Here is a 72,089-nt window from a genome sequence, read left to right as displayed (position 1 = left end):
TCATCATTCATGCTTCATTCTCAGGGGTAACGTTTGGCACCGCTTCCTTTAATTTCTTACCATTGAAGTGGTACAGGAATTATTTGAATTCCTTAGACAATGAATTGATCATCAGATACAAAAGAAACATGCTCTACCATTCTTTCATCTATTTTTGCATTCAGAGCAACAATAAGTCTATTCTCTATTTCTGAGTCCCTCTCATTCTCAGGTGCATAGAGCTTGGAGACTACTTCATTTTCCCCTGAATCACTTTGGGCTTGTTCACCCTCCATCTTTTCTAGTCTCTACCTTCTTTCCTCTAGCTTCTTCTCCAAGGTCCCCATAACTTCTGCAAGCTCTTCCACCTCCTTATTTTTGCACATGTCTTCAAATTCATCTTCCTGATGGAAGTAGTCTCCCAACTCCTATCTTTTCCTGCTTGAATGGATGTAACCCTTATGATCATAGTGTGTTCTAGATGTGTGCTAAAACAAGTTGTATTCATGCACCAGCTTCCTGTCAATGGCCTCATATGCCCTAGTTGATATAATTTTAAAATCCTGAAAGTGAAGTGTATAAAGGAGGAAAGGTTGCTTATGTGCTCCTCCAAAATGTTTGACATTAGACACACTTAACTGCCTTACAATTTTGAGGAAGGCAATCCTATCTGGTGCAGGCTTTGATAGCACATATGGATAACCCTCAAATCCATAGCATCGAATAAAAGTGAAATTTTTGCATGAGTACCAGCACCCTAGTTATGATTGACCTTTGGATTTTGGTGCTCGTGAGGCCTAAGAAACTTCTTGACCTTCTCAAAAAACGATCCTTGCTGAGGCTCACCAAAAAGCAAGAAAGTTTGTTTGACAAAGAATTCCTTAAATTTTAGGAAATGAGAATTCACAAATATGTAATCCTAAAGGGAACCCCATAATTGCACTGGTTGCTCCTTTCCATCCTTCCCAATTGTATTTACATTCAATTCTTCCAGCCATAACCCTCTAAGTTTCCCATAAAATAAACAACATGCATTAACAATGAATAGTGCTTGAAATATTTGTCTAGATTATCCTTCAAGTTCAAGAAACCTTCATGCAATCTATCTACTAGGTATGAAGCGAAGTAAAAAACCCTAGGCTCATGCCTCTAAATTTCTGCTGCTAGAACTAGCGGTCCTATGTTTGCCACATCAAGAGCTTCTATTGTATATCATTAGTATATGATGAACCAACATGTTGATATGATGATAGTGTATGTTGTCATTGATATCAATAAGTGTAAGAGAACTGGTATGCAGATTGAAAGAAGTTGGTGAACCGGTATGAAGAGGCATGAAGAGATGTACTGAACCAGTTTCAGGGTGTCACTAAGTTTGACTACCGGTTGGTAGTCTCAGCTCTATGGTTATTGGTTTGGTGATCCAGCTTGTGAAATGCAACCGATGATACTCTATGATGAGTTATCTAGGAAATGTGAATGAGATTGAGGTGCCACGTCAGCCTTGTGTGAATGAAGGATTGAGGTATGAGAAGATCGACCACATTTGGAGTCTACCTTAGGAATGATCATTCTTCTTAGTGGTATGAGAAGAAAGCATGATGGGTTATTGATTCCCATGTGCGGTGAAGAATGAATGATGCATATTGTCTTGTGATCTGTTTGAATTTGTAATACTTTATGCAATGTGTTTGGATGGTCAGGAATGGATTGCCTATGTTGTAAACCTAAGATGCTTAGGGTTTAGGGTTTATGCTACCAACCTAATTGATGTCTATAAGGTTGATGATGTTTGTTATTGTAAAGTTGTTGGTAAAATTTGTGTGTGTATCCGAGTGATGAGATACTTGCCAGCCCAGTAAGAGGAAAACTGCAGAGTGTGATTGCAGAGTAGAGGAAATGAAAAGGATCTGCCTTGGCATGTAGTGTTGTTATTAGATCAGAGTTTTACCTATTGTCTTCTAACCATTTCAATATTTGGAAAATCCCTTTACTGGGTAGCTTTAATAGGCTTATTGTAAAACCTCTAACCATGTGACTCAAGATCATTGAGTTCTCTAAATCCTCTAGCGAGGTAACCTTTAACAGGTTATATAGCCATCCCTTAACCGGGTGATCTCTAACAAGATCGGTTCCTAGCATAACCTTATTGTAAAGTATTTAACTGCACTAGGATCCTAACAGAGAGAGCTTCAAAAGAGTTCAAAACAATCTTGTGGGTACTCATTCCCACTGTTGTTTTTCCCATTTGGGTTTCCACGTGAAAAATATGTGTGTTATGTGTTATGCATTTTTCATGTGATGTTTATGAAGTATTTGGTTGAAAGATTATGCATGTAGAGTTAATAGGTTATGGTATTTCTAGTATACCACATGCATATGTTTATGGGTGAAGTTGATGTCAAGTATTGATCGTATCTGAAATATTTGTTTATCATATCTGATGTCTTACTGTGTTTAATTGGTATTTCCATGGTTAAGTTTAGTAATGGTGATAACTAGTTGGTATTGCTTTAGGTAGATAAGTTGTTGGGAGAGTTTTTGCCTGTACTGATTCACCCCCCCCCTCTCAGTACCAGTTGGGGTATCTGTTGTTCATCATAATTCATCAATTGGTATCAGAGGCCTGTAGGTCCTTGATGATATAAGCGTAACCGCTTGAGGTAAAATATCCTACTGTAATGATGAAGAGGGAAGGTCCTAAGTTCAATAGAGATAACTTTAAGATATGGAAGGAAAAAATGAAGATTTACATAAAGAGTATGGGTGCTTAACACTAGAGCTATGTTGAGAATGCCTATGTGACTCCCACTGGCACTCTGATTGATGATCAAAAGAGAGAGATCCAGGAAAATGGGCAAGTCATGGAAGCCCTTATCAGCAGCCTGTCAGACATTGAGTTTATTGATGTACAAGACAAGGACACACCTAAGGATGTATGGGATGCACTAGAAAACATCTATGGTGGTGATGAGCATGTAAAGAAAGCTAAGGAAGAAAGCCTTAGAGGTAAATTTGAGGATATCAGGATGGTTGAAGGTGAGACCATTCAATAGTATGGCATTAGGATTAAGACTATGGTTGGTGATATCAAAAGCACTGGTGGAACTATTGATGATACCATTGTTGTTAGTAAGGTCCTTAGATCATTATTACCAATCTATGCAATCAGAGTTGCGACTATCCAGGAACTAAGGTCTATTGATAAAACCAAGGTATCCTTAGATTCTATCATTGCAAAGTTAACTGCATATGACTTGAATAGCTATAATGGTAGTGTTCAGAAGACTAAGTCAGCCTTTAAAGAATCTACTATACCATCCAGAAAAGGAAAACAAACTAGTGCCAGTTATGAGTCCCGACAATGTAGAGATGTGGATGATGAAGAGATTCTAATGGAGTTTGAAGCTCTTCTTGCTAAAAGACTTCCGAAAGGAACTGGAAACTATAGAGGTAAACATCCTTTGAAATGTTTTTCTTGCAATAAGATATGACAAAGACCTATTAATTGTCCTAACAATGACAATAAGGATAAACCATAGAGGTTTAGAAAGTATAGAGGAAATAGAAGAAATTGTCTAGTTGTTGTGGATGAAGGTGTCACTGATGAAGAATCAGAGGATGAAGAAAATGAAGGCATTGTTGGCATTTGTGTAGAGTATGATGACATGATGATATTGTATGTTGTCATTGATGTCAATATGCTAAGAAGTGAACCGATATATTGAAGTTAAGCAATTGGCAAAGAGAACCGGTATAATGTTGTGAACCGGTATATGTGCAAAAGGTGAAGCGATATGTTTGTCCAAGTGAACTGGTATGTTGAAATGTGAACCGATATATGTAATGTTTTCTATCAAGGTTTAATATGGTATGACTATCGGTTGGTAGTCTCAGCTTCAAGGTTTTTGATTAGAGCGTTCCAAGCCTGTGTGATTCAACCGATGATATTGTGTGATGAGTTAGCATTATAATGGAAATCAGATTGTGTTTCCACGTCAACCTTGTGTGCGTGAAGGATCTTGCATGAAGGAGATCTATCCTATCTGCCTCAGGAATGTGCAAAGTCTTTGTAAATGGTGGAAAATGCATGATGGGTTATCGCCTCCATGAAGCAGTGAAGAATGAACAATGGGGAACATCTTGAGATCTGTTCAAGACCATTATATCCAATGCAGAGTGTTCAATGGTCAGGATTGAACCGATTAAATTGCTTAACCTAAGTATTTAGAGTTTAGGGTTTATGCTACCAACCTATCTATTTTCTATAAGGTCGACATTGTGTTTCAGGTTGAGGTTGTTGGCAAATATTGTGTGTGTATCTAAGTGCAGAGATACATGATTCCTTGCCAGACTAGATAAGTGAATTGATACTTGCAGAGTGTGTGTGCAAAAGGGAGGAACTAAAGGGGATCTGCATTAGCATTGAGTGTTATTACCAAATCATTGTAATACCTGTTGATCTCTAACCACTTCAACAGTTGGAAAATCCCTTAACAGGGTAGCTTTAACCAGCTTGCTATAAATCCTTTAACAGGGTGACTCAAAGCCATTGAGCTCTTAAAATCCTCTAACAAGGTAACCTTTAACAAGGTTTAACCCTTAACCAGGTATTCTACCCATCCCTTAACTGGGTGATCCCTAACATGATTGGTTCCTAACATAACCTGTTGTAATAGTCTTTAACCAGACTAGGCTCCTAACAGAGTGGACTTCTAAAGATTTCAAGAATAGCTTGTGGGTATTCATCCACATCGTGGTTTTTCCCAGTTGGGTTTCCACGTGAAAAATATGTCTGTCATGTGTGATGCCTTTTCATGTGATGCTTTTTTATTCTCTGTCAAGTGGTGAATCATGTTGAATTAGCAAGTTATTATATTTCTGATGGTAGATTAGCTGTTTGTGCATAAGGATAAAGTGGAAATGAGGGTGTAGGTTGTGTGGAATGCTAAGTGTTGGCAGTTTAGGTCTTTCATAGTTTAATTGTGTTTAACTGGTAGTAATCTGTTTTAGACCGGTGTTAGTGTTTGCCAGTCAAGTGCACTGTTTGCAGGCAAACTGGTTCAGGAAAAGTTTTTGTGTCTGTACTGATTCACCCCCCCTCTCAGTACCAGCTTGGTACTCACTATTTATCATTGAGTTATGAATTGGTATCAGAGAGTCCTCAAGGTCCTTTGTGTTGTAAGCTTAACTGATTGAGGGAAAGATCCTATTATAATGATGAAGAGGGAAGGTCCAAAGTTCAACAGAGATAACTTCAAAATATGGAAGGACAGAATGAAGATATACATCAAAAGCATGGGTGCTCAACACTGGAGCTATGTTGAGAATGCTTTTGTTATTCCTACCGGTACTCTCACCAATGATCAAAAGAGAGAGATCCAGGAGAATGGGCAAGTCATGGAAGCCCTAATCAGCAGCTTATCTGACATTAAGTTTATTGATGTCTAGGATAAAGACAACCCCAAAGAAGTATGGGATGCTCTTGAGAATATCTATGGCGATGATGAGCATGTGAAACAAGCTAAGGAAGAAAGCCTTAGGGGAAATTTTGAGGACATATGGATGGTTGAAGGAGAGACCATTCAACAATATGGAATTAGAATCAAAACTGTTGTTAGAGATATCAAGAGTGCAGGAGGAAAAATTGAGGATTCTACTATAGTTAGCAATGTCTTAAGTTCCTTATTACCAGTCTATGCAATAAGGGTTGCTACTATTCAGGAGTTGAGGTCTATAGACAAGACAAATGTATCCCTAGACTGAGTTAGCCTTTAGAGCATCTATTGCACCATCTAGAAAAGAAAAGAAGCAAGCACCAGTGGTGAACCAAGATAGAGTAGAGAAATAGATGATGAGGAGATCTTGATGGAATTTGAATCTCTTCTTGCTAAGAGACTTCCTAAAGGAACCGGTAAATAAAGAGGTAGGCTCCCTTTTAAATGTTTTTCTTGTAATCGAATAGGACACAATGTTGTAAACTTTCCTAATGGTGATAATAGGGACAAACCGGAAAGTTTCAAGAAGTTCAAAGGAGGAAATCAGAGAAACTATTTTGTAGCAATTGATGCAGGTGACACAAATGAGGAATCAGAAGATGAAGAAACTGAAGAGATTGTGTTTGTTGCAGTCAAGGAAGATGTGTTAGACAAGAAGGCTCTTGTCTCCCACTTTGATAATTCCAATGAGTGGATTATTGACAATGGCTGCTCTCATCATATGACTGGTGACTAGAGTAAGTTTCTACCTCTAGAAGAGTATGATGGTGGTGTTGTCTGTTTTGGTGATGATGCACCATGTATGGTCAAAGGTAGAGGGTCTATCTCTCTGAATGGAAAGAGCATTGCTGACAATGTGTATTGGGTGGAATGTCTCAGACACAACCTTTTGAGTGTTGCCCAACTGAATGATAGTGGACTCACTTTGGAATTTAAAAATGGAGTGTGCAAAATCAAAGGAAAGAATGGTTAACTGATGGCCACCGGTATGTAGACCAAAGGTAACCTATTTTAGCTGAATGCAAATATCAGTACATGTCTTATGGCTAAGTTTGATGATAGCTAGATATGGTATAGGAGACTCTGCCATGTAAACTTTGATAACATTATGAAGGCCAGTAATCAAGGCAGTTAGAGGATTTCCTATACTGAGCAAACTAGAAAATCCTTTGTGCAGAGAGCATCAACTGGGGAAAATGTCTTCCTCAACCTTCAAAGCTAAATCTTTCATTGCAGACAATTTACTTGATCTTGTGCATATTGATTTGTGTGGTCCTATGAAAACTAGGAGTGTGTAGGGAGATAGGTATTTTATGATTCTTATAGACGATTGCTCAAGGATGATGTGGGTCAAATTCTTGAAGGACAAATCTAAAGCCTTTGGAAAGTTCAAAGCTTTCAGAGCACTCGTAGAAAAGAAAAGCAGTAGAAGAATCAAATGCCTTAGAACTGATCAAGGAGGGGAATTCACTTCCAGTGAATTCAACAAATATTGTGAAGAGAATGGCATCAAGAGGCAACTGTCTGCCCCCCAGACACCACGACATAATGGCTTAGCAGAGAGGAACAACCAGACTGTGGTTGAAGTGGCTAGAACTATGTTGATCCAAGGAAAGGTTGCTCACACCTTTTGGAGAGAAGTGGTGAGCACTGTAGTCTACACAATGAACCAAGTAATCATCAAGAAAGGTAAGGATAAGACTCCTTATGAGTACTGGATTGATAAGACACCAGTGGTAACCTACTTTAGAGTGTTTGGTAGCAAATACTATATCAAGAGGAGTGAACATCAGAGCAAGTTCAATGCAAAATGTGATGAGGGAATATTCCTAGGATATTCCACCAAGAGTAAATCTCTCAAATGTTTCAATAATAGGACTCAGAGAATTGTTGAAAGCATCAATGTTAGAGTTGATGAAAACTCTAAGAAACCCAAGGAAACCGACAGTGAGCAAGTAGAAGATGAACTGGAAGTAACCTTCTAGGAACCGGTTGCAAATCAGCCCAGTACCAGTAATTTTGCTCCTACACCAGTGGATGCTAATGCTGATGAAGATGAGAATGAAGAAGAAAATCAAGAGGAATCTATTAAGAACATACCTAGGTATGTCAAACTCAATCATGATCCAAAGCAAATCATAGGAGACAAGGATGTAGGAATCCTTACAAGAAGAAAGGTCAGAGAAAACTCATGTATGATCTCTGAATTTGAGCCTAAATCATTCAAAGAGGCACATAAAGATGAAGATTGGATCAAGGCAATGGAAGAAGAACTTGATCAGATAGAAAAGAGTGGTACATGGTCTTTGGTACCTAGACTGGAGCATAAAAATGTCATTGGAACCAAATGGGTATTCAGAAATAAGCTGAATGAGGATGGCATAGTAGTAAGGAACAAAGCGAGACTAGTGTGTAAAGGATATGCTCAAGAAGAAGGATAAGACTATGGAGAAACCTTTGCTCCAGTAGCCAGATTGGAAGGAGTTTGTATGCTTCTTGCATATGTAGCTTTTAAAGGATTCAAGGTATACCAAATGGATGTAAAATCTACATTCCTAAATGGAATACTTGAAGAGGAGGTGTATATAGGGCAACCAGATGTGTTTTCCCTATCAAAAGACAGTGACATGATGTGTAGGCTACATAAAGCCTTGTATGGACTAAAGCAGACACTTAGAGCATGGTATGAATGCTTGCACTCCCATCTTGTAAAGATTGGATTTGAAAGAACAAGTGAAGATAGCAATATCTACTTGAAATTAGAAGGAGACCAGATTCTAATCTGTGACGTATTTGTAGATGACAAGATGAGTCATGAATTTGTAGATAAGATGAAGAAGGAATTTGAGATGTCACTCATAGGGGAGATTAAGTTCTTCATTGGACTATAGATTTAGCAAATGGAAGATGGAATCTTTATCACTTAGTCCAAGTATGTCAAAGAGGTGTTGAAGACCTTTGGCATGGAAGACAACAAACCAGTTGGTACACCAATGGTTAACGGTTGTAAACTATCAAAAGAGGATGACTCAATGTTGGTAAATGAGAAGGAGTACCGATCAATGATTGGTAAGTTGCATTATGTAGTGCATAACAGACTAGACATTGCACATGCAGTGGGCATTACCGCTCAGTTCCAGAAAAGCCCAAGAGTATCCCACTTGGTAGCAGCCAAGAGGATTCTTAGATATCTGAAGGGAACTATTGACTTTGGATTATGGTATCTATACAATAATGATTTCAACATGAGAGTGTTCACAGATGTTGATTGGGATGGTAATGTGGAAGACCGGATGAGAACCACTGGTGGTGCATTCTTTCTCGATGGTAGATTGGTCTCCTAGATGAGTAAAAAGCAGAGTTGTATCTCTCAGTCTATAGTAGAAGCGGAGTATGTTGTAGCTTTTATGAACTACACCTAGACTATTTGGATGAAGCATGTATTGAATGGCTTCAAAGTTCCTATATCTGAACTCGTAAGCATATTTTGTGACAATAAAAGTGCAATTGACATCTCCAAGAATCCGGTTTTACATGCTAGAACCAAGCATTTTGAACTCAAGTATCATTTCTAGAGGGAAAAGGTTCAGAACAAAGAGGTGGTATTGGAACATGTTTCCAATAAGGAGCAGTTAGCAAACATATTCACCAAGCCTCTACCAAAGGCTACATTTACCTATTTGAGAGGTGAATTAGGGGTGCTACCCCTTCAAGAGGTAAACTAAAGGTTTGTGCTCCACATCAGTCAGGTCTTACATTGATATATCTTTTTTAGGATTGATGTGTTAAAGGATGCCACTCCTCAAGGGGAGCAACATAATGGAATAGGGTAGCTTGTGCCTCCACTTTGGCACTGTTGTCAAAGGGGGAGAAGATGTGAAGCAGAGAAGATATCTACAACAATAGGGAGAAGATGTAATGTTGAGTGATATGTTTGTATATTGCCATCAATGCCAAAGGGGGAGATTGTTGGCATATGTGCAGAGTATGATGACATGATGATATTGTATGTTGTCATTAATGTCAATATGCTGAGAAGTAAACTGGTATATTGAAGTTAAGCAACTAGAAAAGAGAACCGGTATGCTGTTGTGAACCAGTATATGTGCAAAAGTTGAAGCAGTATGTTTGTCCAAGTGAACCGGTATGTTGAAATGTGAACTGGTATATGGAATGTTTTCTAAAAAGGTTTAATATGGTATGACTACTAGTTGGTAGTCTCAGCTTCAAGTTTTCTTGTTGGAGCATTCCAACCCTATGTGATTCAACCGATGACATTGTGTGATGAGTTAGCATTATAATGGAGATTAGATTGTGTTAACATGTCAGCTTTGAGTGCGTGAAGGATTCTGCATGAAGGAGATTGATCCTATTTGCATCGGGAATGCACGAAGTCTCTGTAAATGGTGGAGAATGCGTGATGGGTTATCGCCTCCATGAAGTGGTGAAGGACGAACAATGGAGAACGTCTTGAGATCTGTTAAAGACCTTTGTATCCAATGCAAAGTGTTCAATGGTCAGGATTGAACCGATTAAATTGCTTAACCAAAATGTTTAGGTTTTAGGGTTTATGCTACTGACCTATCTATTTTCTATAAGGTCGATATTGTGTTTCATGTTGAGGTTGTTGGCAAATGTTGTGTGTGTATCTAAGTGCAGAGATACATGATTCCTTGCCAGACCAAATAAGAGAACTGATACCTGTAGAGTGTGTGTGCCAAAGGAAGGAACTAAAGCAGATCTGCATTGGCATTGAGTGCTATTACCAGATCATTGTAATACCTGTTGATCTCTAACCACTTCAACAGTTGGAAAATCCCTTAACAGGGTAGCGTTAACCAGCTTGCTCTAAATCCTTTAATAGGGTGACTCAAAGATATTGAGTTCTTAAAATCCTCTAACAAGGTAACCTTTAAAAGGGTTTAACCCTTAACCAGGTGATCCCTAACAAGATCAGTTCCTAACAGAACCTATTATAATAGTCTTTAATCAGACTAGGCTCCTAATGGAGAAAAATTCTAAAGAGTTCAAGAATAGCTTGTGGGTATTCATCCCCACTGTGGATTTTCCCAATTGGGTTTCCACGTGAAAAATATGTGTGTCATGTGTGATGCCTTTTCATGTGATGCTTTGTTATTCTCTGTCAAGTGGTGAATCATGTTGAACTAGCAAGTTATTATATTTCTAATGGTATATTAGTTGTTTATGCATAAGGATAAAGTGGAAATGAGGGTGTAGGTTGTGTGGAATGCTAAGTGATGGCAGTTTAGGTCTTTCACAATTTCATTGTGTTTGACTGGTAGTAATCTGGTTTAGAGCGGTGTTAGTGTTTGCCAGTCAAGTGCACTGTTTGTAGGCAAACTGGTTCAGAAAAAGTTTTTGTGTCTGTACTGATTCACCCGCCCCCCTCTCAGTACTGGTTTGGTACTCACTATTCATCATTGAGCTATCAGACATAGTGTTTGTAGTAGTAAAGGAAGAAGTGTCTGACCAGAAAGCTCTTGTCTCTTGCATTGACAACTCTAATGAGTGGATAATTGATCATGGTTGTTCTCACCACATGACTGGTGATCGAAGAAATTTTCTATCTCTGGAGGATTATGATGGAGGTTTTGTCAGATTTGGAAATGATGCACCATGCTTGGTGAAAGGTAAAGGATCCATCTCACTAAATGGAAAAAGTAGTGCAGATGATGTCTACTGGGTAGAAGGTCTTAAGCATAACCTATTGAGTGTTGCTTAGTTGAATGACAAAATATTAGCTCTAGAATTCAAAAGTGGAATTAGTAGTTTAATTGGGAAGAGTGGTGAATTTATTGTGACCGGTAAGTAGACCAGAGGTAACCTATTTCAGTTGAATGCCAAGATAAGTCAGTGTCTAATGCCTAAGTTTGATGATAGTTGGATATGGCATAGGAGACCTTGTCATATGAACTTTGACAACATTGGTAAAGCTGGTAAGAGGATTACCTTTGCTAAACAAACTTAAGAATTCTTTGTGCAGAGAATGTCAACTTGGGAAGATGTCTTCCTCAACTTTTAAAGGTAAGTCTTTCTCAGTAGAAAATTTACTTGATCTTGTGCATACTGATTTGTGTAGTCCTATGAAAACTAGAAGTATTTAGGGAGATAGGTATTTTATGATTCTTACTGATGACTGCTCAAGAATGATGTGGGTCACATTCCTGAAAGACAAGTTTGAAGCATTTGGAAAGTTCAAAGCTTTCAGAGCATTAGTAGAGAAAGAAAGTGGTAAAAAGATAAAATTCCTTAGAACTGATCAAGGAGGAGAATTCACTTCTAATGAATTCAATAAGTACTATGAAGATAACGATATCAAGAGGTAGTTATCTACCCCAAGGACACCAAAACAGAATGGCATAGCAGAAAGAAATAACAGGATTGTAGTTGAAGCAGCTAGAACAATGTTGATCCAAGGAAAGGTTTCTCACACTTTTTGGAGAGAAGCAGTGAGCACTGCAGTCTATACTATGAACCGGGTACTCATCAAGAAAGTTAAAGATAAAACCCCTTATGAGTATTGGACTAGGAAAACTCCCACTGTGAGTTTCTTTAAAGTGTTTGGTAGTAAGTGCTATATCAAGAGAGGTGAACATTTGAGCAAATTTGATGAAAAATGTGATGAAGGAATATTTCTAGGATATTCCACTAAGAGCAAAGCTCTCAAGTGCTACAACAATAGAACTCAGAAAATTGTTGAAAGTATCAACATCAAGGTTGATGAATCCCCTGAGGAACCTAGGAAAACATGGAGTGAAGAAGTGGAAGATGAACCGGGTATAGCTTTCTGGCAACTAGTTCAGAAAGAAACTTGTAAAGATCTCAGTGTTCCTATACCAGTAGAAGCTGCAACGAGAGATGAAGAAGAAGTAAGTGAAGGAGGAGAAGAAAAGCTAGCAGACTAGGCTAGAATCATTCCTAGATATGTGAAGTTGCATCATGATCCTAAGCAAATCATAGGAGATAAAGATGCATGGATACTCACAAGAAGAAAAGTGAAGGAGAACTCTTGTATGATTTCTGAATTTGAACCCAAGACTTCAAGAGAAGCTCTTATAGATGAAGACTGGATTAAAGAAATGGAAGAGGAGCTAGACCAGATAGAAAAGAATGCAACATGGTCTTTGGTGCCTAGACTAGAACATAAAAATGTCATTGGTACCAAATGGGTCTTCAGGAATAAGTTGAATGAAGAAGGCATAGTTGTAAGAAACAAGGCTAGGCTTGTATGCAAGGGATACACTCAGGAGGAGGGAGAAGACTATGGAGAAACATTTTCTCCTGTGGCTAGACTAGAAGGTGTTTGAATGCTACTTGCATTTGCAACATTTAAGGGATTTAAGGTTTATCAAATGGATGTGAAGTTTGCTTTTCTAAATGGAATCCTAGAAGAGGAAGTGTATATAGACAAGCCAGAAGGGTTTGCCTTATCAAAAGATAGTAACATGGTGTGTAGATTACACAAAGCCCTGTATGGACTAAAATAGGCACCTAGGGCATGGTATGAGATACTACACTCTCATCTTGTGAAGATTGGATTTCAGAGAACAAGTGAAGATAGCAAGATCTGCTTGAAATCAAAAGGTGATCAGATTCTAATCTGTGAAGTATTTGTGGATGACATAATATTTTGAGGAGATGATAAAATGACTCATGTGTTTGTAGATGAAATAAAGAAAGAGTTTGAGATGTCTTTAATAGGAGAAATAAATTTCTTCATTGGTTTACAGATTCAGCAAATGAAAGAGGGTATCTTTATTACCCAGTCCAAGTATGTCAAAGAGGTATTAAAGACTTTTGGCATGGAGGAAAGTAAACCGGTTGGTACACCGATGGTGACTGGCTATAAACTGGCCAAGGAAGATGATTCAGTACTTGTGAATGAAAAAGAGTACTGGTCAATGATCGATAAGCTGCACTATGTGGTGCATAGTAGCTCATTTTCAAAAATGTCCAAGAGAATCCCACTTGGTAGTGGCGAAAAGGATTCTTAGATATTTGAAAGGAACAATTGATTATGGATTGTGGTATCTAATTAATGGTGACTATAATCCCAAGGTGTATACTGATGCCAATTGGGGAGGTAATGTGGACGACTGGAAGAGCACAACTGATGGAGCCTTCTTTCTCAGAGGAAGATTAGTATCATGGACAAGTAATAAGCTAAGCTGTATTTCCCAATCTATAGGTGAAGCATAATATGTGATAGCATTTATGAACTGCACTCAAGCAATTTGGATGAAGCATGCATTGGAAGGTTTCAAAGTACCTGTATCCGAACTGGTGAATATATTTTGTGATAACACAAGTACAATAAATATTTCCAAGAATCCGGTATTGCATGCTATAACTAAGCACATTGAGCTTAAATATAACTTAATGAGAGAAAAAGTTCAGAATAAGGAGGTTGTACTATAATATGTTTCTAGTAAGGAGTAGCTAGCAGATATATTCACTAGGCCCTTACTAAAGACTACATTTACCTATTTGAGAGGTGAATTAGGGGTTCTGCCCCTTCATGAAGTCAACTAAATTTGTGTGTTCTACATCACTCAAGTACTACAGTGACAAATCTTTCAGGATTGATGTGTTGAAGGATGCTACTCCTTAGGGGGAGTAGCATAGTAGATTTTGGAATCTTGTGCCTCCACTTTGGCATTGTTGTCAAAGGGGGAGAAGATATCTGATGTATGGAGGAGAAGATATCTGATAATGCAGATACGTTGGTCTATCAGGTTTTCAGTTGCAATGCTACACTAAGTATTGCCATCAATGCCAAAGGGGGAGATTGTTGGATATCATTGGCATATGATGAACTGACATGTTGATATGATGATAATGTATGTTGTCATTGATGTCAATCAGTGTAAGAGAATCAACATGTAGATTGAAAGAAGTTGGTGAACTGGTATGAAGAGGCATGAAGAGATGTAGTGAACCGGTGTCAAGGTTTCACTAAGTGTGACTACCGGTTTGTAGTGTCAACTCTATGGTTATCGGTTTGGTGATTCAGCTTGTGCGATGCAACTGATGATACTCTGTGATGATTTATATAATAAATGTAAATGAGATCAAGGTGCCACATTAGCCTTATGCACATGAAGGATTGAGGTATGAGAAGATTGACCATGTTTGGAGTCTACCTCAGGAATGATCATTTTTCTTAGTGGTATGAGAAGAAAGCATGATGGGTTAGTGATTCCCATGTGTGGTGAAGAATGAATGATGTAGATTGTCTTGTGATCTATTTGAATTTGTAATACTCTATGCAATGTGTTTGGATGGCCAGGAATGGACCAACTGTGTTGTAAACCTAAGATGCTTAGGGTTTAGGGTTTATGCTACCGACCTGACTAATGTCTATAAGGTCGATGATGTTTGTTATTGTAAAGTTGTTGGCAAAAGTTGTGTGTGTATCTGAGTGATGAGATACTTGCCAAACCAATAAGAGGAAAACTGTAGAGTGTGATTGCAAAGTAGAGGAAATGATAAGGATCTGCCTTGGCATGTAGTGCTGTTATCAGATCAGAGTTTTACCTGTTGTCTTCTAACCATTTCAATAGTTGGAAATCTCTTTACCAGGTAGCTTTAATAGGTTTATTGTAAAACCTGTAACCATGTGACTCAAGATCATTGAGTTCTTTAAATCCTCTAGTGAGGTAACCTTTAACAGGGTATATAACCATCCCTTAACTAGGTGATCTCTAACAAGCTCGGTTCCTAGCAGAACCTTATTGTAAATTCTTTAACCGGACTAGGCTCCTAATAGGGTGAGCGTCAAAAGAGTTCAAAACAAGCTTGTGGGTATTCATCCCCACCGTGGTTTTTCCCATTTGGGTTTCCATATGAAAAATTTGTGTGTTATGTGTTATGCAGTTTTCATGTGATGTTTATGAAGTATTTGGTAGAAATATTATGTATGCAAAGTTAATAGGTTATGGTATTTCTAGTATACCACATACATATGTTTATGGGTGAATTTGATGTCAAGTATTGATCATATCTAAAATATCAGTTTATGGTATCTGATGTCTTACTGTGTTTAACTAGTATTGCCATGGTTAAGTTCGGTAATGGTAATAATCAGTTGGTATTGGTTTAGCTAGATAAGTTATTGGGATATTTTTTGCTGGTACTAATTCACCCCCCCTCTCAGTACTGGTTGGTGTATCTGTTGTTCATCATTATTCATCAGCTTCAACTCCTCCCACCTGACCACAAGCCATATATTTATATTGCAGATACTTCTTGAAAATAGTCATATCATCAAGAGGACCATCTTCCTCTATTAGCCTCCCCTTCTCTGGTTTGTGGATAGTGAGGTTCCAACCCTGGTATGTAGTGTCCATCTTCCTATACTCCTCTTCCAAATCTACAAAAGATAAAGGCACATCCACCTCCAAATCTACTGCAAGAACTTCTTGAATTGTAGCCTTTGCAAAGTGCACTAGAGCAATCCCATCAGGCAACATAATGCATCGCTTGTTTGCATCATAATGTCTTACTAAATGCTTTAACAAATCAATATTCACAAACACATTGGGTACTACAAGTTTACCTAGACAATTTTTCCATGGGTTTGAAATTGGCATGGGCTCATCCCTATGGAAGTAATGGAAAAGGAACAACTCATGTTGTCGCACTGTGGTGAATATATCTCCAATCTCTTTGTATCTTCCTCCAACTAGTTGCGGATAGGAAAATTTACCTTAGCTTTGCATGACCTACCTCCTAGAGATCCCATTTGGTCTATCATATCCTGATTTAGCTTTCTTCAGACCTCACTGACCTCACCCTTTGATTTATTTGTCATGGTACTGGATATTTCAGCAACCTTTCACTTCCCTTTTGAGATTGACCCCTCCATATCTATAAATTCATTCACTCTATGCTGAGTAAATTAGAAATTTTCTCAATAAGCACTTAATATCTTTCTGCAATAACTTCGTGAGAAATGTTGCTCTGCAATATTGGCTATATGTCCCAATGAGTTCAATCTTGCAATTGATTATTGAAAATCTTGATGGATTTGATTCATGCGGTAATAGATCTACTCAATTGATGTGTTTAATGGAAACCATTTTGTCAGTTCTTCTCATCAAGATGTCCAACAACTAATTGGCGAGACTCCTCCAATTGATTCAAATGTTTGGCGTTGATTGTTATGACTTTACCACTTTTTTCTTTTTGATTAGCAAAAACTATCCTGACCCACTTATTAGGTCTCGGGATATCAATTTTTTTTTTATCCCAATGTTTCATTTCATCCCGATGGGCATCACTTCAGTCTTGGCTTTGGATTTTGTTTTAACACTCCATCAACATAACTCTCCCCAATCAATTCACCTTTGGTTTCCTTTTGGTTAACTCATTGGGTGTCGGCATAGTTTATTTCATATCCTTCTAATGCCCCAATGATCTCAATATTCTAATCCACATTCTGACTAAGACCACCATGTTATTGGCATAGCTTATCCCGAGGAACTCCTCGCACTTACCATTTGCCTAAACGGTCCTATCAGGTTTTGGCATAACATAAAAGTTCTTCTTTTGATGTCCCGATGAATCCTCATTAGATACTTTCTTTATTAGTATAACTCATGTTGATGCCCCCGCAAGTGCTTCTATCTTCATCGGGGGTCGGAGTAGCATTTTTCTATTCCTCCTGAAGTCCCGATGAGTTCTTGGGGCACTTTTGTGTTTCATACTTCCAATTTTGTTTTATCGGTATAGGTAATACCGATAGATCCGCCTTCCGATTCTCCATGTCATCGGGGATCGGTCTAGCTATTTTTGCACTACTCTAATATGGTTCTCTTTTTTGATGGGCTCGCCTTCAGTTTCCTTTAATCATCGGGTATCGAGATAAAAATTTCTCATTACTTCTAATCTCCCGATACTATATGATAAGCTTTGCCATACCATTATAAGTTATACTGATGGTTTCATAGGTTATCAGTATAGTAATTTCTACGCTTTGCCAATACAAGTTGATAGAAAACAACTACCTGTTGGCAATATTACATTATAAGGATATTAAGAAGGTTGTTGATGATTATGGACATAACTGATTAAAGATTTTTTACTATCTTGATATTATTATTTTGTCATTGATGTTAAGAAATTGATTTTCTAATTCAGTATGATGTTGCCATATCTTAAGAATTATGATATGAAGATTATAAAGAAGTCGGTAAAAACACAAGAAAGAATATGATGAATAAGGGGATAAGTTATTCAATGGGCAACTACTACTGAGTTAGACAATGATGAGATCTTGATGTTTTATATTGTTTTAACATCATACATATGTTGTAAAATGTAAAGGTTAATACTATACTATGTTATCAAGCAAAGAACCTAGTCGGTAAACCCTAAGGAACCTCGTCGGTAAACCCTAAGGTTATCGCAGTCAGTTAATGAAGACAGAATGTCTACCGAGTGAAGTTTAGTATTCACCGAGTTGTAACCAAGCTATAACAGAATGCATTAAATGTTTAGATGTGATATTTAATGAAAGAAGCTGATGAGCTAGAGCGGATCAATGATTGGCAAGCCGTGAAAGAAGTTTGTTAAATGAATCTAAGGCAATGGAAAGTTGGCAAGAAGATCTACAGCTCAGATTGAAGTGCATTACCCTAACACAAGTTCGAAGGTGAACGTGAAAGTTCCAAGGCAGGGTAAAACATTTTCAAATCGAAAGATACAATGAACCTGGACAAGATTGAAGATCTGATGGCTATGATTAATCATGGGAAATGTGATCAAGGAGATTAAGCGGTTAGAAGATTGTTTATAAATAGGAAACTATTGATAAACAATGTATGTGGGCAAGTGTATGCACAAGGATGCTACATAGTGATTACCGAGCACAAAAGCTTGAAGACCTATTAGAATAACAGAGTATTGATGCCTAGTAGATAGACAAGATTAGTTCTATGTCTAGATTGTATTGAACAAATAGAAATCTGCTTTAGCAGTTTATATGTGAAGTTGCAGATAGATTGTATTACTGTTATTTTGTGAAAGTGATAGGAAATCTCTTAACCGAGTGGACTTAATAGTCTTATATGTAAATCCTCTAACAAGGTGACATTCTGATTGAGTGTTTGAAATCCTTTGACAAGGTCACTTCTAACAAAGTGAAGATCCTAACAGATCTGAGGGAAATCCCTTAACCGGGTCACATCTAGCAATGTGTTTGTAATCTTTAACAGGATTTGCTTTTAACCAAGCATACTCTAGAAGAGTATATTTCTTAGTGGGTCCAAAATTCCACAGTGGTTTTTCCCTATTTGGGTTTCCACATTAAATCTGGTGTTATGAGGTTTATATTGTTCATATGCTTTTGAGTTTGCATGTTTGACAATTTTTGGTTATATGACTGATATATATGTTACCGAGGTTGAATCTGATGTTTTTATGGATGATTAAGTTTGTATGATTCACCCCCCCCTCTCATCTTGTTGGCTATTGGATTTGTACTTATATTAAGTATTAGATCTATCAATTGTGTAGGATTTTGCCAAGATCAAGGGCACAATGAAAAGCATAAAAGAGAGACAATAGAATGATAAGAACAAACTATATTCTCATCAATATGTAAATGATCAACTGGATTAACCAATACAATGAATATAGGTCTGCTTATATAGGCAAGGTCATAGGGATGTATGAGCACACAATTATGACATGTGGCTCAATGAGAAACAAGGGTAGGTAAGAAATACTAGGGGTAGGTAGGAGAAATAATATAATATTCCACAAGAGGTGGATGACCCACTGAATGTGGAGTGTAACAACAAAATAAGACCACAAAAGGTGGAATTTCTCCTACAAGCTCTATCCCTATGTGCACACTTCCCTAAGTGTCTCAAATCCAAACTACAAAGAGATGCATTATCCTAATTTAACTTAAGTAAAGTGTAATAATATCCAAAATGAATATTTATTTACACCAACACCCCCCCTTAAGTGCAACTTAGGGGAATGAAGACTCAAGTCAACAATGCAAGATGGGTCCCAGCTATGAGGCCATGATAGGTACCCATGTACAATATGCAAATGCGAGCAAAACTATGCAATGCAATCTCTCACAAACGGAGAAAGGGAGAAAACCCAGTGGGAAAAAACTCCCCCCCAAAAGAGAGATGAATGTACAAAAGACTCTCAAAGAAGAAGGACAAAACCTCAAAGAGGAAAAAGTCCCCCCATAAGAGAGGAAGGAGAAGTTAGCTGACCCCCCCTAATGACACATCTCGCACCCCCAAGAAAGATCGCAACTACTGGAACTTAGTCTCAGTGAAAGGTTTGGTGAATATGTTAGCAACCTGCTCTGCTGTAGGACAATACTGCAAATCAATGACCTGCTCCTAGATGAGCTCTTGGATATAGTGCATATGAATCTCGATGTGTTTGGTCTACTGGTGCTAGACCAGGTTCTTCGAGATTGCAATAGCACTCTGATTGTCACAATGTAGAACTGTTGGCTATGGAGTGGTGAATCCAAACTCTATGAGAATCTGCTAGAGCCAAATGGTCTTAGTCACTATGTTAAAAGCACCTTGATACTTAGCCTTAGTCAAAGAGAGAGAAATAGCATGTTGCTTCTTGCTCTACCAAGAAATGGGGCCCAAACCAAGGTGAAAACTTTAACCAGAAGTAGACTTACGATCATCAAGATCACCAACCCAATCGGAGTCTATGTAACCAACCAAGCGAAGTCCTATGCTTGCTGCATAGTGAATCCCATAGTGATGTGTACCTTGGATGTAATGAAGGATGCATTTGGTGGCTTTCCAATGAAGCTCATGTGGTTCCTGCATGAAGTGGGAAACCATGCCAACTGTAAATGAAATATTAGGGCATGTATGGGTCAAGTAGATGAGACTACCCACAAGCTGACGATACAAAGTGGCATCTACTGGTGGAGAAGAACACTGAGCCTCAAGCTTGACTCCTGAAAGAAAGGGAGTCGGGGCAGGCTTACAATCAGCCATATGAAAGCATGCAAGTAGATCAAGAGCATACTTGGGATGCGATAGTGTAATCCCAGAAGGTGACTATGAAATCTCTATCCCAAGAAAGTAGTGCAAAAGACCCAACTCAATCATAGCAAATCTGTCATGCAAAGCAGATTTGACTCTACTAATGATGGATGAAGTACTCCCTGTAATGATCAAGTCATCAACATAGAGAACAAGTATCAAGTGAGAGTCATCCTGTCGCAAAATGTAGACATTAAGATCGGAATGACACCTAGTGAACCCTGCGGAGAGAAGAAAGGAATCCATCTTGGCGTACCAAGCCTTGGGGGCCTGCTTAAGGCCATAGAGAGATTTCCTTAGTCTACAAACCAAGGAAGTATCCTGGATGAAACCCTATGGCTGCTCCATATAAATCTCCTCATCAAGATCACCATGAAGAAAAGCACTCTTCACATCCATCTGATGTACAACCCAACCATGAACTACAGCAATAGCAAGTGTCAAACGAATGGAGTTCATCTTGGCTACAAGTGCAAAGGTCTCAGTATAGTCAACACCTGCAACCTGAGAGAAACCTTTCGCAACAAGCAGAGCCTTATACTTATCCACACTACTATCCACTGCAAACTTGGTCCGATAGATCCACTTACTTTGAACCATCTTTCTCCCCTTAGGGAGATGGACTAAATACCATGTGTTGTTCCTCATCAAGGAACTATACTCTTCCTCCATAGCATGGTCACACTCAGGAACCCCTAATGCTTCTCTAAATGTCTGTGGATTGGAAGTGGTAGCAATGAATGCATGTGGAAGATCCTGATGTTGTGATCGAGTTCTCCATGTATCTAAAGGATCCCCAACAAGAGAACCCACAGAATCAAGTGTCTGTTGATCCCAATGAGGTCTAGGTGGAGGTGGAGAATGAGGCTCCTCAACTGCAAGTAGACCCTATGGAGGTGTAACCCTATGAGTCATAGTTGAAGGAGTCTCATCATCTGAATCACTAACATCACTATCCACAATGGAGGAAGGTGGAGGATGTAGAGAGGCTAAGCTAGGAGAGCTTTCCTCAAAGTGAACACTCCTCTCAATGAATACCTCATGTGTCTCAGGATCCATCAATCTGTATGTCTTAACACCCTTAGGATATCCAACAAATATGCAAGGCCGACTCTGAGGTTCCAATGCCTTGCATTTTTGTGGAGGTATGCGAGCCCATGCTGGACACCCAAAGACTCTGAAATGTCTCACAATCATTTTCCTACCAGCCCAAGCTTCAAAAGGAGTAATACCTTGCAAAGCTTTGTGAGGAACCCGATTCTTGATGTGTGTGGCACAACTGATAGCCTCTGCCCAAAAGGCAGGATCAAGAGAACGTGCATGTATCATACAACTAGCCATTTCTTTGAGAGTTCTATTCTTGCGTTCTGCAACCCCGTTCTACTGTGGAGTGTATGCGACAGAATGCTGAAGATCAATCCCCTCAAATGTACAAAAATCCTCAAGTCTTTTGTTCACATATTCCCTTCCATTATTTGTGCGAAGAATCTTGACCACTTTCCCTAATTGCTTCTCCACACGAGTCTTGAAGTCCTGAAATCTATCAAATACTTCACTCTTATGAATAAGAAAGTAGACCCAAGTGAAGCGGGAGTAGTCATCAATGAAGGTGAGGACATAGCAGGCCTTACTAAATGAAGGTGCTAGAAATGGATCTGCTACATCGCTGTGAACAAGTTGAAGAAATTCCAAAGCTCTCCAAGCTTTCCCCTTATCAAACTTCTCTTCGGGATGCTTGCCCATGGAACAACCTAAACATATACCCTCTGAAAAACTGATTCAAGGTAGACCTATGACCATGTCTCTAGTGCTTAGTTGCTGAAGATAGCGATAGTTGAGGTGACCAAACCGCTCATGCCATAGCTTACTTTCTAAATTTGAATGAGTAAGCAAGGCCCTAGAAGGTGAACTTGGCACAAAGTGGGAGAATGAATAAAGCCTTGAGTTGTCATTGACTTGTACCACTGCTACCAACGCATCATCATCAAGTTCCTTTACCACAACTGAATCTGGTGTAAACTCAACCTTTTTCCCATTCCCATAGTGAGTGATTTGGTAGATAGAGAGAAGGTTGGTAGACAAGTTAGGAACATAGAGAACATTCTCAAATATTCCATCATCCATGTCAACTGAACCTTTCCCTTCAACCTCTACTTGTGTATCATCACCTATGTAAATGTGAGGTACCTTAGATGGCTCCAATGAAGAAAACTACTCCTTTGTAGAACCCATGTGATATGAGGCACTTGAGTCAAGTATCCATTGTTGTGAAGAACCTATTGTAGCCACAAATGCTTGCCATTTTCCCTTAGATTGTGAGGAAGAGGAAGGAGATGAATCCTTCTTTGTGTAGGTGGATGGAAAGTTGATGTTGTTTTTCTTAAGAAGATTGGTTAACTCATCAACTTGCTTTGCATGGCATCGATGCTCATCATGACCATACTTCTTGCAATATGCACAAGTTGGTTTATCCTTCTTAGGTGGTGTCCCCTTCTTGGAAGAGGATGAAAAATTGCCTTGTGATGGAGAGGATGATTGTCCTTTTTCTTGGTGTGGCTTAGACTTAGAGTGCTTCTTCTTCTTGTTGGAATCTTTGCCTAGACTTCCTTGATTCCCTTGATTAGCCACTAAAGCCTTGGACTTTGAAGACTTGAGAAGTCCCATGTTCAACAACTTAGATTGTTCCAATATTAACATTTCTGTGAAAGCATTAAATGAAGGCATAACATAGGAACTCCCCACTGTCAACTGATAAGTTTGGAAGATAGATACAAATGCTACATATTCTGGTGCAAGCTTATCTGACAAGTTGAATATCAACTGAGCATCCTTTTTGTCAATTCCACAATCCTTAAGCTTTGCTCTTAGCTCATTTGCTTTGGTGACATAATCTTGGATTGTATCAAAACTCTTGGGATCCAAGTTGGTGAGTTCATTGTCAATCTGATAGCCTTTGATTTCATCAACTTGACCATACAATTTCTAAAACATATCCCAAGCCTCCTTGATTGTTTTACACTTCTCAATGTGAAAAATGAGGTCATCTGATACATACTTGCGCAAAGTTCCAAGAGCCATGCAATTCTTTGTGAGCCATTCTAATTGAGCATTTGGATCAGCCTTAGGATCAGGTGGTGCTGTTATTGTTCCATCTATGTAATGTGTGAGACCCTTTTCCATTAATTTACTCCATACTTTAATTTTCCATGATGCATAATTATGTAGAGTTAAAGGTGGAAATTTATTAGGACTCATCACAACAAAAATGGAAAGAGCACAAAGAGAGGCACAATCACACAAGACACCCCCCCAAATTCACTCAATCAAAGAACCCCCCCAAAAGTGATGATTTGGCACTTTATAATTAGTGCATATACAATGGGCCACTTGCAAAAGATGGCAAAGTGGACTTCTGATTACAATTTTACAACTACCTCAATAAGGCCAAAAGAGACTCAAACTAATAATGCAAGTGATCTAAACTAAGATCCAAGTACATTTCAAGCACCTAATAGGCCAAATAAGACCAATGTCTGAAAGTACAATTTCCACTCAAAATATCTAAAATCTGATCATAGATTATGAAAGTAGATGAAAAAACATGCACTTTCAAAAAAAATGGCACCTGAAAAGGAGGTCGTATGAGCTCAAACGAGGCCACTGAAGTTGCAGAATTGAGGATTAGACAGGTACAACTGAGAGAATTCAAAAATTCTGAAAAACCTGTGCACAAAAATTAGAAAATAACCACACCACTATGAAGATCACAAAATTTTAGCTCATTTCAAAAAAAATTGCACCAAAAATGGAGCAAAAATGAGCAAGATATGGCCTTTCAAAGTCGGACTGCAAAACTGAAAAGCTCAATGGAGAGGGGGTCAAAAAATTTCAAAAAGCTGCTGATGTGGCATTGATGTCAGTAATTCACTATCTTAAATTTGATGGCCATATGACCGTCATGAAAACTTCACCTCCCTATTGACTGGGCTCGGTGACTGTGCAGCTGACTATGTGCTGTATCGTACGGACTGATGACATGGCATAGTGACAGAACGTACGATTGTTGACCATAGGCCAGTGACTGCCTACCACATGGTGGGCATGGGTCCATCGGTTTTGTAGTCACCAGTGGAAGAAAGCGTTGCCAGAGAGGGATATTCCGACGGGCTGGGAGCCGAGGTCGCTGGAGGTGGTGGCGGCAGAGTGCGAAGCGAGGCGACTGAGGAGAGTACATGGCGGCGGGGCGAGCGGCTGCTATGTGGTAGGGAGGAGAGGTGCCGTCGGCGAGATGTTGATCGGCGGCAGGGCTCGGCCGGCGGATGGACTGGTGGGAGTACCACAGGGTACGCGGCTGGAGCGGGCGCAGAGATCGGGAAGTATGGGCGACACAGCCCATAAAAAGCTGCAAAACAATGACAGAGTACGGAAAGCACGGGTTGGGGGTCTGCGGACCCCCAAAAAAAAATTGATTTTTTTGATCGCTTTTTCCAAAAAAAAAAATTTCAAAAAACTAAATTTTTTTTTAAAAAAAAAATCTTGAAATCCGTACGATAATAGTCAAAATGGGAAAAAAAAATTCTCACCAAAATAGGTCAACTTTATAGTCGAAATTCATGGAAACGGCTCCCGAATTCAACGGTGATTTCTAAATCGTTGTATGATGCCCCCAAAAAATGAAGATCCCCAAATCTGAAAATTGAAGCTTCCAAAATGTCTTCAAAAAACTAATCAATGAAGCCCCAATGGCTTTGATACCATGTAGGATTTTGCCAAGATCAAGGGCACAATGAAAAGCATAAAAGAGAGACAATAGAATGATAAGAACAAACTGTATCCTCATCAATATACAAATGATCAACTGGATTAACCAATACAATGAATAGGCCTTCTTATATAGGCAAGGTCATATGGATGCACGAGCACACAGTTATGACATGTGGCTAAATGAGAAACAAGGGTAGGTAAGAAATACTAGGGGTAGGTAGGAGAAATAATATAATATTCCACAAGAGGTGGATGACCCACCGAATGTGGAGTGTAATAGAAAAATAAGACCACAAAAGGTGAAATTTCTCCTACAAGCTCTATCCCTATGTGCACACTTCCCTAAGTGTCTCAAATCCAAACTATGAAGAGATGCATTATCCTAAGTTAACTTAAGTAAAGTGTAATAATATCCAAAATGAATATTTATTTACACCAACAAATTGGTATCAGAGCTTTGGACTCTGAAAGGAAAGTTTAAAGGCACTTGAGTTAATGATCCAAAGATGTATAAGAGGGATGCACCTAAGATGAATAAGTCAAGTTTCTCCACATGGTAGAAAAGGATGAATCTACATCTATCAAGAGTTGGAGAATATGCTATATACTATCTGGAGAATTATTTTGTTGCACCAAGAACCTATCCATTGACTATGGAAGAGATAAAGGCGAAGCAAGAACATATTCAAGCAATGATTGAAATAACATCTGCATTGACCGATTCTGAGTTTAATGATCTAGAAGGCTGCAATGATGCAAAGGCAATATGGACTAAGCTCATATTTGTATATGGAGGAGATGAACATGTTCAAAGAGCAAAAGTTGATAGTTTAAGAGGACAACTTGAATCTATGAGGATGAATGAAGGTGAGAACATAACCCAGTATAGTACAAGACTAAAGGAGATTGTAAATCAAATCAAAGGAGCAGGAGGAACTATTGAAGAAAAGGATGTGACAAGTAAGTTGTTAAGAACCCTTTTACCTGCCTATGCAATCCGAGTCTCTGCAATCAATGAATTGAGGTCTGTACCTAATATGCCAGTTTCCTTGGATGCTACTATTGGTAAGCTACATGCATTTGAGTTAAGTAATTTTGATAACAGTGGGTCATCAGTAAATAAAGTTGAATCTGCATTTAGTTCTTTTTATCTGAATGAATCTAATGATTACAATAAAAGAAGGTATAAGTACTCTATAGAAGATCATAGTGGAGCAAGTGAAAAATTTCGGAAGAACATGGAGGAGGTACACAAACTATATGAAGAAATCAGAAAGCAAGAAGAATTTGAAGCACTATTGGCCAAAAGGTTACCGAGAGCAAAGGTAAGTATAAAGGAAAACTACCTTTGAAATGTTTCAATTATGATAAGATTGGACATATGGCTTCTAACTGTCCTGACAAAGATTTTACTGAAAAGAGAGATTACCAAGATGATAGAAAAAAAGATAATCATTACAGAGGATACCGAGACTTCAGAAGAAGAGATAGAAAGACATGCTTAATTGCTAATGAGGAATCTAAAGATTATAAATCAGATGAGACTAATATAGAGGAAGTTGTTTATGTGGCTATCAAGGATGGATCAGATGAAGAAAGGTATGAAGAAAAAACCCTAATATCTCACATAAACACTAATGATTCTTGGATTATAGATAGTGGATGCTCACATCATATGATAGGAGATAAACACAAGTTTGTTATGTTAGAAGATTATGATGGAGTCTATGTTAGATTTTGTAATGATGCACCATGTCTGGTAAGAGGTAAAGGATCCATAACACTTCTTGATAAAGCAAGATGCAATGATGTTTATTGGGTTGAAGGTTTGAAATATAATTTGTTAAGTGTAGCACAGCTAAACAACATAGGTTACCGAATAGAATTTCAGAAAGGAATTGTCCAAGTTCATGACAAGAATGGAAAGTTAGTTGCTACTGGGACACAAACAAAAGGTAATACATTTCACCTTGACTCAACTCACAATAAGTGTTTGCATGCAAAGATTGATCATACCTGGTTATGGCATAAAAGGTTTTGTCATGTTAATTTTGATAATCTAATCAAGATAAGTAAGAAGCACAGAGTAAGAGGTCTACTGAGTCTTGAAAAACCTCAGAATGCTATGTGTCGAGGATGCCAGATGGGTAAAATGACAAGATCAAGCTTTACAAGTAAGTCCTACACTTCTAAGGGAATTTTAGATGTTGTGCACACTAATCTTTGTGGTCCTATGAAAGTTCAAAGTTATAATGGTGATAAGTATTTCATATTATTTGTGGATGACTATTCAAGGATGATGTCAGTAATGTTTTTAAAAGAAAAATCAGAAGCTTTTCAAATGTTTAAGTGGTACAAGGCTAGAGTTGAAAATGAAATAGGAAGACAATTGAAATGTCTTAGATCAGATAGAGGAGGAGAGTTCACATCTGATGAGTTCAACCTATTTTGCAATGATCATGGTATTAAAAGACAAGTCTCTACACCGAGAACTCCACAATAGAATGGAATAGCTGAAAGAAGAAATAGATCTATTGTGGATTGTGCTAGAACACTGATGATTGAGAAGAAGGTTCCGCAAACATTTTGGAGAGAAGCAATAAGCACAGCTATTTACACCTTGAACCGAGTTCAATTGGAGAAAGATACTTTGAATACACCTTATGAAATTTGGTATGGCAAGAAACCTAATGTAAGTTATTTTAAGATCTTTGGAAGTAAATGCTATGTTCATAAAGATGATAGAAATGGCAAGTTTGATCAGAAAAGTGAAGAAGGAACATTTCTAGGATATTCTTCTAGAAGCAAAGCATTTAAATGTCTGATCAAATCATCTAACAAAATAGTAGAAAGTGAAAATGTGAAAATTGATGAATTTGCAGAAAGAACTGATGAAGGGAATTCCAAAGAACTAGAAGACTATGATGAATTTGTCTATGTGCAACTGAGAAGTCTTACCGAGATAACTATTGGAGAAAATGAAGGAAATATCTAGTTACCGAGTGATGAAGAAGATCATACAGAGCCTACCGAGACTATATTAGCCAAGTATGTCAGAAGACACCATGCATCAAGTCAAATTATAGGAGATAAGGATGATCCAATGATGACAAGGAACAAACTGAGATAGAACACATGTTTGATATCTGAATTTGAACCGAGAATTGTGAAAGAGGCATTTAACAGTGAAGATTGGATAAATGCTATGACTGAAGAGATTGATCAAATCAAGAAGAATGACACATGGACATTGATCCCAAGACCGAAGGACAAAAATGTAATCAGTACAAAGTGGATCTTTAAAAACAAGCTAAATGAAAAAGGTGAGGTCATTCGGAACAAAGCAAGATTAGTTTGCAAAGGTTATGCCCAAGAAGAAGGAATTGATTATGGTGAGACTTTTACACTTGTTGCTAGACTTGAAGGAGTTAGAACATTGTTGGCATATGTTGCTTTCAAAAACTTCAAGGTATATCAAATGGATGTCAAATCTGCATTTCTGAATGGAATATTAGAAGAAGAAGTTTTCATTGAACAACCTGAAGGATTTGTTGATGACAATGATAAAGATCAGGTATGTAAATTGAACAAAGCTTTATATGGTCTGAAACAAGCACCTAGAGCATGGTATGAAAGATTGCACTCTTATTTGATTAAGATTGGTTTTATAAGGACAAGTGAGAACATCAACATGTACATGAAGAATGATGAAAATGGAATACTAATCTCAGCCATATTTGTTGATGATATTATATTTTGCGGAAATGACTCTTTATGCAAGAACTTTGGAAATGAAATGAGCAAAGAATTTGAGATGTCATTAATCAGTGAGATAAAGTATTTTATAGGCTTACAGATACTGCAAATGAAAAATGAGATTTTCATTACTCAATCCAAGTACATAAAGGAAATCTTGAAGAAATTTGGAACGGAGGATTCAAAACTAGCAAGTACTCCTATGACTACCAACTGTAAACTATCAAATAATGATGAATCTGCATCTGTTGATGAGACACTTTACCGATCTATGATTGGAACATTGCAATATGTTATTCACAATAGGCCAGATATAGCACATGCAGTAGGTATTGTTGCAAGATTCTCTGCAGATCCTAAGGAAATACACATGACAACAATCAAAAGAATTTTCAGATACTTGAAAGGCACTGAAGATTATGGCTTAGTATATCAGAAAGGAAATGATTTTGATCTAAAAGTTTATACTGATGTTGATTGGCCAGGCAACATTGACGATAGAAAAAGCACAAGTGGAGGAGCTTTCTTCTTAGGAGAAAGACTAGTGAGTTGGCTTAGCAAGAAATAAGGATGTGTTTCTCAGTCAACAGCCGAAGCTGAATATGTTGCAGCAACACTTAATTGTACCAACATTGCATGGACCAAACAACTGTTGGAAGGTATAAATGAGAAAGTTACTGAGCCAGTAACTATATTCTGTGACAATACTAGTGCCATTAATATTTCAAAGAATCCTGTTATGCACTCTAAGACAAAGTACATATCTATCAAATATCATTATCTTAGAAAAGAAGCTCAAGAGAAGAAAGTGGTGTTGGAATATGTTAACATAAAGGAGCAAATAGCTGATATCTTCACCAAGCCACTACAAAAGGACACTTTTGAATATCTTAGAAGTAAGTTAGGGGTCCTACCCCTATCTTTTACTCACTAACCGAGTTCAGTGAAAGCATCACTTCGATGACTCTATTGAATATCTTTTGGGGAGTTGATGCTGGATTGATACACTTTAGATTTTTTTTCGAAAGTGTACTGGAATTAATACTGGGAATAGGAATTGAAGACAAATACTCTAACTGAGACTCAGTTGATACACAACAGTAGGCAATAACTTCTTATAGAAAGAAATTATGTTTTAGTTCTTTTTCTTTTTGGCATTGTTGTCAAAGGGGGAAAAGACCTACCCAGGGGGAGAAGACCTAAAGGGGAGAAGACCTACAAAGCGGGAAAAGACCTAAGAAGACTAAGAGAAGACTACAGGTTGAAATAAAGACTAGAAACATAAGAGAATTCTAATGTATGGGGGAGAGCATTTTAGCATTTCAGAATCACAGTAATTCGAATCTTTTAAAGGTCAAATCAATTGGTTTTGCCATCAATGCCAAAGGGGGAGATTGTTGGCAATATTACATTATAAGGATATTGAGAAGGTTGTTGATGATTATGGACATAACTGATTAAAGATGTTTTACTATCTTGATATTATTATTTTGTCATTGATGTCAAGAAATTGATTTTCTAATTCAGTATGATGTTGCCATATCTTAAGAAATATGATATGAAGATTATAAAGAAGTTGGTAAAGACACAGGAAAGAATATGATGAATAAGGGGATAAGTTATTCAATGGGAAACTACTACTGAGTTAGACAATGATGAGATCTTGATGTTTTAGATTGTTTTAACATCATACATATGTTGTAAAATTTAAAGGTTAATACTATACTATGTTATCAAGCAAAGAACCTAGTCGGTAAACCCTAAGGAACATATTTAGTAAACCCTAAGGTTATCACAGTCTGTTAATGAAGATAGAATGTCTACCGAGTGAAGTTTAGTATTCACCGAGTTGTAACCGAGCTATAACAGAATGCATTAAATGTTTACATGTGATATTTAATTAAAGAAGCTGATGAAGTTATGAAAGAAGTTTGTTAAACGAATCTAAGGCAATGGAAAGTTGGCAAGAAGATCTACAGCTTAGATTGAACCACATTACCCTAACACAAGTTCCAAGGTGAATGTGCAAGTTCCAAGGCAGGGTAAAACATTTTCAGATTGAAAGATACAATGAACCTGGACAAGATTGAAGATCTGATGGCTATGATTGATCATGGGAAATGTGATCAAGGAGATTAAGTGGTTAGAAGATTGTTTATAAATAGGAAACTGTTGATAAACAATGTATGCGGGCAAGTGTATGTACAAGGATGCTATATAATGATTACCAAGCACAAAAGCTTGAAGACCTGTTAGAATAACAAAGTATTGATGCCTAGTAGATAGACAAGATTAGTTCTATGTCTAGATTGTATTGAACAAATAGAAATCTGCGTTAGCATTTTAGATGTGAAGTTGCAGATAGATTGTATTACTGTTATTTTGTGAAAGTGATAGGAAATCTCTTAACCAAGTGGACTTAACAGTCCTATATGTAAATCCTCTAATAAGGTGACATTTTGATTGAGTGTTTGAAATCCTTTGACAAGGTCACTTCTAAAAAAGTGAAGATCCTAACAGATCTGAGGGAAATCCCTTAACCGGGTCACATCTAGCAATGTGTTTGTAATCTTTAACAAGATTTGTTTTTAACTGAGCATACTCTAGAAGAGTATATTTCTTAGTGGGTCCGAAATCCCATAGTGGTTTTTCCCTATTTGGGTTTCCACGTTAAATCTGGTGTTATGAGGTTTATGTTGTTCATATGCTTTTGAGTTTGCATGTTTGACAATTTTTGGTTATATGATTGATATATATGTTACCGAGGTTGAATCTGATGTTTTTATGGATGATTAAGTTTGTATGATTCACCCCCCCCCCTCTCATCTTGTTGGCTATTGGATTTGTACTTATATTAAGTATCAGAACTATCACTTCCTACTACCTCGTGAGAACAAGCTATCTCGATGGAATGACCTTTCCAAGAGTGTGCACTATGATGAGTATTTTTTAAGTGCTCTAATGAGTCTGTGATCTATTTCATTGGTATAAGTGATGTCCATAATCCTCCTTTGGCTCGCCAATGTGGTTTCATCAGAACTACTTATGTCGATAAGTGAAATTTTGCAATTTAGCACAAATGAGCCATCCATCCTGTAAATTAATGATCCCAACTTTTCCCACAGGGTCTGAAACATACTAGAGGACAATCCTTGATCACACCACAATGACTCATTTGTTGACAAATGCTTCATAATGAATTCCTTGTGCAATCTATACTCAGTGCATGCCCTCAGTGTGTCCAAGTGATACCTTGGCATTCCTGAAACAACTGATCCTTAGACAACTTTACTTGTGCCAATAAGGTTCTTCCACATGCAAACCAGTAATAAATTTTCATATGATAGAAGAAAAAGGCCTTTATATAGCATAAAATATTTTTTTTAAATATGTGCTAACACAATCAATGCCAAAGAGGGAGATTGTTGGCAATATGTTAGATTTAGTTAACTGTTGTCATTGATGTCAACATTGTATCCCGGTTGGATATGGTTCTTCTAGCCTGGTTAGACCTATCCCAGTTTGTCTTAGTGTTGTGTGTATTGTGCTTTCATGTTTTATCCTTCATTTTATTGGTTTCTTTGTGCTTCAATTTAAAGGTTTTGATATGCAATAGTTCTAATTATTGATAGTAAACTGATTCACCCCCCTCTTAGTTTATTCTTGGTATCAAATATGTCTAACAAATGCAGCTATGAAAGAGAAGAGTAGCCTAAGGAGAATTCTAGAAGGAGCTAATTTTTTTATTGAAACCCTAAAAGAACAATTGAGTACATCAAGAGAGAAGAGAAAGGAGTTGATGGATGAGCTAAAGGAGAAAGAAGAGTAAAGCATTTACAATCAAGCCCTACAAGACAAGACTACTGAATGTGAGAAGTTGGATAGAGAGAATGCAGTGTTGAAGAATGAGATGCAATCCATTGTGACGAAGTTGTCCAAGGAGATTAAAGACCGGAAGAAGAATACAAAAACCTTAACTCATCCATTGAAGGATAGAGTGAATGAATGTTGCAGATTGACATATGTAAATGATTAGTTGAATCTTGAATTGGTGCAATGCAAGAATCATGGACAAGAACTTGAAAGGTAAATCATAATTTTGAGAGATGAGATTTCTACTACTAAGGAGTACAAAGAAAAATTCAAAGCTAGCTCAACCCAGTTAGATGAGATGCTGGAAAGTCAGAGACATGGGAAAGACATGCGAGGACTTGGATTTGAGAAAGGAGAATCCTTCAGTTCTAGTTAGAGAAATCATAAACAAAAGAACGAGAAACCTCTAGTAAGACAACCTAATGCCTATAAATTCAATGGTAAATGTTTTATTTCTGAAAAATTCAGTCATATGGCAAGTCAATGTAGAAATAAGATGAAAAATAAAATGATGAATAATGTGATGAATAATGGTCCTACCTTTACTGGTCAATGTTTCATATGCAACAATTTTGGTCATAAGTGAAACATGTGTAGAACAGTGATGAACAATTTTTCAGAATAAGAGATGTTATGCTTGTGGAATGTTTGGACATATATCTAACCAATATAGGATGAGACCAAATCAGATGAACTTAAGGCCTATGCAAAGGGATGTTTGTTGCTATGAATACAACAAACATGGTCATATTTTAGAAGTAAAAACATGATTAGCAATGGTCCAATGAACAAGAACAAATCAGATGAAAAGGGAAAAGAAAAGGTGGAATAGATCAAAGATCAACATAAGAAGATGCAGGTGAAGAAGGAAGATTCAAATGTGTAGAACGAATCCACACCTGAATCTGGTGTTGGAACCTCATCCAATAACTAGGAAATTTTTTCCTTAGGGGGAAGATTTTTATGTTGATCCTTAAAACCCCCTTTCGAAGATTTGTAACTGATCAAGAATGGTTGCAGATGATGGAGATCAGTTATACAGTTGATATCTAGAAGAATTCATGGTGATTTGAGATTCCAATGAGTGAATTCATGGAGAACAAAGTATCTGGAAGTCTTTAGGGTTATGCATTTATTGCAACTTGAAGATAGGTTTGAGAAGCATTAAAGAGCATTCTTCTGTTCATTTTTCACATTGCGAACCAGAGAAAAGAGTAGAGGAGCAAAGCAAAAGAGATATAGCAGCAAAATCTGATCTTGTAGTGATTCGATAGAGACTCCTTGCATCTGGTTGTGATTGAAAAGGTATTTATCCATTCTCGAAGCTATCAGTTCATACACTAAATTTCAAAATGGCAGATCATCATTTGGCATAGCAATTCCTTTTGTTGTTGAAATCACTGAAAAAGCTAGGCCCATATTCAAGAAACATTTGTTTAAGTCAATTGAAGATGATCTGATTGGTGTGTTTTCTTCTGTACCATACAAAGTGTTGCACAATGAAGACATTAGGGTATACATACATTGAAACATCAAGGAATTGGGTAATTCAGACATGTTATCTCTGTATGCTAAGCACATGGTTGATGATTTTGGGAATTTGAAATCAGATTTTAATAACTTGGAGAATAAGGGTTTTATTCAATTTGTTCACTTTTCGGTATTTGACGAGACTGAATGGGTGAGGTATGTTCTAAGATGAATTCATGATGAATTTATATGGTTGGACAAACCTCGCAAGATCACAAAGCAATCCATTCAAGTAGTAACCTGTTTGAATGCAACTAGTGAAATTCCCGGACTCCAAATTATGAAGAACACCACTGTAATGGAGGTAACCGGTTCCAAGTATGACAGTGGGTCAATGACCATTAGTGACATTGTAGAATTTTATGTGAGATTTTCATCGATGGTTACTGGTAACAAGGTTTATCAATCAAGCAGGCAGAATTCAGTATCTCATACTGCTATTTATGCATCTTATCAGATGCTCAAAGAAGACAAGAAGTATGACTTGTGTGCAGTGCTTCTTAGCGAGCTAATGAGTAATATGAAGAATATAAAAGAAGACAAGAACCACGTGTTTAAATTTGGTTTCTTGATCATTTGTTTGGCAGTGTATTTCTTGAATGAGATTCTCAGTATTGGAAAGGTTCAAAGGGCTTATGATAAACTGGTTACAGCTCAAAACAAGGAGGGTTTGTGTTGGGACTCATTAAATTTTAGTGAGTTTGAGAGGCCCTTTTCAAAATTTTGCTCAACATTTCCAAATGATCATAAAAATGAGTCACGTTGAATGGCCTAGTTAGAGAGAGGGTAAAATGGAGCCGGTTGATTTTCAAAGGGTAAGGCTTGGGAATTGTGTCCTACACCTTTCATTTGGCCTATGTAGTGATATTCACCTTTCAAAATTCAGTTTGGTTCAGTTTATTAGGTACCCATTTCAAGGGGTGAGCTGAAAGTGCATTTCAGGCACAAATGCAAATTTTATTGAGTAGCTTACTTTTAGTGCTTATATCTTTTTCCCTGTTGACTGTCATGAATAATTTCAAAATGGATTGAATTGTATGCATAAATTTGAGTCAGCATACAAAATTTCAAGTCTCTAGCAATCCATTTGCTCAGTTTTCAAAGCTCAATCTGTTTGTAGTTTGTATGGTTTGACAAGTCCCTGTTTCAGCAGCTAGTCGGAGCCTTGTTTTTGCATAAGTGTAAAAGTTGCCTTGGTGATTGTCATGTCAGAATGTTTTTTCTGGGCTATTTTTGGTATAAATTATGAGCTATGTTTCAAATTTCAAGCTCCTGCCAATCCATTTGATCAGTTTTCAAAAGGGTTTCTTGAGTTGTCTGTTTCAGTGATCCATACTTCCATTGCCATATCAGTTAAAGTAGTTGTTTTCATGAGCACACCATTTGCACCCAGCTAGCTTCCCGATCAAACTGAGTATTCTAAGATTTGATATGTACTTCAAGGTACCTATGCATCAGATTTGAGGGTCTACGGAGATCGTTTGATATTTTTAAGAAAGGCATCATGGGTTGCCTGCACATTGACTTCATCAAGTCCGCAGTGCCGACAAAGCCAGTTGGTCATTTTCTATAATTAATATCTCTTTTCTCGGGATTCATCTTGAGAAACCTCTTGGCAAAGTTCATGCTTGTATATCTGAGTACACGCCTATCAGATGGCGAGGTCCAGAAAGGTGTTTTGTCTAGTTTGAAAATTACGTCTTCGCGATTAAATGCGAAAATGTGGTGCAAGCGCCTCAAAGTTGCAAAACTTAGTTTGATGATCCGAAAATGATGTTGATCGATTCTAGAGGTATTTTTAAGGTTTCTAAGGAATTTCAAAGGTCAGTTGTATGAAAACGAAATTTTTTTTAGTCAAACCCACTTTGGGACCCGACCTGGCTCATGCCTTTGCAATATTATTTTATTGGTGACTTGGTCACTAAGAAATTTTAAAAATATCTAAATTTGGATTTTGATTATGAGACATGTTATAAGAGTGATGACGATAAAATTCATCTCTTGTGCAGTTGAAATAAGGAGGCACATTTATTAAACCAAATTGCAAATTGGTAGTTAACAAAGGAGGCATTATAAACTTTCAATGCAAATGCTGGCCGATGTAATTCCAGATTTGCGAGGAAGCCAACAATCCCTCCTCTGTGTGGCAAGTGAAAGAGAAAAACTCCCAATTAAATGCAAATTAGTAAGTGTAACAATGTCTCCCTATGAGTGGTGTTGAAAGGGGGTTTTAAAAAACTTCAGCAAATGCTAAAGCTCCCCCACATGAGCAGCAGAAGGAAGTTGAGTGGGTTTTCAAACTTCAACAAATGGAAAATCCCCATGTGAAGGAGACACTGTAGGATGCGTTCAACTAAATATAAATAGCAGTCAAAAGCCCCATGTGGTTGAAGCAGCATACAAAAAATCTCATTGCAAATGCCAAACATCCTCCCTGCCTGTAGCATGTGACTAGTGTTTGGAGAGGGTAGTGGACATTCAAGTTTAAAGAAAACAATAGTTTGGCAGCCCTTACGTGGTTGGTGGAGGATAGGCAGTGTAAAACCTCAACCAAATGCATTAGCAGCAGTCCTCCCTTCTCCTGCATGGCTTTGCCAAAAGTGGAGACATGCTCCCTGTGTGGTGAGTGCAGTTGGAAAGGGCAGAAATTTCCAAGCAATAAAATGCCCCCCTATGTGGATGGTGGAGGAGAGGGAATGTGGAAACCTCCAAGAAAAATGTAAACAGTAGGCTTAAAGCCCATCCCTCCCATGTTATGGTAAATGGCTGCAATATCCCTCTGCATAACTGGTGAGGAAGGCAAATGAACATCATTTTAAAATATTTAAAGCAAATGCAAGTAGCAGGTTAAAATGCTTGAAGCCTCCCCTTCCCATGTGGGAGTAGCATTTATAAATCTTTTCAACCAAATGCATTTGGCAAGCAGCTGCAGACCAACATCCTCCCCTGCGTAGTGATTGGTTGGAGCAAATTAAGTTTTCAAACTTCAACAAATGTGGAATGGCGTTATGGAGGGTGTTATGTTCCTTTGGGAAAATTCATTTGGCAGGTGTAAAGTTTAGCATACATCAACCTCTGCCAGCATCCTTCCTGTGCATGGTTATTTTTCAGAAGTTTCAAACAAATTTAATGTGGTTGTTGGGTAAGGGTAAGTTTAAAGAAAAGTTCCAAACAAAATGCAATTGGTGTAGGCCAGATTAAAAGTAGCAATCTCTGGAAAATGGCATGAGAGTTTCAAAAGTTTCAAAGAATGCAAATTCTTTAGACAAATACAATGGAAAATCATTAAAACTCAAAAAAACTTGTAGTCCTAGGCGAAAAGCATAATCCCACATTGCTTGGGTGGGAGCATTTTTGAGTATTTATAGGTAAAACTCCACCCATCTATAATGTCAAAGCCTCAAGAGGCTTTTGACGGATGGTCTTGGCTGGGCCCAAGCAGACCTCATGCATGCGAGTGTGCTTCTCGAGGTGACCCAGGAGGCCGAGTAGTGACCAGGTGGACCCCACACAGGCATGAATCCCAAGGAGAGTTTTGCAGAGAAAGGGCAACTTAACCAGTGAGAAAGTTGTAGGAGATCTACGGTGCATGTGGATTCGCGAAGGGAAGATGCTCAAAGAATACCCTTTAAAAAAATGGCAAAAAGCTCAGGCGAAAAAATAGTGTTAAAGACCCTTCAAGTTCAAGAAGATCCGACAGCCCGCATGATTTTGCAAGCCAAAGATGGTCACCGGTTAAACCCTGTGAAATGGCGAAAAGCTCAGTGAAGGATTAAAGAGCATGTAGGTTGAAGATAATCCGATGGCGCAGATGATTTTGGAGCCCAAAGATGCATGCCTGTTAGCCATTGCAAAATGGCAAAAGATAGGTGGTAGGTCCATGTGGAGGTCCAGCTCGCGGGTCTTATTGAGGTGGCCGACAAGCAAGCAGACGAGTGGCGTACATGTGGTAGTGAGGTGGCAAATTGATGAGGTGTCATCTGAGGTGCCACATGGTAGGGCGTCAGGGGCAAAAATGGATTAAAAATCAAAATTAAATATATAGTTGAAACTATATAAGAAATTTGAAAAATTTAAATGATGGAGGCATAAAAATGATTAATTCGCCTAGAGGTCCATTTTTGCCCAAAATAGCAAGTATCATATATCAATGGAAGGCTCCTAGGATGAGGAATGCAGTTATGGAGTTAGTTTCAACAAATATGGGATATTTAGAGAGCGGGTTCCACAAGAAGGAAGGAGATATTTTTGCAGTTAAGGAAAAAGAAGACACTTGGCAAATTCTGATGAGATTTGATCTTTTTCCCTCCTCCTCTTATTCCCAATTCTTCTCAATTGTAAGGGTTCCAATTTTGGAGAAATTCTTGAAGGGAGATTTCCAAGAGGGGTTCTAGTCTAGTGTATTTTAATTTTATGGGTTGTAATTGTTGATGTTCTCTTTCTTTCTGTCATGAAATAGATATGTTTAGCTACAAATTCTTAGTTGCAGGACATATATATGCAAGGCATATATACATTTCCATTGGATTGTCTTCAGGCATTTTTTCAATTTTAATAAATTTAGTCTTCAAGGGATTTTGAATTTATCTTCTCCAAGGTAGAGTGTAATTCTTGTTCTTAGGCATCCTTTAAATAAAGGATTTAAATTCAATGAGCAGAGATTGTGAATTCTAAATTAATATTTGGATTTGTATGATCTTTTGATTTGAAGTTAAGAATGTATTAATGCCAGGCATTAATACAGGGATATCTTTTCAGTGAATTTGATCTGTAGCCATTTGTGTTGACTCTACGCCCATATGAAGGCACTGATCTATTACAATTAGAAGTTATTTGCACAAGAAATTTAAAATCAAATCAAAATATATTTCTTTGTTTTATGTTCTATGGGAATGTTTCATCCATCTCATGCTTCAACTTAGTTGAGATGTCAATGTGAATCTAGCCCATCTATAGTAACCTCGTAGTTGTTAAGCCCTGGTGAGATCTATCTACTTTTGTTGATGCTATCATATGTGGGTAAATGAATCTAATTCAATTCATCAAAGGGTGTCCCCCCTAGATCTAGTAGAACCTAAAGTGTAGGAGGATCATTAGGATCCTATGTTATGTTGTCCAAGCCTTGAAGTGTTTCGTTGATTGAGATTGGCTTTCTCATAGATTTATTTGCAGGTGTACTTGGGTTAATCAATTTTAATGAACAATAGTTTGTAGGGTTTGGCTTATGTGGTTGCTCAGAAATCCGCCTGATGGGGTTACTTTAAGACATTTCAAGACTTTATGCAAGGCAAAGAAATAATTCCAAAGGCTATTGTTGAAAAGTATGAAAATAGAATTTGATTCATTATGGATAAGGATCAATGTCACATGGAAGCAATTGAGCCTAGGATTGTTTGGATTCTACCTATGGGATATCAAGTGGATGAGATTACTCTTGACACCTATGCTCAACACCTCCTCGGTAAGCCAGTGGATGAAAAGGAGGAAAGATTTGGAACTTTTAAAGAAAAGGACTTGAACCTACATAAGAAATTCACTGAGTCTAGAAGGAAGAGAAATGTTAGAAAGGAGATAGAACATCTTGCAAAATAGATGGGCATACCTAAGGAAGTTGTGCAGAGGGCCAGACAGAAGAATATTTTGGAGGAGGAAGACATGGTAAAGTCTAAGGATAAATCGGTCTCTACCCCTCCCATATAAACAAAGGCTAAATAGAGCAAGTCAGCACCTACCTCTAGTGTGTAAAATGAAATCCCTCCACCTAAGCCTCAATCATCATCAACTGGTGGAGTAGAGAAGAGGCAGAAGTAGAAGCCCCATAGACAATATGTTGCAACCACATCAGAAGAGGAAACAAAATCTGATGAGGCAGTGCATGAGGTAAAGAAGACTACTACCTATACTAGGGTAGTAAGGAAGCCCCCATTTGGTGAAGTTCAAACATCAAAGAAGCCTAAAACACAAAGTGAGCCATCTGGTAAGGCAAGACCAAGAAAAAAGGAGAAATCATAACTTGATGAAGCTCTAAAATCAGGTAAGCTTGAAGGTTCTTATACTATTGTACCCCCAAAATTCTTGGATAAAATTATTAATGAAATTGTAAAGGAATGAAATCTCAAGAACTTACTTGTATATTATAAAAATTCTAATGACAAAGATCAAAGGGCTATTGAGGAAGCTTTTGTACAATATGTGAACATTTTTAGCAAAGCATTGATAGAGATATCATCTATAATTCCAAAGGAGTTATATGAAATTTGTATGCCCAGAGACAAAAAACTAGTTTAGAGGATGAGAGATTAAAAGAATACACCTTATTTAATCTATGTCCTAATGTAACAAATGAAGAAATGAAAAGAATTTTGGGACTTGCTTAATAAAACTTCCGAAGAAAACACAAAGTGGATAAAATAATGTTCGGAAGAGTTGATGAAGTGGTTAAAGAAATAGAAAGTATACTAAAGAAAATTTTGAAAGAAAATAACTATCAAATCAATTCAGACAAGGATGATTCCAAACTGGAAGGGCAATCAAGAAAAAAAACTTCTACTTTGGCAGTTCACGCTCGGTCTGAGGTTCCTCATGAGTAGAAAGATCTGATTAAGCATGAAGTTGCAAATGATACCACTGATAACCAGGCAGTTGGGGACTCTAGTGAATTTGTGCAATATCTTCCAGTTATGGAAGTTCATTCTGAGGAAGTAGCCGAGGAGATTGCAAATGAGAAGGCAGTAGGTGAGAAAGAAGAAGTAAACACTAATGCATCAAAGTGTGATAAAGGTGCAAGTTTAGGTGCAAAGAAATAAAAATCAGAAGAGAAGGTTGATGAGGCACTAGTGATAATTGCAAGAGTCACTATATCTGATAAGGGGAATTCAATTGCCACAAATGATGAGTTCTCTCATGGACCGATTGATTTGAGCACTCTTTCTCCCATTCAAGAATTGAAGTTAGCCACCCTTGCCCAAATCAAAGCAAGTGAGGACTTACTAAAGTCTCAATTAGAAGACAAGGAGGTTATATTTTTGGCAACCAATGTTTTAGAGAAAAATTTACCTTCCTTCAAGAAGGATCCTGGTGACTCATCCTCCGTGAAGCTTAGGAATATGTCACAAGTAGTTGATTCTCATTTTTTGTCCTTGGAGAAAGCAATAGATATAAAAAAAATTGAACAAATTTAATGAGATGAGATTCCAAATCTTTTTGAAAGTGGTTGAGGATGATAGGGCAGTTTTGAAATCTATGGTAAAGAGTATTAAGAATGCTTTAGATGAAGGTGGAAAGATATATAAGTCATGTTTTATTTTGTTGAAGTTTACCTTAGACATTGGCAAGAAGATTAAGGAATATGAAGGGCAGTTAGTTGCAATTTCACAATCTTTTGACCCCATCTTAGTTTTTGCTAGTAGTCTTGCAACTCAAGTTATGGACCTAACAAATAAAATTAAGAGCTTTCATAAGGAAAGGGACCAGATTATGAGTAGAGTAGGTGAATTGAGGAGTCTTATCACTCCTCGATTAGACACTTTCCTTGGGGGCCAATAGGATGTAGTGAGTGCTTTGGCTAAGGTCATCCCCTCAAACCTCACTAATACATTTGGTCTAGAATTCCAATAGAGGTTTCCGACGGAGAAGGTATATTGTGACCAAATTTGATTTTTTTTTGAAAAAGTGCCCGCGTTCGTTGAAATTTCGATGGCAATAGGCATTACTTAAAAAAAAAAAAAAGAGGGCAAGTCATTTCTGTTGCATTCAATTTCGTGCAGGCTTCTGTGTTCAGCTCAACCCCTGACAAGATAAAACGACACACTCACCATTTGAGGTAGGATCTTCACCTTCATTTTGGATTTGGATAATATGAGGAATTGGTGAACTTCACTTTCATTTCAGATTTGCATAATATGCGGAATTATTTAATCTTCACCTTCATTCATTGAATCTTTGCATTTGAGGAATTTTGGATTTGCATAATATTTGCTTAATATTTGCATGAGGAATTTCAGATTTGCATAATGTTTGGATGAGGAATTTCAGAATTTTGGATTTGAATGTTTACCATGATAGGGGAAAGAGGTTACAATAGGTTTCCGTAGAAGCCATCTCCTCTACGCCCAAGGGCAATACGCTTTGTAACCCTTTGCCCACACAGAACCATCACGGTACCACTCTTGCAACCCTACTTCCCTTCTACCATGGTTGGAAGTATTCAATTGTATGAAAAAGGAAAACTATCAGACATATACTTAGCATAAAATAAATAAGTTGAAAAATTTCACAAATTAAAGGGTGAACCCTAGCAACAGTAGACTAATCGACAGTGAGACCTTGTGGTTTGATCACGAGATGCTTCCCCAACAAGATCAAATCGATACTGGACTAGGTAATAACGGAACCGCCAATAATGTATTTCTCAATGCTTAGTGTGTAGAAGTATATTCATTAATCCAACATCCATTCTATTATATACAAAGGAATTCATACCAAATAGTATTAATTAATCAATCTATTTTATATTCAGTGCCTTAACAAGTATTTAGTGTTTGGTTTGATGATCTTCTAAATATTGGGAGTTTCCATGAGCCATAAAATATAAAATATAAAATATTGTCAAGGCATAAATAATTTTCAAGTCCAAAACTAGATAAAACATCAAACTAGGTTACACATCTTAATCTTCTTCATTTTCTTTTTGTTGATCTTTTTGGTTCTTTTCTTCCTCTTCAACATCTCCCTCTTCATTAACCTTCTTCTTGCCCTTGTCTATATCCACCTTCTTTGGCTTTGTTCAGCTATCCTGATAGGAGTCAAATGGCTATCCCAATGAGGGGGAAATTCTATCCCAGCTAGTTGTATCATAGTTCTGATGTATAATTTCAAGGTCCCTGACTTCTTCATCCCTTCTCTTTTCATATTGATGTTACTTGCACTACTGCAACCTTAAATGATATTAAATAATATCTCTTGCTGTAAGAATTTTTTTAGTTACAACAGTTGCAATAGAATTTAAAGAACTAAGATGAACTAAGCCCTAGGAGTCCTATATCTCATCTCAAATAATAAAGAGAATATAGGGCTGCATCTATGAAGAAAAAGAATGTTGGAAAAGACTATTTCCACCTACTTGGCCACCTAGGAGTGGTTTTTGAGGTGTATTCAAAGCTTTTACTCCTTTTGTTGCATTTTCACTTGAAATATGGTTGAATTGGCTTTGTAAGCTCCTAGATACTTGGTACATGTTATAATTGAGTTAAAAGAGTCTCAAGACTACCTTATAGTCATGCTCTACCTTATCCAGCTACTCAATTAGCTTCCCAAACTTATAGGACATATGATTTTATTCTTTACTTTGAGTTGAAATTGTCTTGGGTTACATATAACTAAAATAAGACATTCCTTCAACTACTTCAAAAATCATCAAAAAGACTTCATACTACTATCTACATGTGTTTCTATCCTTAAGAAGTCTAATTTATGCAAGTGAAAAAACACCTAAGAGGTCATAGCTACTCCTTTTGACTTGGTAATATTCATGGTTTTTCTTTGTCTATTTAACTTCATTCGTTGCATCTTACCGATTGTCTTGTAGCATACTTTGTTTTATTTTTTAGTGAATTGCATTTAGTGAACTATTGTGCATCTTTAAAGTCATTTGACAACTTCAGGAAATGGTTTTCATTCTTTATTACTTGACTATATCATTTAATATGCATGGATGGTATTATCATTTAATTTTCAAGATGGACCTTATATGGATGGTCCTTGCACCTTTTCAAATTGAACTTTTGCAAAAGTCCAAATTTGGAGAGGAAATTCCTACTATTTGCAAATCCAACATTCATCTTTCAAATTTTAGGTCCAATTTCCATGAATAAGGGTTCCCAAGACCCTAGTCCTATAAAAATGAGCCATGAGGAACATCATGAATAAAGGAATAAACCAAATTTATGGAAACATTGTCAAACCTAAGTACAATTAGGCATAAATAAGGCACAACCACTTAAATTGAGTCCAAACCTAGTTTATATTTTTAAAGAGATACAACTTATGATGCAATATTTAGCCCCCTCTTATCAAGAGTATGAAATTATGCTTTTGTACTCTTGAGAAAATATGGAGAAACCAAATATTCTTTCACCAAGATATTGTAGAGTCAAGATGACTGCAAGTTTGGAAAGGTGGTACTTCCCAAGACTTATGATATTGTCAATCTACAATATTGAGATAAAAGGGAAGTAAAAAGTGAGTAATATGAGTAACATTGGTAACACACATGGAGCATGCAAAACACAAAGTTATGACATTTAGAACTAGTAAGATTCATATATTCTCACTAGGAACCATATCAAAAAGACAAGGCCTATATCTAGGACTAGTAAGATCCTTATATAGTTACTAGGAGTCATGTCAGAGACACATAAAAGAATAATACCCAAGTTAGTAAGATCCTTTAATACTTAGTCATAAATTGCATTCTAACAACAAATAGAGACCTAATTGTGAAAGTTTGAGGTCCATTGGGAAAAAAGTTGTAATATTGCCAAGACAACTTTTGCATTTCTTGTAGAAACTTCTTAAAAATATGGTTGGAAAGTTAGTTTATGGTGGTTTGAGGTTGTAACCCACTTGGATGGGAATGAATAGGCCTTTGGCATGCCATCCAAGAGTTTTACTTAATGAAATTGGGGTTTTATGTGCATTTTTTGACATTTCGGTTTGATTCTCTTCATTTTTCATTGTGAAAATCATCATAATTTGATGGGAAGTCGAATGGATGTGGTAGAGCAGTGAGTTAACTTCATTTTTTATTTTTGTGGCATTGAATTTCATTGTGTTTTAACTTAGATATCATAGTTTTTCCAAAAAATGTAAAAACCCTGCCTAGTGTTTACCGAGAGTAGTAGATAATTTATAGTTTGGTCTCCCATGCATATAAATTCACCCAAATGTGTGGGAAGACCTTTTTTCATGCTATGTATCATATCAAAGAATAATTTGGTGGGAAGACCAAGCGATTGGTATTTTGAAGTGGTTGATGATAGAGAGAGGGGCGAGGGGATCCTATGCAACCTTCAGAAGGGTTTGACGATCAAAACCAAATGAAATAGATTAAATTTCTATGACTATCCTAAGGGTATTGACTATCACAGTCATAGTTTTACTAGTGATATTGTTTTTGTTTTGATAGAGTTGTGTTTGTAAACTCAAGTGTGAACATGTAATGGAGTCATGAGATGTCTTAAGACTACATCAATACTTAACAACAACATAGTGTGTAGGCACCTAAAATATGAAAGGACTACATATTGGAAGGCGCGTGTGATGATGCCATGAAAGGTTTGACATCCCTATGTATCAGACTAAGAAAACTAGTGAAAGACAAAAAAAAATGCATTGAGAAGGCAAAAGGTTGAATTGCCTAATGTTTGTGATTGAAGTGATGTGCAGGGACCTTGCCAAGTCAAATACCTTGTTGTAGTTTCAAAGGGTGGAAAAAGAATAAGCATTTTATTTACCATCCTAATAGACCATCCATCATAACAATTATTACCAATATTCATGTGTGCATTGCAAACAAAGTTATAGAGGAAGGCTCTTTCTATTGTAATACCAAATGAGTGTCCATAGACCTTGTGTAGGGTCATCCTAACCTAGAGTTAGGAGTTCAAATCCTACATACATTGATTTGGCCTTGTGGCCATCAATGAGTGTTCACCCAATAGGAGAAGTCTTGAGACTGACAATTTTGGAAGTGTGGCATTATTGAGAGCCAACACTTATGCGTGAACCCCCTCTTCACATATTATGATTAGTTTCCATGATACTTGACCCTATCCTCATGGTGTTGGCTCAATTCATATTAGTGTGTTTTCTTGAAGAAACATGATGTGAGAAGTTTGATGCAGAGGCAAGGGTAGAACTCAGTATTTCATATTAGGACAGCAACCACATTGATTAGGCAAGTCAGATAAGGTCTCTCCAATGTTTAGGATATTGAATTCACATTAGACACTCATGGATTACCCTAGTTAGACATTAGTCAACTTAATATATTATACAAGGATTGCATACGATAAAGCCATTAGATGTGTTTTGAGATGAAAAAGAAGAGTCAAATGGTTTTGGTTCAATGATGATAATTTCTATTTTCAAGTAATTTAATTTGGTATATTATACTAAAACACGATTTCATAACTAACATTTCAACTTCTATATAACTAGTTCTATAGCCTGATTTTCTTGCCTGTGAAGAAAGACCATGTCAGACAATATCAGCGAATAACAAAATAAGGAGACAATTGCTAGATTGTGGTCTAATTTGAAAAGAAAAGGTGATGGAAAATGTTATTGTCCCTACAAAATTTGTAAGGGGTTAAAGACTAGAAGACTTCTAATCAAAATAGCGAAGAAACATTGTAGGCTACATGGTCACATTCAAGGTGAACATGATTATCATCCATTGGTAAGTTTTTCATTATATCGTTTTAACAATTTATATACATAATAAATCATGTGATGATGAGATCATGATCATGGTTTATTTATGTTTGTCAATTTTATATAGGTCAAGCACCCTGGAGCACATGGTATGGATCAACACAACCCAAAGAATATGGTTTGCGAAGTGGACGAACATGGAGGTGTGAATATCAAAGCTTAAGATAATGATCCCATGGAAGATGAAAATCATGAGCCAGAAAACACAATTGAAGATGATGGTACAAATACATTGATCCAGGAAATATTTAGTACTCGCGCAGCTAATCATGATGATGAAAATGACCTTGATGTTTTTCATGATGTCCCTCTACTTGAGAAGGAATCTAAGGCCCTTTACGAAGGCTCGTAGACAACTCTTCTCTCCGCTGTATTTTTGTTGGTGAACTTGAAGGTTATGAATGGTTTATCCAGCATAACAATGTCACGTATGTTAAGGTATGTCATATATGTCATAATAAACTATGAATCATGTACCATTAATATTCTTTATATTAACAAATTATATCTTTTTGCTGTAGATTGATAGGTGAGTTTTTGTTACCACCATCAAATATTCTACCTCGCTTATACCCAGAATTATCTGCCATTATGAAAGATATTGGAATGGAGTATCAAGCAATAGATGCTTGTCCCAATGAGCATATTATATATCCCAAACAACATGAATTTTGAATTGGATGCCCTAAATGTCATATCAGTAGATATCGAACATATCAAATAACAAAAAGGGTTCCTCGCAAGGTTCGTCGCTATATTCTCATTATTCCACATATGCAACGATTATTCAAGTGCACTAGGTTGGCATAATTTATAGATTACCATGGATGCAATAGAAGTCGAGATGAAATTATTCGAATTCCTATGGATGGTTCAGCATTTATGGACATAGAGGAAAAGTGGCCACACTTTAAAGAAGAACCTTGTAATCTCAGGCTTTCATTGGTAGCAGACGGTGTCAATCCATTTGGAGAGATGAGATCTGTTTACTCAGTGTGGCCTGTTTTTGTTATCAACAATAACATTCCTCCATGGATGTCAATAAAGAGGGAGCACATAATGTTGGCAATGATTGTTCTAGGTATTTTATCATTTAAATATAGCCGTCTAAATTTAATTATAAATATTACAGTAAAATAGTCATAATAATTATGTAATGTTTTTGTTCATTCGATTAGGTAAGTACCAAGTTAAAGATATGAATGTATATATCGAGGCTCTTATCAACCAATTGTTGGAGTTACAGAATGGTGTCACTATGTATTACATCTCTAGACCAATAGGACAAAGACAATCTCAATTCCATGCGATGCTTCTATGGACAATACACGATGCCCCAGGGCTAACACAATTTTGTGCTATGTTATAGTGTTTAAGTTGTGCATGAACATTATAATTCAAAAAATAATCATATTTAATCTAATTATACATTATCTTGTAGGTCTCCAAAAAAAGGGAAAATTTGGATGTCCTGTTTGTGGTCCAAAGATGAAATCTCATCATTCAAAAAGTTTAGGAAAGCAGGTATTTGATGAGCATAGGCACTTTCTCAACAAAAATCATAAGTATCAAAATACCGAAAAAACATCTTTTCAATAGGAAAGAAGAGAATACATCAAAGCCACAAAGAATGACACCTCACCTATGGAAGTTGGAATATAATAGAATTAATCATCAAGGTAATGCCATTCCATCTATTTGTTTTTCATTAAACATCTTTTCTGTTTTGTTTTGTTTACTAATGATGTGATTGATGATCATGAAGGTCGCGAAGGCATAAATGACCTCATTCCTAAGGGACTAAAAAGTTATCCCCAACAATTTAGTAGGTTTCCCTACTACAAGCAATTACAAATTGTTCATTTGTTTGATACTATGCATATTGGAAAGAATATAATAGAGACATTATGGAAAATATTGGATGGAAGGTGTGACAAAGAAAAAATTGTCAAAATACGTACTGACATTCAGGATTCCAATCATGCAATGATATATGTCATTCAATCAAATATCCATGGAGACCAGATTAATATAAGTGAGCTTCATTGGTTATTAACGGACTTGCAAAGCAATGCTATAAAAGAAGTCATACGAAAAATTCGATTTCCCACAGGATTTGCTACGAACATAAACAATCTCATATCAAAGAAAAGTGAATTTGGGCCAGGGATGAAAACACATGATTAGCATACCTTCATTAAGGTAATTCATGTTCTTGTGTTTTTACTATGTATTTAAGTATTGCGCGTATGTGTACTTTTCATTGTACTATGTTACAAAAAAATGAAAAGATAATTTTATAATTGTTATAGTACGTTCTACCTCTATCTCTCCCAGACAACTTTGACAATAATGTCAAGCAAGTCATATATGATCTTGGAAAATACATGAGGTAAGTAGTGATATTTGTTCAATTCGTTGTATAGATATTATATTTGCTATTTGTTTTACTTGTTAAGTAATATTTTTTTTCGCATCTTGAATATCTTGTAGGTGGTTGTCATGTATAGAAATCCACAAAGATGATATAAAATATTGGAAGAGAAAAATTCTTCATTTAATGTGGGAAATGCAAAAGTGTCTACCTCTAGCTTTTTTCAATGCACAAGAACACTACCTCATACACCAACTTGAGGAGATTGAATTGTGTGGACCTGTACACACTAGGTCAATGTGGATGGTTGAGAGGCACTTGAAATTTTTGAAGACTTTGGTTCGACAAAGAGCACATCCTGAGGGATCTATGGTGGAGGGATATATGGTATACCAGACTATGGTGTACATTTCTGAATATCTTCCTAAGTTTGCAGAAAAGATCCACATGGATCGCATTTGGAATCCCAACCCCATTAACAAATTTGAAGGGCAGTACTTGATGGGGAAAGGTAGATTGAGGAAAGTGAGAAGTAATTATAAGATGCTATCATAGTTAATTAATTCTTAATCTTCAAAATAAATCGGTTGTAAGACGTCTATTTATTTTTTGTACAGTTGGTCAAGAGTGGGATGCATTACATTTGTATATTGCAAACAATCTTGATTGGATGATGGTATGGATTGAAGGTTGTCAACATTCTGGATGCACGTTAACATGGGAAGGTGTGGATTCATTGATTAAAGAAGCTCATCATAATGGAGATTCCAATGTTACGCAAAGGGAAATTGATTTAGCATATGGTTTAAGAGATAAAAAAGTACGTAAAAATTTATTAATCACCCATATGTTTATCAACTCACAATGCAATAAATTTTACATGTTTGACATATCGTAGGTCAAATACCACAATGCTATGTGCTGCAATGGTCATAAATTTTGCATAAAAAAGTTGATGACATGAAGAAAACTTGTGATTTTGGCATCACTGCGGTCTTTGAGGTGACAAATATCTCATCGAGAAATGACATACATCCTCAACAGTCTCAAAATCAATACTATGGCATTTTGGATGATATACTTGAGTGTGACTTTAATTCCTTCAAATTAGTTTTGTTCGTCATCAAATGGTATAGGCTACGATTGAATAAAAATGATCCTGATAGAACTGTTATTGAACATGAAAATCATTTTACAATGCTAAAAACAAGGTCATTTGAACTAGTTGGGGATGAGCCCTATGTTCTTCCAAGCCAATGTGAGCAAGTATTTTACTTAGAGGTTCCACATAAACTAGGTTGGTCATTTGTTGTTAGACATGATCCAAGAGGAAGGTCGATAAAGTAAAATGTGATGGAAGAAGAAGATACCGAAGAAGTAGAAGATGAAGTGGATGATGATCATGATCGACAGTTTCAAGAAGAAGAAGAAGAAGACGAAGAAGAAAAAGAAAGAATTAGTATATTATCTATTTAATATTGACTTCTTGATAGAATTGTTTTTACATAATTAATTCATTATGTTTTGAATTCTAATGCCATTACATAATTAATTCATGATGCACCTTTTAATATGGAGATGGAGATAGGGAGAGTGACTATTTATGTGACATTTTTTAAACTGTGTTTATTTATGGAAATTGGATTATTTATTAGCTATGTGATGGATGTTGATTTAAAATACATATGTGATGGATCACATGTTTATGATGATGCATGTGACATTTTTTGAACTTTGTGTTTATTTATAGAATGTGGATTGTTTATTACCTATGTGATGGATGGTGATTTATGATACATATGTGATAGATTAAATATTTAGGTTGACACATATGTGATGCTAATTGTGATGCTCAATTACATATATGATGACATATCATGTGATGTTTATGATGCTTATGATACATATGTATTTATTGTTTATCAACTTAAAAATAATGTAGTAATGCTTATGATGCACAATTGATGGTGTTGATTTCAAGTATAGTCCCTATGTGATCTTGTCACCCTTGGTGGGAACAGGTCGTTGACTATAGACATCATCAACCATTTAGTTGAGGATCCTACATAGTCTACATAAAGTAAAAGTAAGGAATTAAAAAATTTACAATGATTTTGATGACAACATCTTTTTTATTATTTAATACTCTTTTTGTCTACAAAGTTCATGTTGTTCATGCTGTGTACTATGCAATTTTTAGCTAACATAAGATAATTGAATTACATTGTACAGGACCCTGAACCCCTTTGACGAGGATCCTGCACAGTCTCATGGATGGACAATTATAACTAGTCAATACACCCTATAGAAACAATTTATTTTTTTTAAATTACTTGAAAAACAAACTTCCTTAGTTTTTCAAACCTCGACATTAGCAGCAAATCTAATACAATTATCAACACTTGAGGCCCCAGTTGAAATTATTCCAATTTTAATCCCAAAATCAACTTTAGGGCTGACTTCTTCATCAACATTACCCTCATTTGCAAAATTTCTCTCTCATTACTAATTAACTCTCTCATTTCATGAAGTGTAGGTACCCCCAAATAGGTATTTGTCAAATTTGTCTTTGTTGAGTGAGGAAAATGTAGGAATAGAAAATGAAAGTGACACATGTAGTATGTCTACAATAGGGAGATCAACAAGAGATCAAAAGATTAGAAGAAAATTCAATAAACGGATGAAATTTTTCCTTGCTCAAGGGGGGTCATGTTCTTATCATGATTAGACCAAAGGCGACATTGAGGTGCCACTAAGGTACAAACATCTACAGAAACAATGGGTGCCCAAAGAACTTCCTCCAATAAACATTGATTTTTGTGTTAACGATAGGATATATCGCATAGCACCTTTGACGTTACATGGTTTAGGCTTATTTCCATGGATGACATAAAGCTCTATTACAATAAAGTTGTTGAATTGATGGAGTTTGTTGGAACTTGTTACAATTACAATAATTGGATGCAAATTGTTAAATATAAAAAAAGTATGTGTAGGTATGCACTGTCAGCAAATTATATACAATAGAAAGATAATGATCAAAGTAAATGAGTGGTTGTATACATTGATGGTCAACCAAAAGCAACAAGGAATATTGCAGGTTTTTTAAATAGTACGTGACTTGGGTCAACTAATAAACAACCCAATTGCATATTTGAGGCGTGCGAGGGAAATCATGTATTTGTATGTGTGATAAAATCAATAGGTGCAGGCGAATAGCTTCTAATCAATTACAGTTTGAATCATATAGATACAAAAAAAGTTAATATCATGGGGGTGGTATGTACTATATACCATTTAAATTAACCAACCTCCAATTAATGAATCCAATATACCATTTTATTATGAAGTTTTTTTGTTAAGTCTATTGGTTTAATTTCGCTAACGTTTTTTATATTTTTTCTTTGTCACTGTAGCATCCTAAAATTGTGACACTTGCAATTTCGACTGCATTTGGGTCTTCACGATGGTGGTGCAACGTTGAACCTGAATGGAGACCCCGAAACCTGTTTATAACACCAAAAACTGCATTTTTCTGCACCCTGGCCTGATCCCTCCTTGCACCCTGCTGTCTCGGGAGGTGGGACCATGGCGCCTAGCACCCTGGTCCTTCAGGACCATGGTGCTTAGTGCCATGGTCCCCCAGGACCATGGCGCCCAGCACCCTGGTCCCTGGCCCTATTTTGGGCCCGGTCTCTTTTGGGCATCAGGTCATTAAGTTTGCAATTCGGGAAATAATGTTTCCTGGTCGGCCTAAGGTTGGGAAAATCAGTCTATCAGCCCTAATTGACAAGCATATAAACTACTTTTCCTCTCCTAGAAAGGGAGGAAGAAAAATAAGCAAGAACAAGACGCGGAAGCGATATTCAAACATTCAAACATTCAAGCATTCAAGCATTCCTTCAAGCAATTGAGCATTCTAAGTCTCCATTCAAGGCTAAGTGTTGCATTCAAGACAAGGATTCAACCAATGAAGAGGAGATCACTTACAACATACAAAATACAACATTCATTACACCTTCGCATGTAAGAATACAAACATTCTTACAACAAGGTATCCGTACTTGTTTACATTACAAACATTTACATTTACAACATTCTCATTTCTTGGTTAATTCCAAAACTGGGGTTTGACCTAAAGGCAAACCCCTCATCCCTAACCCCCCAATCATCCTCTCTTTTCTGTGTGTAGGTTGCAGGTACGTGGTTGTAATTGAAGATCTGGAATCCTTGTGCAGAGACGAACAGATCCCCCTTCGTTTCGCAGATTTTTCAGAGGACCGTGTGCACGCCGGGCGCCATCGTCTCGTCAACTTTCACTCAAATTTGCAGAACAGCACCGTCTCGACATTTTACTGCTAATTCCAGGTCTGTAGCTTTATCCCATATCCCTATCTCTGTTTATAAGCGAATCTTTCCTACTTTACATGCATTCCTAGTTCAATCTTTCTATCTACATTCTTTACAAAAGAGGGTATCCTTGATGTCACAACCCTTGAAACTCATTTAGAATCCAATCTTTTATTGCGTGGGACTGGATCTTGTGGGTTTCAACCTCTCTTTTGAATGTAAAGTCTCTCCTAAGTGAAAACCATCAACCCTAGTGACTCTCCCTTCTCTCTCCTTGGAGATTGGGGAGGGGAGAACAACTAGGGTTCAATTTTTCCGCTTTACATTTTGGTGAACCCAACGTGAACATCCTCATTCTGATTATTCATGGTTAGATCTAAAAATTTTGCTTTCCTAATTATATTTCCATGTTTGATCTTTTATAAATTTTAGAGGTTGATTGCATAAAAACCCTAAAATTTTCTTTTTAAGTAATTAAACTTGTGAAATGTTTAATTGTTAATGCTTGTTTTAGATCTACCCTTCTATTGCAAATTGTCAATTCATATTTGTGCTTTAATTCTAAAAATTAAGTGGTTAAATGTCAAAACCCTAATTTTTAAGACCACCTTGATTCAACCTTTGACTAATAATTTCACTAATCAAAACACCTCCAAATCGGCTGTAACTTTGGATTCCGCAATAAAATCACAATATCTTTCATCCCTGAAAATTTGGAAAAAAGTTGCGAGGACTGTGTGCACCCCAAGCGCCATCATCCCTGACATTTTTCTGAAATTTCGGGAGCTAGATCTTACTGTATTTTTCTGCTAAAATCCAGAATTTTGGCTGATTTTATCAATTTTAACACTTTCAAAATTAAAGTCAAAGTTGGTCTAGTGATTGCTTAGATTGAGGCTTCTAATCATTTAAAAATTGTTGAAATTAAAATTCACATCAAAATTGTGTTTCTTACAGTCCTAAATCTGAAAAGTGTGTTGGCATTCATTCAAAATTTCAGTGTCTTATTCAAATTTTTGCAGTTTGTGAGTTTTGAAATTAAGTGTTTAATTGCAACAACCTTGATTTCCACTTTCAAAATTGAATTTCAACACTTGCATTGCTTTCAGCATTCCCTCTAAAATCATAAAATTCAAAATTTTAGTTTCCCTCTCTTTTTCAAAATTCAAAATTTGCATTTTTCAACAATCTTGGTAGGGTTCAATTTTGAGATTGCAACTTTAATTTGGCCTATCTACAGATCGTAAAATCACTCAATTTTTTCAGATTAGCTTTAAAATCATCATAACTTTCATCCCTGAAAATTTTGAAAAAAGTTGCGAGGACCGTGTGCACTCCGTTCGCCACGGTCTCGGACATTTTTTTCGAAATTTTGGGAGATTGTCCTGATTGCATTTAACAGCTTAAATCTAGGAGATTGGCTGATTTTATTGAAATTTGCTACCTCTAAAAATCAAAATCTTCTCTCTTTCTTTAGTGCATGAGTTTTACAACAATAAGCCCTACTTACGCTATTCCCGTTAGACGAAGCCTTAGAATTAAGTCCTTCCAAGGTGTAATTACCGAGGAGATGGAACCTAATTTGAATGGCCTTTTTAAGGACATGGGTAATTCCTCTAATCCGCTTAATGATGAACAAGCTCTCCATGAGGTTTATGTAGAACAACTTTCAAAATTGGATAACCAATTTGATGATTTTCGACAATGGATGTCTCAAGAATACCCCGATAGTGAAGCTCTTTCATTAATTGAGGGTCTAAAACATATGGTTCAAAATGATAAGAATGGAATTGATATTTTGCGTGGTATTTCACACATTGTGGATTTGAATGTGATGCCGATGAAAAGTTGTGTCAAAACCTTAGGTTATACACAACCTCCTACTCAAGTTAATCATTCTATTCCTTTGACAACTTCTATTGCTAGTATACCTACTTTTACATCAAACATAATGACTACTTCAATACAAGACATTCCGCCTATGATCACCAGTCATGGGGGCAATCCCTCTTCTTCAATCAACCCTCTTCCTTCATTCAATCCGACTTCTTCATTCATTCCTTCAATGAGTGTTCCTATTATATCTCCACAAATAAACATGACGCAAGGGGGCAATTCATTTAACCCTTCCATTCCTCCTTGTAGTGTTCCTCCTTTCCAATCATCTCCTATGACTAACTATCATAGTGTCCCACCACCTTACTCTCTACCTTCTTTCAATAACATAACACCTCCATCACAATCTAACACATCTAATATGAACTCTTCGACTGAAGCGACCATTAACAATCTTGCACAAACTGTCTCTTCTTTATAGCAACAAATTGTCTCTATGAATCAATCTAAGTTTAGTGTGCCCACATTTGATGTTGTGAGCCCACTTTCTCTTGACATTGTTTGAGCTATCCCCCCTAAACATGTTGAAATTCCGCATTTGGAGCTTTATAATGGTAAGGGTGATCCTCTAACACATGTTAAGACCTTTCAAACAATATGTACTGATTTTGCTTATGACCAAAGGTTGCTTGCAAAACTATTTACTAGAACATTAAGAGATAAAGCCCTACAATGGTATCGCTCATTGCCTTCTTATTCTATTACTTCTTTCGAACAACTTGCAAATGCTTTTATTCAACAATTTCAAAACAATATAAGTCCTAAAGTTACTTTGATTGATTTAATGCATTGTAAACAAGGTGTTAAAGAAAAAGTGGCTGATTTCATTGGTAGATATAAGCATTTGTATGCTCAAATTTCTTTTCCAATACCTGACAATGATATTCAAAGAATCTTTATTTCTAATTTACAAAAAGATATTAGAGAAAAAATTCTATTTTCTGAGTTTACTTCTTTCCAACAGTTGTGCGCAACTCTTCACAATTATCAACTGACTGTGAGTCGAATGGAACAAGCAAATCCTATGGCTCTGAGTGATAAGGGTGATAGTAGTCAACAACCATTTGGGAAGTTTAAACCGAATAGAGAGTCCATTAAATTCAATGAAAACATCATCAACAACAATGTGAATGCAGCATCAGGTGTGCCTCCTATTTCTAAGTTTTTCAAGAAAGAAAGAAAGTTTACTCCTTTGAATGAATCATTGCATAGTATTATGAATAAGTTATTGGAACAAAATGTGCTTACTCTTCCTCCTATAAGGCAAATAGACCCTGGAAAGATTAATTCACCCTATTTTGATAGCAAATCTTTTTGTCAATTTCATCATCAACTTGGGCATGATACTGAAAAATGTTTTGCTTTAAAGGGTAAAATTCAAGATTTGATTGATAATAATACTATTTCTATTTCTGGCGTGAATGATAAAGGCAACACATCTGTAGCTCCTCCTAACCAAAATCTTCAGATTTTTACTGATCCATTACCTTCTCATACCTCTAATGCGATTGATACTAATGATTCCTCTGTCTCACCTGATGATCTTGTGTCTATGACTCCGAATGTGATTAACTTTGTAGAGCAGCAAAAAATCCCTAAAGAACCTTCCATCACTTTTGATTCTAGTGAAACTATCAGGGCACCTGATGGTCCTTTATATATAGTTGCAAAAGTCAAGAATACACCTTGCCGTGGAGTGCTTATTGATCCTTCTTGTATGGTTAATATCATTACTGAAGAATTTCTTTTTACTTTGCAATTGAATCAAGTGATCTATGATGAAACAAATGTGGTTGTGAAACTATTTGATGCATTTTCTTCTCCTGCAATTGGTTCTATTACATTGCCTATTGAGGTTCATAACAAATCCCTTGATGTGGACTTTGCTATTATTCCATCATCCAAACAATTTCGTGTGAAGCTAGGCTATCCTTGGCTATTTTCCATGAAATCTATTGCTTCTCCTATTCACAAGTGTTTGAAATTTCCCCATAATGGTGAAGTGGTTACTGTCAATCATAGTCTCTTTAAACCAGCTGAAAGAACTTCTAGCGTTCGTATTGATTATTTTTGGCCTAAACAATTCCAATCTCTTCCTCCACGAAGTGATCATCTTTTCAAATCTTATCAAAAGTGGAAAAAAGATATGATCCTATCTCTAAGTGAACCTAGAACACCCAAACTTGACATTCCTATCGTTCTTGAGAAGGAAGTTCTTCCTTTGAAAGATAAAACTAATGTCTTTCCTCAAGAAGATTCCCAACCCATCCCTATGAATGTGACTATGCCTATATCTAATAAACTTCCTAAAAGTAGACCTATACCTCCTCATCATGATGGGCTTGGTCTCCTTCCTAAACCAAATATTCCTCCCTTATATGGAGCAGTTCCTCCTCCTTCCTCTTATGGAGAGAAGAGACCTTCCTCTTCTCCTATTGTTCAACCTAAGAGACCACAACCTAAACACCCAAGTGAAAAGGATGAGAACATTCCTCCTCCTCAATCTTCTCAACTTCTTACTAAGACTAGACAAAATCATTTTGCGCGTGAATGCCGATGAAAGCGTCGTCTTAGAGCTCAGGCAGCTGCTTCTCAAACTTTGCAATCCCCAAAAACACCTTCAGTTAGTATTATTCCATTTTCTCCTCAGCCGACGATTGAGCTGAAATCTCCTAAACAAAAGATGCATGATGGTCTTGATCCTGTACGCGTTAAAGATCCTATTTTTATAAATCTTGATGATGATATAGATGAAAATGTTATTCATGATGAAAATGTTACTCCTGTTCATTCTAATAGTGAGTATGAATATGTTGATGTTGATAACCATTTATCTAACAAATTTTCTAAAGCACTTATCCTAGCTCCTAGACAAAAACAATGTGGCTCGGAACATGAACATAGCCCTTGTTTGGATCTTGTGATAGCTCCATCTGCTGTGTTGGATGTTCCTCCTCTAGCGTGTTTCCTACCTTCCCAGAATATTGATCAGCAAGATCGGGGGGTAGATGATGTGCTGGACTAGTTTCATTAGCATAGCAAACTCTCTCCTCCTCTCTTGATCTCTTTTGTTACTTCTTCTATGTGTTATTCTCATTCTTCTATTTGTTGTCCTTAGTGTTGTCTACTTGAGGACGATGCAAAACATTGAGATCTCTTTTAGTCTCTCTCATGTTGACTCAAAAGACACATGTGTTCCCTTCTTCTAGGTGACCTTCCTTGATTGGGGAATGAAGAACAATTATGCATACATACATATGATATACATGAATTATCATACAGCATACTAACCCCGAGGAAAGCGAAGTCACCTTGTGCTTTGTGTTTTGTGTCTATTATCCTTGGGCTTATCTCACACTTGGGGGCTAAATCCTTGTGATAATGTGCTCCTTTCTCATTTCTTATATGCATCACTACCTTAAAGAAATCACCCCCGGTGAGGCATGTGCGATCACTTTAACATAGGGGGGCATACATCCCTTTCATATCTTTTCAAGATACTTGAAAATTTCTTGGCGAACTTAGCTTTGCCTTGAAAATTTTGATATCTTTCTTGCATGACTCATAGTGAGGGAACCTTACTACTGACTATCATGGTTCTCCCTCATGATCTTCCCTTTTACTTTGTCAAGTAGAAGTTGTAAGATCCTTAGTCCACTGGGGGCTTGGTGTATCTTGCCTCCTTGACCTGGTGAAAGTTTTTTTCAATGCTGTTTCCTTGTACTTTACCAGAAGTATGAGCTTACGCTTATACTCCTGCTAAAGTGGGGGCTAAATGTAGCATCCTAAAATTGTGACACTTGCAATTTCAACTACATTTGGGTCTTCACGATGGCAGTGCAATGTTGAACTTGAATGGAGACCCCGAAACCTGTTTATAACACCAAAAACTGCATTTTTCTGCACCTTGGCCTGATCCGTCCTTGCACCCTGCTGTCCTGGGAGGTGGGACCATGGCGCCTAGTGCCCTGGTCCTTCAGGACCATGGCGCTTAGTGCCCTCATCCCCCAGGACCATGGCACCCAGCGCCCTGGTCCCTGGCCCTATTTTGGGCCTGGTCTCTTTTGGGCATCGGATCTTTAAGTTTGCAATTCGGGAAATAATGTTTCCTAGTCGGCCTAAGGTCGGGAAAATCAGTCTATCAACCCTAATTGACAAGAATATAAACTACTTTTCCTCTCCTAGAAAGGGAGGAAGAAAAATAAGCAAGAACAAGACGCGGAAGCGATATTCAAACATTCAAACATTCAAGCATTCAAACATTCCTTCAAGCAATTGAGCATTCTAAGTCTCCATTCAAGGCTAAGTGTTGCATTCAAGACAAGGATTCAACCATTGAAGAGGAGATCACTTACAACATACAAAATACAACATTCATTACACCTTCGCATGTAAGAATACAAACATTCTTACAACAAGGTATCAGTACTTGTTTACATTACAAACATTTACATTTACAACAGTCTCATTTCTTGGTTAATTTCAAAACCGATGTTTGACCTAAAGGCAAACCCCTCATCCCTAACCCCCCAATCATCCTCTCTTTTCTGTGTGTAGGTTGCAGGTACGCGGCTGTAATTGAAGATCTGGAATCCTTATGCAGAGACGAACAGATCCCCCTTCGTTTCACGGATTTTTCAGAGGACCGTGTGCACGCCGGGTGCCATCGTCCCGTCAGCTTTCACTCAAATTTGCAGAACAGCACCGTCTTGACATTTTACTTCTAATTCCAGGTCCACAGCTTTATCCCATATCCCTATGTCTATTTATAAGCGAATCTTTCCTACTTTACATGCATTCCTAGTTCAATCTTTCTATCTACATTCTTTATAAAAGAGGGTATCCTTGATGTCACAACCCTTGAAACTCATTTAGAATCCAATCTTGCATTGCGTGGGATTGGATCTTGTGGGTTTCAACCCCTCTTTTGAATGTAAAGTCTCTCCTAAGTGAAAACCATCAACCCTAGTGACTCTCCCTTCTCTCTCGTTGGAGATTGGGGAGGGGAGAACAACTAGGGTTCGATTTTTCCGCTTTACAGTCACATGGCGACATGGATCCATCACATATTGCGGATAAGGATGTAGGTTGCAACACTTCTATCGAGCAGGTAAACCTCATTGCAATTGTACAAACTAGATAGAAGCAAACTGTTACATTATTATGCTCTTTTTTTAGCGATTTAGACTAATTTTGTAATTGTTAATGATATTCTTGACACAGATGGATGTTCGTGGAAAGGGAAAGGGAGTTGCAGTACCTGAGCACCTCTATAGGGATGTGGAATCAATAGGGTTAAGCGATGATGACACTAAAGATTCCACGCACCCTATGGAATTCATAAAAAAGCCTCTTAGAAAAATTACTAAAGAGATTGTTGCTTTGGCAGTCGTGCATCCTATTACTGATGAGATACGAGAGAGGGTAGAATTATTGATTTGAACATCAGAAAGCTTGCAAGTAAGCAGTAATGAAAACTTTAATTATAACAAAAGTTCAATAATAGTTTATATTTTATTCTCTTTTATGTCATTAACTAAAATATGTATGTATTGTTTTTACAGCAATTTATCCGCCCTCATGAAAGTCGTTGCCATGATCAGGGTGTTGCAGGTTCTTCAGGTGATGACGATTTTCTTGTATTATCGCTTGCTTGGCTTATCACTCTGAGTACCCAAAACACATCATACTTGATACTATCAATCTTTAAAATAAAGGTTCATCCTTGTTTACAATTCTTGCACTTTTCATATATTTAATGTTTGATATATTTAATGTATTATTCTTTAGGTGTTGTCAATGTTTGTGTGCAAATGTCGCCGTTGCCTCATCAGAGGTTAGCCTCACCTGTATTGCCTACTATAATGTTGACAACATGTAGCATGCAGACATCGTCTACTGTACGTCATATTGGCCCACCCACTGTTGGTAGATCCCTCTTTTTCTCTATCTTTTGTTATGTGTTTATTTCCCTTCAAGCATTCTTTCTTGAATTCTAATGCCATTTCAGAGTGGATTCATTTTTTGCAGGAGGAGATGCACATGAGGATGTACCAGAGGTGACTACTGCTGATAACATACCATCATTTCCAAGATCTTCTTGTATTGCTATTATGGGAATGTTGCAGGCCACATTGGTGGTGAGCGACGAAGAAATGATTCCCTTAAAGATACAAAAGGTTCTAGGTACTTTAAAATTATTATTATATATACTTTAATTGTAGTTTACTTTATGATCACTCATTTTCGACTAATGATCCCATGAATTTTTTGCAGGCAATGATATTTTCTATAGACATCTTAGTGACATTGCATTGCAGATATTTGGGCCCACCATACGTAAAAGGTGGTACATCATATGTGAACTAACCCTAATCCACTATTTTGATTTCATATCATTGCTAGAATAGTTTTCCTTTTATCCATTTCTTGAACTGTAATAAATGTAGCTTCAGTTCATTTCTGAATCTAACAACTTTTTTTTTTCTTTAAAAGGTGGAATGACCAAGAAAAAAGGTTAAAAGATGAATTGACAAACCAAATAGTTGAGTGGTTTGGAAATGACACCTTTGAAAAAACCAAGCTCCTTGAAAAAGCTGGCACATATCTAAAGTATGTGAGGGACCAATACAAGACCCATTTAGAGAGGAACCTAAAGTATGAGCATCCCCCCATGATTCCAAAGAGGGAGTGGAAGGACCCGATTTTGGATGCCAAGGAGAAAATTAAAAGGAAAAAAGGAAATATACCACCAGACGCTAGAAGAAGGTACGAGATACTATTAAGAATGTAATTATGTACTAATTAATTACTCTTTATATTGATATAATCTAACATATTTCAAACATTTTGTAGATTGAGTGACACGTCAAAGGCAACCAAGGAGAGACAAAAAAAGCATGGGCAACACAAACTCAGCTCTGGTGGTTATATGAAACTTGCTGCACGAATTGTAAGTATCTCATGTAAATGAAATATTGCATCAAAATATTAATAAATTGAAAACATTTTTTTTATCAAACAATGCAAGAAAAATTCATGGTACCAAGCAAAAATGTAGGGCTCTGAATTCAATAGAGTGCCCACAGAAGATGACAAGAGAATTGCCTACCAGCAAGGCTATTCAACCATGGCTGATCGGCTATGAGAATTGAGTGGGCATACACAACATTAGAGTGCATCCGTCACACAGGTAAATATGCTAAATGGAAATTGTTTCAAAGTGAATACTTTACCAATAATCTAATTGATGTTGAGTTCCAACATAAAGTGACTATATTTGTTTTAAATAAGCAAGCAATGATAGCAATGTGCATGACATTGGAATGCAACCTACTAATCATGAAAAACCACCTACACATGAAGGTCTAGATGTGCATCCCAGTAGTGGAGGTATTCATTTGCTATTCAAATTTATTTATTTAGCTATTAATACAATTAAACATCTTAATTTGTAATTAGAGTAGTAATTAATGTAACCTTTTTTGTTAACATTTTAGAGCATGTAGTCGGTGGTGACCAAGTGGAGCATGATCTGAGTACACAACATTAGGAACATGATGTTCCCCACTCAGGTAAAGAGGACAATTGTTATTCCTTTAAACAAATATAATTGCAATTGGTGTTCAATATTAATGTAAGCTTTAGTATTTCAACTCCAGATGATCTAGAGGGTGTTCAGAATGTTGTGGTTGATGCTAGACAAAATGATGTGGCCCCATCAGGTAAAGAGCGCAACAGTTATGTTCTCTAAATTAATGAAATACTTGTAACAGTAATTTTTTTTTTTTTGAATTTAACCCATTTCTTTGTTATTGCAGAGGACCCCCCTTCACTTCAGTGTCCTTGTCCTCAGTGTAGGACTAGGCATACATCCAAATCACGAGCAGTTGGTGAAACATCTGCAAAGGGGGGAAATGATGAAGAAATTGATGTTCCACTTAGTCTTTTCATAGCTTCAAAGAAAAAAGAAAAAAAGAAATGATTGTAATCTAACTTATTTGATAATGACTGATTTTTATGTGTTAGTGAATGTAATTATGTGCTAATTAATGGTTATGGATGATATGTGTTAATTAATATTGATGAATGTTGTGTGTTAATTAATGTTAATCATGTTATGCGTTAATGAACGTTATGTGATATTAATGAATTAATGCTATATTTTATTAATGATAGAAAGAATGAATGAATGAATGTTATAAGATACTAATGGGGAATTTAGAGTGATGTTAAAGGGGGGGGGAGGTGCCAAATGAGCTTCCACCTTCACATGGTTGGCCCTGTTAAGTAGAGAATATTAAACTATTCTTGAAACCAAGTGAAGCTCAACAAGATAACACACTTTTCAATATTTCATTATGTTGCATAGTTAATCTTATTGAATAATGTATATTGAATCTTAATTGCAGGCTCCAACAGAGCCAACACGAACAACAATACCACAAGTTGTTGGGCATAATGAACTTCCATATTGTCTTGTATGTACATGAACAATATGAGTTGCTTCTAGTGTTGATATCCAAGGTGGGACTGCAAAAGTTATGAATATGCCTCATCCTTGTAAGTTTTTTTTATTACTTGTCATTTTCTTTAGCATTTTGTTACTTCATGAATGAGATGTTTTCAGATGTCTATTCCATGAATACCTCTCTATTGTATGCTTCATGATCTCACTTCTGATTCAACTCTTTATATGTCCTAAAATTGTATGAGCCTAATAGCTTCTACTCTTGTTGATATTTTGGTGGCTCTGAACAATGGCTCCTTCGAAGAAGCATGATCCTTGTAATTTTGGCCTTCCATGATATAAAAAAGAGGTTATGTTATGAATAATGGTCCAGATGATTTAGATATTTCTTATTATGTTGAGTATGAGTAAATTTGGGCTTCCTTGTCTATGGCCACTATTTTGTACTAACTATTGTTATTTAGTGTGATTTGAGAATGGACTTCAAGTAATCATGAGGGTGGAAACAATATTCAAGTGTAAGGGGGTATGCGGCCTTGACCAAGGGATGAAAGTATTAGGAAAGTACAAGTGATTCATGTGTAGATGAATGTATCATTCACCTATTAATTCCTAGCAACATTCTTGAATAAACAAGAAAAGAGGTATGTTGTGTGCATATAAAAATTTTATGTTGCCATGATATAAGTAAGATATCAAACATGTAACCTAGATTGATTTGCAATTTCATTCATAAATATTAGATCTTCCTTGCAATTTCATTCTTGGTATCTCTATAAATCATGTTGCTAAATGAAAATCCTAAACCTCTCTCATTGATGCATGAACATATAGAACATTGTTGTTTCTACACAAAGAATTGTAGGAATTTCTTTCAAAAACTATCAAAAAATTGTTAAACCTCAATAGTCCAAGAATCCCTAAATTCATTGGTGAGAGACCTTCTTAAGTGAAAAATTCTAGTGAAGCTTGTGTAACATTATTCTGAGAATGTATGGCAGTACATGAAGGTTGTATAATAGTGTTGGGAGAATTGATAGATGATTGAGAACAATGACTGTGATAGCTAAGTCACTTACGACAATCGGCAAGATATGATTTGTTTCCACTTATTAGGGCCTCCAAAACCCTTTAAAAGTTTCCAAGGATCACTACAACCCTATCTCAGATGTCCACCACATAATAAGATTATTCATTTCATCATACTCCCAAAAACTTAGTCTTCATTTGTTCACTAGGACAGCCACACACTATCTAGGGACAGTCATAAAGTTCTTGATGATTTTCCCTACCCAAGGGCCACAATAGCTTGTAAAGGGTTTGCACTAACCCTCAGCACCCCTCACCACCTTCCTCAAAACACCAAGGGGGTCTATCTTGCACTTACAACTTCAAATCTACCCTCGATGTTGTACTAGGTTTGATACATGACCAATATCATACCAACAATCACCATTTAAACATGCCAATGAATCTTGGAGAACTACAAATTATGAAAACATGAAAGATAATACCAATATACATGTTCTTTTGCTTTGGAGAATATGAAGTGTTGGTAATCACAATTTACACAGATTGGTTTTAGTAGTAAATCCATAGAAGTAACCTTTCAAAGTAGTGCAGTTTCATTGTAGTCTAGTATGGCGATGTGAAAATCACAACTTGTATGTTTCCTGCAAAACCTCAAAAGAATAAGTTACTACGTTCAGATATTTGAAAGTTGAAAAGCTAGAAAGTGAAAACTTATGTAATAGTTGTGCAGTTCTATGAATTTGCATTTCAAGCTTGGGGAAGCATGTTGAAGTTACTTTCATATACTACACATGTATTCTTTATTGTATGCCTTTACTATGATACCATAGATGCTTCCTTATTTGAACAAAAGTTTGTTTAATCTTAAGGAAATGAATATGAACTATATGAGAGGGCATCTATTGTTTTCTTTACTGTATTTCTAAGAAATGTTTTTACTAGTGTTTGTATGCTACTATTTCTTTGGAGGGGTCCTCATTGTATAGGTTCATTTGGAACTAGATTAGATTTGCTTTCGTATTTTTGTAATATTCAGATTTTGGGTGAGTATATACTATATAGACAGTGTATTAAGAGTTAGAGACCATTTCATTCTTAGATGCTTTTAAACAAGTTTTATGGGGGTTGAAAAGGAATTTCCACTTGACTGTAGCTTTGGAGTATAAAACTCATGTACCAAATTAGGCCTTGTGCCAAGGGGTTTGCTAGAAATAGATATCAGCATGCAAGGATGAGAGAGCAGAAATATTTTGCATATCATGTGACTATAGAGCCATTACCACTAGTTTAAATTCCCCTCTCACAACTTTAAACTTTTTTATGTCAGTAGGGCAAGATTTAATTCAACTTTGATACCTATTATTATTGACTGTCTTCCATCTACATGCATACCCACATCAAAAAGCATCAACAAGAATGATTTTATGCATCAAATCTTACTCAAGCATGAAGGTATAAAAAGTTATTAACCATTCTACTGGGAATGGAGTATGTACATCACAAAACCACTAGCACTCATGGTGGTGCTACATTTCATTTCACCCCCCTCCTTGAGAGTTCAATTCATTAATGTATGGCTTCAGCAACCTTCTCCCTAAGCTTTCCTACTCAAAATTTAGTGATTGGAGAACTAACATTACTAGCAAGGAGATGTTAATGAACTGAGTAGATTCTTTCTTCAAGAGAGATCAACAGGAACATAAAATTGTAATTTGGTAGCACACCTATTCTCTTTCTTAGGATTTCAAAGTGGCAATAGTGGGAAGTGGGAACCTATAAGTAGTGACTTTGGCACCAACATTTTATTTTGAATTAACTAGTCTAAAAGTGGATAATAAATTATATAGTAATATATAATTGTATTAAATAGTTAAGCTATGGCTTAGGTAAACCTCAGTTTGGCACTCATAAATTAGAAGTTTTGTTTTACTTTTACAAGCCATTGTAAATATGACTCTAATTTTAAGGAGAGTGGTTAAGCCAAGGCCTTAAAATCTAGATTATCTAGATATGTAGTGTGCAACAGATGTAGAGAAAGTCTAAAAAAAACATGCATCAATATAGCCAAATAGTTGTTTTATCAAAAAATCAACAAATAACCATGTTTCAGCTTTTAGAGATAGCAAAGGTGAGATACTTATAAAGTATGCATTGTATTAGAAAACATTGAATGTGACTTTAAAGTTGAGGTGAAGGATGCAATTAAGTTTAAGACCTTAAGGACTAGCTCCTCTAGATATGTAGTGTAAAAACTAGATGGGGATTAAGACTCATAAGAACACATGTATGAATTTAGCCAAATATGCAATTAAGTTCAAGACTTTAAAGATGCTCTAATGGATATGCAGTTCAATACATTAAAGACTAGATGAGGAGAAAGATAAGTTTACGAAGATATTGAACATGCTTGGGGTAGAATTTTTGGGTATTAGTGTATTACAAAGTTTAGAAAGGGTTTTCTTTCATTTCTTGAAACCCTAGACCCATGACAGTCATAAAATATGACATACCCATAAAGGAACAATGAGGGTCCCTAAGTTCATGTAAAAGGGGGACAAATTTGTTGTTAAGGACATATAAGCTCATGGTTGTTAGTGTTAAAATTCTACCATTGAAAACTGATTTCAAAGCTAGGTACAATTAATCATACTTGTCTTCATACTTGTGAAGGATGAAGATGTGAATCTAAATAAAGTGGAAAAAAGTGCAATGCAAGATCCAAATTCACATTCACACTCGTCCAATAAAGCCTAAGACCTATGCATAAAATCAAATGATAAAAAATAATACCATAGCAAAGACCATAGATTTCTCAATTGTTTCTTGATGTTTTCTTGAATGCTTGAAATGTGGGTTTCTCTTCAAACTAGCATAACCATGATAGTAGGATGCAAAGGTAGGGGGTAAGTCACAATGGCAAACTCAACATACACAACAACTCACTAGGGCATACTTACTAGTCTCCATCCTAAACCTCTACAAGTTTGAGCCCTTGCACATAGGTTTGGAAATCCCTTGGATCTTGGATATCACCTTGGACATGTTGATTACATTGTTTTGATAACATGAGAAAATCCCACAAAATCAACTTTGTAATCCCAAATTTCTCACTTGCTCTTACTTGACACAAATCAATCCCTACCAAACTATAGTGCCCATTTGATGGACAAAAGACACCACAAAATATTTCCTAAAGTCCTAAAATCCTTAGTCTTTGTTAGGAGGAAATTTCACAAGGTTGACACACCCTTTATATTGGTCTCTGAATAATAAAAGACTTGTGTGAACCCCATTTGCAAAATACAGATGATTAACAACAATGACTATGATAGCTAGGTCACTTAGGACAATCAGCAAGATATGATTTGTTTCCACTTATTCCCTGCCTCCAAGCCCCTTTAAAATGCTCAAAATTAAATGCAAATCTTTTACTCAAATACATCATCCATGAAAAGCTGCAAAATGCCATTTTCATGCTTAAGAAAGACATACTCAATTGGGTAGAATCACCAAGAGAATGGTAAAAAATTTGTTTGAGATCATTGTCCTAACTGTGGTATGGTCACCAAGAGATCATCGTAAATTTGTCAACCTTTCCTTCATCTAAACCTAGTAAACCTTTATGTATATGCATATGGATATGTATATGTATATGTATATGTATATGTATATGTATATGTATATGTATATGTATATATGCATATGTATATGTATGTGTATATGATCTTTTATGAATATAGAAAGCTTACTATTATATATACTAATTCAATAATCCAACAATTTTATTTTGAGAAGTAATTCATTCCTTTAAATATTATTAACAACCAAAGGGTTTTAGTTCAATCAATCAAGAATAATTGGTGTAGGTGATGGCGTGTTTCTTAATTATACCATCCATAAAAGGCTTATACTATTATATATATTAAAAATCAATAATTCAACAATTCTATTTTGAAAAGTACTCCCTTAATTTAAAAACTATTAACAATCAAATGGTTGTACTTAAATCATTTGAGCATAATTGGTGAGGTTGATGATATGTTTCTTGATTATACCATCCACAAAATGCTCAAAATTAAATGAAAATATTTAATGAATAGAAAAAACTATATACATATGCATATACATATACATATACATATACATATACATATACATATGCATATGCATATACATCCACAAAATGCTCAAAATTAAATGAAAATATTTAATGAATACACAAAACTATATACATATGCATATGTATATGCATAAAGGTTTATTTGGTTTAAATGAAGGAAAGGTTGACAAATTTATAGTGATCTCTTGGTGACCACACCACACTTAGGACAATGATCTCAAACACACTTTTTACCATTCTCTTGGTGATTGTGCCCAATTGTGTATGTCTTGCTTATGTATGAAAATGGCATTTTGCAGCTTTCCACTGATGATGTATTTGAGATGTCTTTCATTTAGATATGGCATGAGCTTAGTCCTAGAGTGAGACTAGGGAGTTGGACCATCTCAACCATGGTGCACTTGGTCATATTAGCTTGAAACCAGTGTGCCTCATATTAGCCTCAAACCTATGCCTCCCTATTGGTAGGTGGTGGGGATAGAATATCATTCGCTGTACATATCAATGACTGGATAATAATATATTTTTTTGATAAAAATATTATTATCATCGGAATTACAATGGATACGAAGCTTTCCACCAATGATGAAATCGTTGGACATACATCGTTCTCATCGGTGCAAAGGTTTTGGAGTCATTGCACTTCCGACTCAAACTACACAAACATTCGATGAGGATGTTGTACGTGCGACGACACTTCGTAGTCAGACGGTCATCGATGCATATTAATAGACCGACAACACAAGCTTCGGACAAACAACATCATCGTCAATGCAAAGTTCCAAACTTCTGTCGACTTTCCGACGAACTCTATAGAAGCATTCGATGGGGATGTTGCATGTCTGATGACTTTTTTGACTAGAAGAGTGATCATTCCCACCATTGGCAGAGTCCATGGGATTGTCATATTTTCGACGATCAGGGGCATCATCAACAAGTCTGACGATGAGTTTTCAATGGCTACTTTTGTCGGCACTCTGATGAAAATTAGTCGCAATTCCGACAATTGGCTAGCGAAAATTAGCTCTAAATGTACTAGTGCCTTAAGGGCATAGAAATACATGGCTACATGTTCAACGCCTTGATAAATGTTTTGGATTATTATCTGAGAGGATGGAATGAGTATCTAAAGTCCTTAAAGATAACCTATGCTAACACTTTCAAATTTATGTAAATCACCGTATATATTATTTTGTACATAAGTTTTGGCGGATTCCTACCTTTTCCATTGATGTCAAAGGGGGAGTGAGTACAGTAAAAAATGATGCATGTTCTTAGGGGGATCCTATAGATTCTTGGAGAGTTAGAAATTTTGGTGTTTTATAGTCTTAAGTGTACAGTTTATTTTTCACAGTGTTGCTATCAATGCCAAAGGGGAATATTGTTGGCAAGAGACATTGTATTGGTAAAGTTTCGTGTATGGAAATTGCTTAGGGGTTGTCATTGATGGAAACTCACTCAATGAATTCTATCTAGTATATGCAGATTAGATCTGCCAAAAGTCACATTGTTCATAAGGCATAAGTCTGGAAGGTGGAACTTAGTATCCAACAGAGTATGAGATCATTGTTCATATCTTGTTATTTGTGATGTAATTTTGGTTGCAGTGATTAAGGAAGATGATTCATGATTTGAGGTAGCTTACATTGCAATTCTAGTGAAAGATTCAAGGTTCGATATCTGGTGATTATAGAAGAACATAGCTAATGTATTGATCAGTTGGGTATCACGTGATCTAGAATGCTTGAGATGTTTCCAGTGATTGGTGTTGTCTTCGAGGTAATTGTAACATTGTGTGTGAATCTTATCATCTATTTTGGGTCCACATATACATTTGTGGATGGATTGAGTTGACATGTTATACATGTTTCATATTTTGCAGTTTTGTGAAGCGAACTTAGTTCAGATCTATTTTGTTGATGCAGATATATAATGCCATTCCAAATTATCATTTTAAGTATTTTTATGCGAATGTGGATGTATTGTATGCAAAAGAGCATCATAATGCAGAATTGGTGCTCCGGTAGATTGACTGTGTAGTAGAATAGGGCACAAAGGTAGAGAAGCATTTGACAATTAGTTTGTGCTTAACCGGAACTGATCTTTGGCATTTGTAGATGCTACATTATAGTCTCAACATTGTAATCTCTTTTATTTCAGTTGTAGGACAATGAGTCCTTTGAGGTGGCTACCCTTCATTGTAATTGACCAGTGAGCTCTAGGCAATGTGCCTGAATGCAAGTGCATTCCACTCTATGTAATATTATCATACTTCTAGCCATAGTATAATAATATTGTGGGTTCAAATCCCATCATGGTTTTTCTTTTTTGGGTTTCCACGTAAAAAATTGGTGTTATGGTTGTTTGGTTGTTTGGCAATGTCTTTTCATGGGATTTTATTGCCTCACATTTTTATTTTTATTATTCTACAAATCCATCACTCCTTATATGCTTTCTCATTTTAATTATTTTGTTCTAGGTTTGCATTTTTCTAATTTCGTTGTAGATTTCCGTTTTTCAAAATATTTTTTATTATTTATTTTTTGTATGACATATTATTTTAAATTTTTATTTTGGATTATAAATAAAATATATTTTAATGTAATATTTTTAATATAATAATATTAAATAAAATTTCATATAATAAAAATGTGGTATATTTAAGTTATTTTTAAAAAGTTTTCCAATTATTTATTTTTTAAATAAATTATGTTTTAAAATTTAATTTTTTTAATTTTAGATTATAAAATAAAGCTTTTTCAAATATTCTAAATCTAAGATTGATGTTGTATTCAAATATTTTTTAGCACAATATTTAAATATTACATATTTGATATTTACATAAATTATATATATATATATATATATAATTAAACTACTGGTT

This window comes from Cryptomeria japonica, chromosome 10 (assembly GCF_030272615.1).
Source record: "Cryptomeria japonica chromosome 10, Sugi_1.0, whole genome shotgun sequence".
Classification (NCBI taxonomy): Eukaryota; Viridiplantae; Streptophyta; class Pinopsida; order Cupressales; family Cupressaceae; genus Cryptomeria; species Cryptomeria japonica.
Note: the sequence above shows the minus strand (reverse complement) of the source record.